The sequence below is a fragment of the Pagrus major genome, chromosome 22, assembly GCF_040436345.1.
Source record: "Pagrus major chromosome 22, Pma_NU_1.0".
In the NCBI taxonomy this organism is placed as follows: Eukaryota; Metazoa; Chordata; class Actinopteri; order Spariformes; family Sparidae; genus Pagrus; species Pagrus major.
The window spans coordinates 27,860,863-27,932,388 of record NC_133236.1 but is presented as its reverse complement, the minus strand read 5'-3'; the positions used below and the strand labels follow the sequence as shown (position 1 = coordinate 27,932,388).

Here is a 71,526-nt window from a genome sequence, read left to right as displayed (position 1 = left end):
GAATGAAATCACATTGTGTGTGTGTATGTGTGTGTGTGTGACCTTTACTCATGACCTATTCATTCAATGAGTAGCAAGGAAAAATAAACAGTACATGGACGATCTTTAATCGTGTGCATTTCCTGGAACAAATAAGAAAACAGCTGCTCAAACAGATTTCTATACCTGTAAAAAAAAAAAAGAGCTGAGTTATGTCCCTTTCTGTGACGCTCATGAGATTTTATGCTGGTGCGAGGAATGGGGGAAAAATAGAGTGTTTCTGCATCTTTCCTCTGCTTTAGCTTGTGAAAACCTGACAGAAGACATCTGAGACACGGGGCTGTTGATTGAAACTTTCAAACTGAGGTGAAAAACGCAGCGATCCTCCCCTTTTGTTGCCTCAGTTTCGCACTGAATGTACAAATGTATATTTTTTCGGGGAAACGTGGGTGTTTTTCGGTGAAGGGGTAATACCTTTATTTCCTACCCCAGGCATTCCCACAGTGTTAAACACACACACACGCGCACGCACGCACACACAAACACACACACACACACACACACACACACACACACAAACAAACACACACAAAGGAATTAATTGTAGGTGATACGATCTGTCCTACTGCCCTACTGCCACCAGGCATCTCTCACGGTCATATTACTACCAGGTTCATAGTTGTTGGTGAAGTCTTATAGCAACATGGAAATACTTTAAAGGGTCAGTTCACCCAAATTACCAAAAAACAAAAAAAGCATATTTCCTTACTACTCCTAGTGCAGGGGTCAGCAACCTTTACTATTCAAAGAGCCATTTTTGCCCCGTCTGGAGCCGCAAAACTTATTTGTGTCTTATAACGAAGGTAACACAGCCTAGAAAGTCTAATTTAGCCTATCAGGGTTATTAATAGGCCTGAATGAGCATTCATTTATATTTTCACATCATGTGGGCTACTTAAGCTGACGGTATAAAGTATTTGAACTTTGCATTTCCATTTTAATGATGCCATGTTGCACTGGTGCATTTATGAAATAAAAGAATTTACCTACAATAAATAGAAAGTCCTCCCTGTGTTTGTGAAAATGCACAAAATAAAAAGTAGACTCATTTGATGATAAATAAAACACATAGCGGCAGCCTAGATTTAAAAAACAGTAAAAAACAAAACAAAACAACAACAACAAAAAACACACAGGACAGTTTAAATTGTATTTTAGTCCATTTCAGTGTGAGTTAATACTTCTTTTTTTTAATCCTCAGCCACAGACAGCGATCAGCCCTCGGGCTTGAGCATAAAACGATGATATTAACTCAGGATCATTCAATTAATCACAGCTTGATAGAACAGATACAATCCTGTGTGTAGGCTGCACATTTCTACTGTCGGAGAATGTAAGAATCACTGTTTCACACATGGAAAATATATGTCAAAGCCACAGGGAGCCACTGCAGAGCTGCAGGTTGCAGACCCCTGTCCTGGTGGTATTTAGCCATTAGCAGATGTTTTAAGATATTTTGTCTCTGAGATTTTCCAATTTGTTAACACTTTGACTGGAATATTCAGATTTGCTTGCTTGCACTAGATACGAATATTGATACCACACTCATGACTCTAGCTAGAGCCTGCAGGTGAATAACTTATCTTAGCTCAGCTTAGCATAAAGACTGGAAATGGGGAAATAGCCTGGCTCGAGAAAAGTTGTGGTTTTATTGTCATCACTGTGAGATTACCAGATAATAAGTGAAGACTGTCCGAGAAATAGTTCCAGCATGTAACGCCCCATAAAACCAGAAATTGAAGTTTTTACACTTACAAATCAAACTAGATGAAACATGTTAAAGGAAAAGTTCAGCCAAAAATGAAAGTTCAGTCATTATCTACTCACCCTCATGCTGATGGAAAGTCAGGTGAAGTTTTGTCATCCACCAAACATTTCTGGGGCTTCACAGCATTCACCTAAGAAAGAAAGACAGAGACATTGAATGGCTTCAAATAGCTCAGTGGAAGCCCTGAGATCCTAAATTGATTTAAAAATACAATCTTTACACCCTCAGTGTGCCGTAGAGCTCGTTCACCTGCTTCAGACGAGGTCTTAAATTAACTAAAACTTCAGGTAACACTTTTAGCTTAAAAAATTGTGTAAATGACATTTAAAATCAAGTCCCTACTTGTTTCAGTTGTTGAGGAGAATGCTTCAACCCCCTTTTGCTGTTGAGCTCCAGGAATATTTTGTGGACTACCAAACTTTCCATCGGTGTGAGGTGGAGTTGCCAATAACTGAATTTTCAATTTTGGGTGAACTTATCCTTTAATTAACGAGCTGCACAGGTACTGGTACTGCAGACAGATTATTTACCCTTGGAGTGAACCATGCTAACTGTTTCCTCCTGTTTACACTCTTTATGCAAAGCTAAGCTAACACCCTGCTAGCTGCTAGCATCAGATTTAGCACACAGATTTATTGATTTTTCCAATCTAGAAAGTAAAATAGCACATTTCCCGCCCCATGTCAGCTGATACAATGATTGTTGAAATTTAAATTAAGCACTTAAAACAAGTCAAAACGCAGTTAAAGGGACGATATGTAAGAATTTAGGTTGAGGACGTTCTTAAATGAACTAAAATGATCAATAAAATGTGAAGACATAGCAGTTTTGACATTATGACGTCTATGTATTGGGTTGCAGCGATATCTACTGAAGTTAGCATGCTAACAAGCTTTCCCCTGGCTCGTCCCAGTCCGAAGGTCCAGTACTAGTGGTGTAAACACTAACACTGTTCTGGTCTCCAAGCACCCAGGTCCAAACCACAGCTAACTGATCACTTACTTTGGTTGATCTGATGCCCTCTTTTTGTGTATGAATTTGACAGGTCGCCATTTCTTACATGTTGCACCAGGATCTCCATGTCCGTGCACATGTAGAACCAAGAGCTCTGTAATGCACCGACACAGTTAAATGGGTTTTAACAGGATCATTGAAATTATTAATATAGTTTAACAGTGGTTTGCGGAGGAGGAATGCTAATGTTGGGGATTTACAAACCACCTTTTTTCTTGGCCTCAATTCAAATACTTTGCTGCTGCATATTGAACAAGCCGGAGATGTAAGAGTGAGTTTTTTTTTTTTTGAGGCATGAAAAGCTGCAGCAGTTCAAAGAGATGAGATAAAAAGCATCAGAGACCTACTTTAACTTGTTTTTTGATAGTCATTCTTTTAATGGTAGGAAGCAAGTCCTCGCTCGCTCGCATCTCTACCTGCTCCTCATAGGTTGAGTCAATAATCAGATCAGCGGGCTTGTTGTGAAAGATGGATCACCGACATTCTTAGAATAGATTCTTTCAAAAAGAGTCACAACAACACCTTTTTGAAAGGTTAAAGTACGTCTGAAACTGCAAGTCTAAAATCACATCAGTAGATACGAGGAAAGAAACATAAGAATGTGTGGTTTGGGGAGATAGATTGACGTGATTACACATTGTTGTCACAACACCGGCTGTCCTTGTGAGTGCACATGCAAAACAGCTCAAACAATGCAAATGCTTCTTCCAGGGTGCAGTGTTTTTAAGTAGGAGGAGGCTTGAATAACATGCAAATTGACCACAAACTGTGTGTTTCACTGTTTTGGTTTTACTCCCATTCTTGAGTTTTTTCCTACATTCCCTTGTGAGCAGCTTTATTAATAGTCCATTGTGTTAGTAGTCCCACTCTGGACTGTGTGAGACTGTGAGAAAAAGAGAAAAAGTTCACTATTATGAAATAAACCGCAAAGACAACTCAGACTTTCTGCAATCACACTGTACTGCCCTAAATACAAATTAGAGCAGCAAAGTTTCCTGACACACTTACAGCCAGCAGTGTGAAAATGGATCTGACTGGCAGCGAGCTACACGCCACGGAAATAGTGAGGCTACAAGACAAAACCGCAAACCGACTGAGCAGCAAAATCTTTTCTCGGTGAAAAATTCTCATGTCTGTTTTTATTGCATTCTGTGAGGCCCCGGTGTCTCGGTGTTGTGTCAGCCGCTGTGTCGCAAAGAAAACTCCAGCTTCTTGTTTGTGTGTTGATGATGACATACACTGGTTTGCTTGCAGCTCAAATAAAGCCACATATTAATGAAATCACTCGTATAGAAAGCATTTATGTTCATTATTTATTCCTATTTAAAGTCTTTTCATTCATCCTTTTATTTCTAAATTCAGAAATCCATTCTTAAATCATGTTCCATTGATGATAGTTCATATTATGTCTCTCCTATGACTTCTCTCTGTTTCCACACTAGAATATAATTCACACTCTTCAGGAATGGATTTACAATCAAAGAACCGGGGAGCTGCTGTTCAGCACAGGTCTTTATCGCCCTCCTGTGCTGGAAATATGAATTGCAGATCCTGAGATTGCATGTCTACCCTGTCAGTTGTGAAGAAATGCACTAAAACTCTTTAACAATACACATAAATGGGGCAGAAACCTCTGTCAAAGTATATGTAATATTACATTTTTACATAGTCCTTCGAAATACAGTGAGAAAAAATATGTGTAGGATAACCAGACAGAAAATGTTGCTTTACTTCATTTTTACTACGTTAATGCAGATATCAAACCAAAATCCAATTTTTGTCATCTGATTCACAAGAATGTCATAATATATCCAGCGGGCTGCACAATCAATCGAAATATTACCAGAATCACAATATAACCAAGTGCGATACCCAAATCAAACATTAAATGTGTGCAAACAAAGCTTTATAATGAAGTACTGTAGTGCTGCAGAGGTGAGCAATAAATCTTCTTCTCCAGATGTAAGAAAACATGTTTGTTGGGCACAGACCCCAACAAATGTCATATCATCAGGATCTTATGCAAAAATAATCATTCCCACGAATTATGAAATGCAATATATGTCAAAATAATTGCAATATAATGTTTTTACCATGTGGAGCAGCCCTCATACCCACTCATACACGTGCAAGTGAAGCTGCTGGACGGGTTACGTTAAACATTTCCAGAACAGACAAAGTTTTCTTCTTCCAAACATGCACCACACATCCTCATATAATCCCACACTATCACATCTGATGCAGAGGAGTCCTCATACAGCCCTTGTGCTTTGATGTAACCAATAATTTGGCAGCACTCACTGTGATGCGTACACAGTATCTTATGCAGCTTTATATAAAACTCAAAAAGCAGGTTAAATATATACAGGGAGAGGTTTAGACATTCAAACTAGGCCCACTAAAGATCGGCATCTCAAAAATGAGGCATCTAAAGGAGTTTATCCTGCAAACGAGATAAAGGTTTTATGTTAAGGGTGTGTCTCTTATGTCTGAATTTGAATTAATCGCAACATAATATTCTTTAAATGCAAAAGAAAACCAACAATAGAAGCTCGTCTCTTCTTCTCCAACTGTCAGTGATCACGCACTGTTAGACAACACCACGGCTCCAGCCTCCACCCACTCCTCCGTCTCCCCGTCTGTCCATCAATCCCACCCAGGTGACTGAGAAGAGAGTCGAGCAGCGATCCATGACAGCTTTCGCCCCGGGGTGCTTGAATCATCTGCCAGTCAGATAGCAAAAGGCTCTCTGGCACCTCTTCAACATCCCCCTGCAGCTGTACAGGGTGCCTTCACCATGAAAAAACCCTCCTGTCTGCTCCCAGCGCCAAAAAAAGGTATTCAAGCTCCCTGACAGACTGCGATGATGGCGCTGACAACATGTATTAAACATCTTTGAGTCTCGACCTGCAGGTCTCAGTCGTGAGTCAGCAGTCAGCACATATGATACTTCCTCTGTGGTGTGCTACCCACCCACCTCAGCTTCCTCAACAGTGTTCACTCTCTGCTGTAGATTTATTCTAGATTTGCAGGTAAAAAGAAAAGAACTCGTAAAAATGTACCATTTTCTAATAAGCCAGGATTTACAGGATTTATAAGCTGTAATTAATAGTTTTATTAATGTTTATTAATGCCACTTACTAATACTTTATTGGGGTGCTAGTTTGTGAAAATGTGCTAATAAATATCTAAATGTTAGTTATTAATAAAGGATGATAAACCTTTAAATGTAATAAATCATGAATGAAGGAGGAAGACTTTGACTTTCTATTATGCTCTCAGTAAAAGTAAGCGAGTCATCCGCAGTTATAAATGGTTTGCAGTTTTACATGACACTACGTTGTTGATTAATGAATGTAGGTGCAGATGCTCTACGGTCCTGGTCCAGAAGGTCAAGGGTCAAACTGTCCAGTGAGGCGTCTTCAGAGAGCTAAAAAGACAAAGCAAGTGTCCAGACACAAATAAAAATGTTCTTATTAATAATTGGTGTTCTGAAAAGGACCCAAAAGTCATAATCACTCACATGAATAGTACTTAAATAAAGGTCTTTACTAATGTCCTGTGTCCACATGCTTTTGTCAGCACGTATGCTGTTTTGTCTGTGTTCAAATGCTTATGTGTTTTAATGTGCTTAAGTATGTGTTCGTATGCCATCAACCTGCCAGGGACAGCTGTCATGGTCTGGAGTATCTTTTAATAAATATACTTGAGTATCAAAATACATTTTCTGGCAATAGATGTACTCAAGTATCAAAATTGCAACTTAAAGTAACTCTTACATATATTTACATGTATGAATGTTGTAAAGGCTCCGATATTGAGCACAAACGTAGCGTAGATGTGTGACTGTCAATCCAAACTGTCTGGGGTCCGCATGTGAGGAAGTCCAGAGTGTCGTACTAGACGTTTTCCAATCAGCTTCACTGCAGTCAGACTGATGCAGCTGTCCTTATTCTCAAGGTGTGTGAAGACTGAGTGGAGGGCAGTGGATATGTCATCAGACGAGCTCAGACGATGTACTAAAGTAGGCCTCCAGTACTTACTTTGTTATAATCCATCATTTCTTAATAAATCTCTGAAGCATGAGTAAATTATTTAATAACCATTATTAAATCTATTTGTTGCAGCTGACAATAACTTTATAAAGGGTGAATTAAAAACCAGTACCCTAAAAGAAAATGGGCTTATGAAGAATCTCACAAAATAAATAAATAAATAAATAAAATGAAACGATGGTGGCCAAAAATAGACTTGAAGAAACAAAGTAAAATCATAAAAAATAATGAAACTATTATGAAACATCCATCACTCCTTATATATGCATTTTCTTTCATTAGATCAAATTGATGGTGGTCTGCAGTACCTCATATTTGGAAATAAAGCGTAGTCGCTTTCATTTTTAGTGTTTGTATTAAGTTTAATCTTTTAAAAAAATATAATAAGCATTTGTTTTTAAAATACTTTCACTGTTTAAAGGGTCTAACAGAGCTTTTACTCTGTAATTCTTCAGTAAGAATGATATATTTAAGTGTAAAAGCAAAACATAAGCTAATAAAGCATCACAGGTACATTAACATACCTGCACATACAGGATGTACGAAGTATCAAGAAAAAGTTAAATGAACTACAAATCCCGAGAATCTTGACGTGGCACTTGGTTACCCGTACCAACATCTGATTGGACGGGCTCAGTAAAGCTCTCTGTGATTGGCCGACGGTGGCCATGTTTGCGTTACCAGCTGTCTAGATGCGAGCTAGCTAACCGGTTAGCTGTCTGAGGTGTATTTGCCTCATTATTCGGGCTGAAAACAACGAACAGCCCTTCCACCCGGTCGGCACCGGCTCATCTGGACCTCACGATGCCGGTTCACTCCCGGGAGAAGAAAGAAAACAACCACGAAGACATGGAGGTGGATTTTCCCGAGCAAGACGGCAGCAGCACAGACGAGGAGGACACCGTTAGCTCGTCCGTGTCTGAAGATGGAGACAGCTCGGGTAGGGAAAAAACACAGGCCTTAAATATCAACCCACAGCTAAAATATCAAAATATGCTTCTCTGTCAGACGTGGCTCCAACACAATATGTGGCTGTTCGTGAAAATGAGCTCACGTTTTGATGAAGGGGGGTGGATACAGGGTGAGGTGGAGGTGCTGTGATGTTGATGTCTGTGGGTGAAGGTAAAGGCTGTTGGTGTGGATGTGGAGGTGATGTCAAACCTGTCATTGTGTATGTGTGCACAGAGATGGACGACGAGGACTGCGAGAGGAGGAGGATGGAGTGTCTGGATGAGATGACCACCCTGGAGAAACAGTTCACTGACCTGAAGGAGCAGTAAGTCACACAGCGTTCAGCTACTGCTGTCTGACCTGAATGAATACTGTACTTCATGTTACAGGTGAACTTCCACTTGGTCTGTGCCTGAGATGCATCTGGATGCTTGGCAAACTCTCTCCAAGTCACCACAGACATCCATCATTAATTGCCGTAGCATTTAAAATGATGGGCCGTGCACTGAAGACTCACCTGGTTCACCTGGCTGTCTTGTTAAGGGTCTTTCTGCAGGGACCGTTCTCTACGCTGCTGTTTGTAAACAGTAATGTTGGTTATAAACTCGTCAGTCACCAGCAAATTACTTGTAAGATCTTGGATTGTGCGCGTCAGATGTAAACTTCCATGTCGGCCATGTTGACATTAAACTGACCGCCATTGTGAGAAGAGATGAACACAATTTAATCTTTAAGGTTAAAAATTGCCCGTAAAGTTATTGACTATATTGTAAAAAGTCATTTGAAACTGTTATCTAAGTCATATTTTAAATGCCGCTGAAATGTTTGGCTGTTTTTCTGAGCAGTCTGAACATCGACAATAACTCACTAAACATAAGTCAACAAATACCAATTATTGAAAGCAATATTCTTCTAAAATCTTCACGCAACAGTTAAACAACACATTATTAACTAATGCTCTAGCAACATTTGAATAAAGGAAAAACTCTCCTGTTCTCGAGAGCGTGGACATAATTTTGTTATTCTGGAGACCAGTGAGAGATTTCTGCATCTGCTCAGCTCATTTTAATGCTCAAATAGTGTAAGTTTATGAATCGATGTGCCTCCTCGTGTTTTCAATGTTCAGGTTGTACAAGGAGCGTCTGAGCCAGGTGGACATCAAGCTGCAGGAGGTGATGGCAGGCTGTGCCCAAGAGTACCTGGAGCCTTTAGCCAACCTGCAGGAGAACATGCAGATCAGAACCAAAGTTGCTGGTGAGTCAAAGTAACATACGTGAATATTTACATCTGACTTAATGTGACCGACTTTGACGTTACATGTCAGCCACTTGAGACAATGTGGACAGTTTCACCACTATTTTGGTAAAAATGATATGAAACTCATACACTATGGAACTAAAACTTGCTTTTTTGCCGTTAAAGGTCAATTGTTTTTTTTTTATGTAATCTTTACTGCTGGCTGCTTCATGTTGATCTAATGCTTGAATGCTTGTCACAGGGATCTACAGAGAGCTGTGCTTGGAGTCGGTGAAGAACAAGTATGAGTGTGAGATCCAGGCTGCCTGCCAACACTGGGAGGTGAGAGGTCACCGAATGAGTCAGGGCTTCCGCGTCAAACCACATTTTGTTCAGATAGATTTTTCCCTTTATAGTGTAGGAAATGCGCAGTGCCACAGTGTCCACTACCTCAACAGACCGATTTAAACCACAGTAACTACTCCTGGAGATGGTTTTTAATGGTTTTCCAACCAGTGTGTCTCGTTTCTGTCTCCCAGAGTGAGAAGCTGCTGCTGTTTGACACTGTGCAGAGTGAACTGGAGGAGAAGATCAGACGACTGGAGGAAGACAGACACAGTATTGACATCACTTCAGGTACCGACCAGGGCTGCAACCAGCAACTGTCTGAAATGTCTTTTTTGATTATTTATCAAATAAAAAGCATCAGAGGTCGGGCCTACAGTGACATCCTGACGTCTGGCCAGCATCTCCAAAACCAACTGTATTCAGTTTATATTGTTGAGAAAGAGAGAAAAGTAGACTTCACATTTGTTTTTAATATTTGGTATAAGGGCTGCAGCTAAGGATTACTTTCATTGTCTGATTATCTGTCAATTAATCGATTAGTTGTTTGGTCTATAAAATGGTAGATAATGGTGGAAAAATGTCAATCAGTGTTTTCCAAAGCCTAAGGTGACGTCCTCAAATGTCCTGTTTTGTCCACAACTGAAAGATATTCAGTTTATTGTCCCAGAGGAGTAAAGAAACCAGAAAATATTTTACATATTTTACATTTAACAAGTTGAAATTAGATAACTTAGATTTTTTTTCAAAGTACAAGTACTAATATACCGAAGATACAGAGTACAGTTAGTGTTGTTAATGAATACTCACTGAATAAAGGCTGCAAATTTGATTAAAATGCAAAGTTTGCACTTAAAGTCTATAAATCAGATGTCTGAAATATGATGCAAATGTCCTCCAGGAGGACGTGATTCCTCTCCTCTCTCTGATTCGTCCTCTCTGTTTTCCAGAGTTGTGGAATGATGGATTGCACTCACGGAAAAACAAGAAGAAAGACCCGTTCTGCCCCGTCAAGAAGAAGAAGCCTGTTGTTGTTTCTGATATCCTTTTCCCTTTGTCCCGTCCTTGTCTCATTACTCCCATCATTCATCTGCACCACAGCGACGTCCTGTTAAGATGTTTTCCCGTCACTTCACTGTATATTCTTCCTTAACCGCTCTTTCACGGCCTTATATCGTTTACATGCTGCAAGATCTGGATATTCTTGAAGACTGGACCGCAATACGAAAGGTATTTTTGTAAACGGACGATGAGACCACTTGGCGAATGTTTTCGAGTTGTGATCTGACCTTTCCCGTCTGTTTCCTCTCCCTCCTCGCAGGCGATGGCATCACTGGGGCCACACAGGGTGAAGGTGGATGGTAAGAGTTTTCTTCTCGTCCTTGGTTACAGTCAATATCTGGCTGAGTGCAGCGATCGACCCGCAGTCACACAGGAGGAGCTGATTCAATACTTTGAGCTAAAAGTACTCAAGCTCATAGTTGAAAAGGAGACAAGTGTTGCCTCCTCATCTGTCTTTGTCTCTCCTCCTGTCCTTCTTTTTTTATATTTCCTTCTGTATTTCCTCTAAACTTCTACTGTCCCTGCTGTGCATGTTGTCTTCTTCATGTCCTTATTTTCCTTGAAATTCTCTCCCTGCAGTTCCTGCAGTCAAGCCTGACAGACATCACCATGTGGCGCGCTCCGAGGACGGTCGACTTTTCTATGACAACCAGTGGTACTGCAGGGGACAGGCCATCTGCATCAACAGGAAGGACGAGTACCCGACTAGGTGTGTGTGTGTGTGTGTGTGTGTGTGTGTGTGTGTGTGTGTGTGCAGAGTTAAAAAGCTCTTTGGAATAATGAGAGGGAGTGATGATTATGGTTATAGCCTGTGTGAGTTATAACGCTAACCGCTGTGTATGCTCATCTGTGACAGTCTGTATTTCTGACTCATTGTGTGTGTGTGTGTGTGTGTGTGTGTGTGTGTGTGGCTGAGGTGTGGCGGTCACATGAAGGATTTATTTGTAATGGAAATGATCGGGGACGGATTTAAACAAAGACTGAATGATTGTGATGCCACAGTCTGTCCTGTGTGCTGTCAGGACAGGACGCTCGGTGAACAGCGGGCATGTTTTGATGTCAGTTTTCTCACCAGCCTCCCTCAACAGTGCTGATTGGTGACAGAAATGCAACAGGCGGCTGCTGAACAGCATACCAGAGAGTGTATGGACATTAGAATGAAGTTTCCTTCACCAGATTTTAAGCTATGGCAGATACATCATCACCAAAACACCACAGGAGGAAATATGTTTATCAGTGCAGTTCATCCCTCCAGTACAGTTCAATCGCTTTAGGCTCAAGGTGGTCAAACTCCACGCCAACACTTGATTTATGTATGCGTATGTACCGTATAGCTCCACACCAGGAAAGATGCCACCAGATGCATAAAACTGTGTTGGCGTCCCAAATCTAAACTACCTAGTAATTCTAAATGGGTTTTTTGCTCATACACACACTGTGAAAGTGACAAAATGAAGTATACTCAACCCAGACAGTATGCATGCTGAGGTCCTGTCCATACATACGTGGTTCTTCCTTAAATCAAATCTTTTTCTATACGTTTGGGGTTTCTGTACACACGTAAACTGTGTTTTAGGTTACTGAAAAGGGAACTTTAGGGAAACTCCCACCAGGGGAATGATATAACTCCATTGTCAGTGTCTGGACGGCAGAAGCAGAGTTTTCTTTTTTTGAAGCGATGACGCAGACACCCACTTCCTCAATAGGTCTTATGAGTGTATAAAGCATCACTGACTAATGTGAACTTGGAGTATGTGTCATGATATTGGAGTATTTGAGTCTGTGCACTGATGGAATGGACATTGTCTATATTTAGGGAGACACACGCTGACATTTATAATACAGTGATGGAAAAAACGGCATTAGATGCATTATCCAGGAGGGTTCTGTGAGGAGCAGTCACGTATCTCTGCCTCGTTCGTGGTATTTTCTTGTTTTTGTTTTAAAAACCTTGTAACCAAAAATACCCTGTGTACATGTTGACTAGTCCTAAATACTTTTAATGTTTGAGTGTGTCGTTAATGGACATTCAGTGGACAAATGAAATGGAGAAACTACTTGCAGCTGGAAAAAAGATGTGGGTGGCGGTGGTGGAAGAGCTCCAGAAAGATCTTGGAAAACAAAAATGTTTGAAGAATTCAGTCTGAAATGAGACATTTAGCTTTGTTTGTGTTGAGTTTAACTTACAGTGAGATTCTGAAGGCCCAGTTTGATAATCCCCTCTCATCACATCTCATCATCTCCTGTCAGTAATAAGCATTTAGTCTTTTTAGTATGTATTATGGATTTACGCACAAAGACAGAGATGTGCTCATGCAGTCAGATTTATAAAGCTGTACGTACACATGCTCTTGTTTTTATAAATCTGTATCATTGTGAACTGGTCACACATGCACAAACCTAATTTATAATAATTTTTGGTCATATTTAGCAGCCTGACATCATTGAAAAAACTTGAAATGATACTGTGGATGTCTGTGAACATGAAAATTAAGATTTTATTAAATGTTTCTATCATAATTAGTTAATGTTACACAGTCCTTTAGAGGGCATTTGTTCTCTTCTCTGTAAAAACATCCTAAATTCTCTTTTAATCAGTATCTCTTCTCATATATGTGCTAATATAGTTGTGTGTTTTGTGTCCCGCAGCGCCATCATCACCACCGTCAACAACGACGAGGTGTGGTTCAAACGACTGGACGGCACCAAGTCAAAGCTGTACATCTCCCAGCTGCAGAAAGGCAAATACACAATCAAGCACTCGTAAAAAAAAAACACACACACACGCATACAGGCAAAGACCATCATCTCTGCTGTGTTTCTTTATGTCTCCTTTCCGAGTGGTATCTTTTTCTACATTATGCCATATGTGCAGTCACACACACAAAACACAGCTAACTTCAATCCCTCTGTGCAAAAGTAACAAAAGAAAAAACTGTCTTACAAACAAATATCAACTTATTCAGCTCTAAGGAGACGATCTTCTCTGTAAATATGTAGGTATGTTGATATTACTGACAAGGTCACAAAGTGTCATTTTCTCTGGAACGGAGATCAATGCAAAGTGCTGCTAAAATCAAAAACGAAGGGAGAAGAACCGGAGCAGTAGCGAACTGTGAACGGCGGAGCTCAGTCGCGTGCCTTTCTGAGACAAGACAATGCCTGAACTATTAATATCAATGCAGTGAAGCCTTACTCTGTACTGTGTTAGCACCAGGAGGACTGAAGCGGGTCAATGAACGAGTGAGTGTGAACCCCCCCCCCCCCCCGATCCACGTGAGGATGCCGTCAGCGGTGTGTTTGATTCGCCTCTGCGGACGCACCGGTTACATTTGAAAATGTCATGCTTCACAGAGCCTGATAAATCTGTGCTAGGATCCCCAGGGAGGCCAGTTTGAGACAGTGTTTGAGTTATCGCACAAGTGTCAATGCGGAGATGGAGAGTGATTAATCAATTTTTGAGTAAATGATTACAACGTGAACATAATGAGATAAAACTATTCTTCGAGAAAACACCCCGGGGTTCTGTTGGAAACCCACTTGGGGAGCCTCTGTACTAAATGATCTCTTGATGTCTTGATGTGTTAGTCTAATTTTCACAGCACTATATTTTAAGTTCAAACAGAGGCCAGCCACATGCACTACGCAAAAACCTAGACAGTAACAGGAGGTGCCCTTGTATATAGAGATGACTGTATGTTTTTCAGTATTTCACTGTGATTCTTCCCTCCATCTCCTATAATGTTGTCTGCTAGTGCCTACAACTCACTATTGAAGGCAGGATCCAGGCTCCAGTTGCCTCAGATTTGTAATTCATAGTGCCATTTTTTTCCTTTTTTTTGTCTTTATTCAGACCATTTTGTGTGTGCTATGAATATAAGAGCTGAAAGGACTAGTTATCAGGTCCTGCAGTGTAAATGTAACACCTCTGACAAATCAAAAGTATCTCCTGTTCCCCGTCCGCTCTCCCCGTCCGTGTTCCTCCCTCTGTACTGTCACTTCTCTTTCCCTATTCCCCTTTGTCTTCCCCTTAAGCCGTCAGTGAAAAAGGTTCCTCATCATTGACGTATTAACAGTTCAATGAGAAAGAAAGGTGAAGAGATTTTTAAAAAAATGTATCTACAATCCGTCCGATCAAACCCTTCTTTGTTTTTGTAAATGATACTTGATTTAATGGAGGGGATCTTGCTTTGTGTTGTGTTTACAGTGCTTTATATACATATTTCGGTAACACTTTATAATAACCATCATTATTAAATGGTAATTAATAGATAATTAAACTTTAGTTGATAGTTATTTCACTGTTAATAAACAATGAAATCCCTTATAAGCCATTTATTAAGCAACTGATTTTTACAAATGCTTCGTAAAAGGTTAATAACTGCTTCGTAGTTCATCTATAAACCTTGTTTTGACGGCCATTATAAAGTTGCAGCTGGTTATAAACTTTTACATTTCATAATAAATTAAGCAATAATAAATATCATTGTTTGTTAAAAGTGAAGTAACTACTAACTAAAGTGTAACTAACAATAAATGAACCATTCATTAATGATGTCTATCATGAAGTGTTACCCATATCTCAAAGTGTTACCTGCCAATAAAAGAGAAGTGCTTGCAACATTATTTCATAAACATGCAGTGTACGTGAGGCCGGGTGTGGCTTTCACTCAGAACAACTTTCGATAGTTCGTTGCAAGTTTTCATTTCTTGTTTTTTGTTTTGACATTTTTATGAACTATGGTTCCATCAAAGTAAAAAAAAACGAAAAAAAACAAAAAACATGTGACATTGTGCCAATGCATGTACAGCTGATTAAAGATTTTGTTTGTATCATTTGAAAAAGAGTCAAACGTGCAAGTTAACGGTTATTCATCCTTTTATATCCAAAAGAGAGCAAAGAAACTTAAAGCAGCACTATGTAACTTTTAAAGTAGTTCTGGAGAAAGTACTTGATTGTTGAGTTTCATTCCCAGATCGTGAAATACCAACGTTTTGGGTTAATGTTTCAGGTCCGACGCCAAAGACAGAATTTGGGGTTTGATTTTGATTTGGCATGAGACTGGTGTACCCCGCCACTCACCCCATGTGACCTTGGATGATGGATGGATGGAAAGAGACTCAACAATCGACTATCTTTCTGCAAAAAGTTACATGGTGTTGCTTTAACTTGAGTTGAATTGTGTTTCCGCTATACTTTCAAAGGCTTTCTGTCTGCATTTCTAGCAAAAAAAGGAAGAAGTGTCTGTGCATTTAGATGATTACAGTATCAACCTTCACTGCTCAGCTTCAGTCAAGCTAATTTCCTTTTCATGGCCTTAAGAGCTTTTGGATAAAATAAGAATATCAGAGCTTTGCAAAGAACTTAAGTATCCGATTTGGATTTGGGCCAGCATGCACAGAAAAAAGCTCAGATACAATCTTATATAATACTCCAGTGTACAAAGAGAGAAAGTCCCTGACAGTGCTCAACCCAAAGTCACCCCTGAGGTTCGCTGAACTCTGGCTCCACTCCTCTGTGACAAAAAAAAAAAAAAAAAGTGGTGTGTATTTGGGAGAAACATGCTGAGCTAGTCCTATTTGATAATGGCTCTTTTCCTTTCAGTCACTTATTTCTGCCAGAGGGACACTCACTAGATTAACACCACATACCGGTATTGATTCAGGATCTACGCTGATGTACCATTTTCTTGCCCTCCCCTCTCACTCCATCTGCCTGGCCTTGGGCCTCTGCAGACACCTCATGCAGAACCACTGCAACCTTTGATTGATCTATTGGGAATATTGATTAGGTGTGGCACTGTAGTCAGAAACTCAAAGCAATCAATTCAGAGCCTAATTGGTTAAATTTCCCATTTAGATAGAGCTTTATAACCAAAACTGGTGTGTTAAATGAATATTCTTTGCTGTAATTCACCACACGGTCACGCCGGGTCAAGACCATGAAGTTTCATGAAAGAGAAAGTATCTTAAAATCCCACATTTCAAACCACCAATTAGGTCTGCCTTGCACTCCCCCTGTTGCACTACCACTTGTCAGGCCAGAAGGTGTCAGTAGTGCTCCACAGTGGAGAGGCAGCAGCCTCTGCACTGGTTGGGAGGAGGGAGGTGGTCTGTGAATCTGGGGCACCCTGCTGCTGAAGCCCTCCAGCTGATGAGAGAGAGAGAAAGAGAAAGAGAGGAAGAGAGGAGGGATGAAGGCACAGTTTGATCACAGCTCGCTGGCCACGTCTGCTACCGCAACAGAGAGAGAGAGCAGAGAAAGAGGAAAATCCCCATCACCGCGTCAAAGACAGCAGCAGCAAACAAGCAGCAGGACTGTCTGTATCTCAACACGCCATGCAGCATCTCTTTAGAGCTTTCCTTGAATCTGCTTCACGCACTCCTGTGAACGTGCACATGCACCCTTGTGTATGTATGAGTATGGTCAGAAATAGACATAACTTGCTTACCGAATGCACATAAACACACACACATGTCACAGCAAAGGACACTATTTTCTTTTGTGGTTTTTAATAATGATTCTGATTGAATCTGGATTCTTGTCCCTGAGTTTTTCTGGCCATCTACAGCCACATCTATACTTAATGAGTAACCAGAACTGGAGGGTCATTGGGACGTGTTTACTGCAACACTGGGGCTAATTAGACCGTGAAAGTGTCACACTGTGCTAAATTCTTTATATCCCTTCCCCTTCTGTGTGATGTATGTGTGTGCATCGCTGTGCATTTTCAAGAGACCGTGTATGCAAATCTCTTTGTGCATGCATGCATGTTGCTGTGTGCCAGGCCTGTGCGTGGGCGCGTACCTTTGATGCCGATTGTGTAAGAGAATGTTAAATGCATACATACAAGTTTACATCAAAGGGATGAGGCAAGCTGCTCATCGGCAGCGTAAGTTGAACAGAGAGACGAGAGCGACGTGGATTCAAGTGGACAGTGCTGCAGCCTGCAACCTGTGATCTAAATGAGTCTGCTATCACCTCGCTTAGGTGTGGCAGTGGCCTAGAAACCACCATCAGCACCAGGCTATAGCTCTTTATTTATCTCACACTGTCCATGCTGTCTCTTCTTGCTTGATGTTGGTGCCTCTTCAAAGATAGGCCTTCTTGCCCGTCACACTTGTCAAGTAAGTTTCTATGCCGCCTATTGGAGAAGAAACATTTTATTTAGGTCATGGCCTGGACACTAAACATTAAAGCTGTACATACCCTCTATTTACGTATTAATCTATTCCATGCAAACTGGCTGACGGACATGGTTTCAGAGTGGCTGCAAGTGGGACAAAAGTAGTGGGAACACAACCACACCTAATAAAATTCCATTAATCTTTTAGAATTTAGGCACCCGTTCCTTTCAAGTGCATGTCATTTCCACACATTTGTACTATTTGTCAAGTAAAAATAATAAATGATTCACTTTTAAGGAGCTCAAGCATAAGTAATAACGCTTCTCCCACAAAGCGACAAATGTCTTGTCAAGAAAAATGTCATTCAACTTGAATAAAACAATGTAGTGCATCCCTTAGGATGACATTTAGAATGTGCTGGGAAAGTAGTTGTATTAGTCAACTTAAGATGGCACCTGTGATTGTTAGCAAAAAAGGAAAAAAAAAGTCTAAATCCAACTGTAGGTTACCGAAAGGTCTATCTTACCAGGCATCGACTTCACAAGCTGTACAACAGATGCACAACACAGAGATTCGGTATCTACCAAGATACTCCCGAGTATTCTTCTGCCAGCATCTTGTGTCCACTACCAATTCAATGAGGTGCCAGCACTGGTTTGACTATTTCTAGTGTTTTTACATGATGGGGCTCCATATTTGGTAAGAACATAGAGCCATGTGTAGCAGTTCTTCTCCCGACCTTCTGCTCCCATGTATGTAACGCCAGCCCTATTCCTGCTCCCCTTGCCAAGTTTGTCAGAGTATATGACAAGCATAGCCCCTAACTCCAGTTTTGTAGACTTTCAGCAAATGAACAGGAAGACTGGCGTGCTGTGTCATGGCATCCGTCCACGCATTGGTGCATTGCCACTGTGTCTTGGCATCTGTGACTCACCCCTGACCTCTCACTTGTGTCCTGGTATTTGAAAACTACCTTCTGCAAGAACGATGGACAAGAACAAGGAACAGCATCCAACAATATCTTACTTGTAAACATTAGCAATCACAGTTTTGCTGTCTCTCAAACAATAGGAGAGGTCTTTGATGGCTGAAATGACAGTTGCAGCGACTGTCACATCCCAAACTACTATTGGAGTATCTCAGGTCTGGCAGGGTATGATTTCCTATAGCAGTGGGATCGTGAAGTCTTCCTGGGTACCCAGCTCTTTCCTGAAAGAAATCTAGTGACCGAAAGACCCTCAGAGCCAGGAAGATGGCTACTGTGAAGTCAGTTCAAAGAATGCAGCATGTTAGAGAAGTGACAGCCTTTGACTGTCATGCCTCAAAGCAGCACACCTACTCCCTACCCACCAAAGATCATCCACCCTTGGGAATAGCTATGTTTTCTCATGGGGCATGGCCAAAGAGGCTGCTTAACATTTTGCATCCCCTCCATCTGATTCTTTAGCTGTCAGAGAGTCAGACAGGAGGAACTGCCTGTCAGCCTCTTAGACTGAGCAACAGTCTTAAGGCATGCTGTTGTATCAATGCTAATGCAAGCTAAAAATCCCCCAAACTGGGGAGTGTTGTCACAGGTGAATGGCATGACTGGCACTGTGCTGAACTCCGGGACAGCCTCTCAAGGCTTGGATCCTGAGATGGACAGGGTGCATGTTGGATTGACTCCAGCACTGATAGAGAAAAGTCCCGGAAATGGCTGGGCTTTTCAGAAGGTGTGTGAGGAGAGGGGCTGGGCCATGAGAGCTACCCCATGTGTTCTGTTCTCTCTTTCCTGTCAGTCACATTCTACTATTTAGGTGTATGCATCAGTGATCTCCTTTGTGTCAGGTGGGGTTTAGAGAGAGTTTATTTTTAACCACCCTCTACTGAGGTTGACTGAGGCGGCAGCATCCTATGGTACACTACTCTGCCCCTAACCAGAAAATCCCAGTTTATACCCACTGGACAGGGGCCTTTAAAGCTGTTATCCATCAAGACGGCATCGCTGCATGCTTTCACAACAGCCAAGAGGGTGAATAAGTTGTGTGCCCTTGCGTACCACACAAAACTGCATGCTATTCGAGGGTATTTTTGAGGTGCCGCCTTCAGACAGAAGCCGTCCTTCTCGCCATTTATATTAAAAGTTTGTGTAGGTACAGGGTGGTTCACTCTCAGTGCTTTTTATTCACAACCCTACAGGGGACAGAAAATGAAAAATTGCATCTTCTGTGTCCCGTGTGCACTTGGAATACTTTTCTTGTACTCAGTGTCGTTAGTGAACCCCTAAGGCTCACCTATTGCCTGTGCAAAAGTATCTTGGAAGGACCCCCCTTGGCTGTCTGTGTACACTCAACAAGGAGTGCAACAGCAGTGGAACATCTGTTGAGGACATGTGTATGTTAGCATCTAGGTTGAGGCCCTGCATTTTTATCAGGTGTTATGTGTTGGATGTTGCTACTGGTTTAAACAACCTGTGAATGACTACGTGAGTTGCTGTCAGCCAGCTCTCCTTTCTCTGTCCTTTCTGCAAAGAAGACTTTACCAGGATCTTAAATCAGACTTCCTCCTTCTAGGTAGCACCTCCAGCAGTACCGACAGGTGAAGTGTGCCATTTAACTTTGCTAAATTACTGCTCAGTGAACAGTTGGTGCAGCCTTGTCTCTTGGAGTAGGATACTGCTCCCTCTTGCACTTTCCCCAACTAGCTTGTTTGGCACCTGGTAAGTGCTGCCTGCTTACATGTCAATTTTAAAAAGCAGAGAGCCATGATGACAAGTGGCCAAGTTGTTAGAGGCCTGTTTGAGGGATATGATGAATACTGCTTCCAAAAAGCTAATGAGAAGAAATGTGTGGTGATGAAAAGAAGAAATAACAAAATGCAAAATCTTTGATGAGAATCTGCAACCAGCACATATTCATGACATTCGAACAGTCTGGATTAAACATTGGTGCTTTTTCCTGAACCTTAACATCATTATCTCCACCTCCTTCTAGAGTTGTAGAGTTCTCATCTTGTAAAGAGCGGTGATATTTGATTTCTGGAGTAATAACTCTTTTTGACTTGATAGCTTGAAACCGAGGAGCTCCAACAGGCTGACGAGCCTGCATGTGTCAGGTTTATTTAGCTGACCAGACGAGGTGGCGGTATCACCTTCCACCTCCACACCCACTGTCCTCAGACACCATACAGTATCTCCTCATTATGTCAGGTTTGATATGCAAAGTAGTGCTGGCAACCACTGTAGCATGGCAGAGGCAGACAGGGACAATGTTTTTGGGTGTGGGTGTGTGCATAAGAAAAGATGTGTGTTCATGTCTTTCCCTGTCTGCAGTTGTGTGTCTGGATGGGCTCCCCAGCCAGTGGCGGCACTGTAGCTATGACTTTACATACAGGGGGTATCAAGTTCAGCATCATCTCCCCAAATGGATAAACACACACAACTTATCCGTCTCTTACAGGCTCAGCCTCAAGTGCTCAGTGCAGGCTCAATATGGAAATGTAGTCAAATGGCCAACTGGCATCAGCGACAGGATAAGAGACCACAGAGACTTGGTAGTCAGGCCGATTCTCCTGCATCAAAATTTAGATACATGAATACTTTATTTCGGTTTCTTTCTGGTTTTGTTTGTTTACCGTCTAAAAACGCCTGTGCACAAATGTGTGTGTAAACACAGGCACATGCATGTTTCATTTGAACGTACACTTGAATGTGTGCCAGCCTTGTTTACTGTTTGTGCTGGACGCAGAATCAGTGGAGTGAGAAACAGAAAGCTCACCCAGCCATTTGGCTGCAGTCCTAATTGGCTGTGCACTGTTGACAGGATGCTGACAGAGCACATCGCACAGACAGGTACTCTGTTTCTCTCAGTTTCATCTTCAGGGTTTGTGAAAATATTTCCTCTGAGGAATTCCCTGCTCTACTCATTTTCAAGCATGAAAAAAAACCTTAAGTGGTGCCCTTTGACAAGTTACAAAGCTTGTTTTTCTACCGTTTGGATGCAGAAAAAGGGAATGGGGAGGCTGCCAGCCTTAATGAGATGCTTCTCTGCTTCTTATCAGGTCGGCGTGGTTTACTGTTCGGTGACCTGCTTGGCTCCTGTGTGTGTGCGTGTGTGTGTGTGTGCACGTGCTGTGTGGACAAACATATGAACACACATGCACTCACAGCTACGCTTTAATTAGCATTCACACAAACAAACTGTGATTCCTTTTATGTATAATGTAAGCCTGCAAAGTGCTAATTTGCTTTGTACTGTACAACTGAGAAAGACCAATCGGCACCATCCTGGGTGCAGAATATCAAGAGTACCACTCCTCATAATGGCATACTTGACTCTGTGGGGAACATTCATGCACACACTCACATAGAGCCTTTGATTGACAGCAAAGACCACTGGGATGCAAGTGAAAGAGGGGGGAGGGGACGCTAGCAACATCTGAAACGAACCATGGCTAAAGACGGGAAAGGTTGGCGCCTCAGGGTGCTTTTACTCAACACTTTACTTTGATGGGTCACAATGATATCACTTAATGCACTTCTTTCTCTCTCTGCTTCTCATTCATAAATACATTTACTGAATCTCAGAGCCCTTCAGGTGTCTTTTCACATTGTGCACACTATGTGAAGTTATGTCATACACTGTATGCCTCTAAGAGGTGTAAATGTAATGTGCCCAGTCGGCCACGTTTGCAAAGAAGTCATCATGTTCATCAGTCTAGACTCGAGGATAAAGATGTCGTGATATTTTGCCATTTCTGGGTCGTAATAGTAGTATGATTAAAGTCTTGTACACAAATCCCTTTGTACTGGTCAGTTTCCGTTAACTAGGGGAGTTCGTTACAGCTGACCACTTACACGGCTACTATTCGCCCTTTACCTCAAACTACTGTCAGCAGCATCCATTAGTGTATCACTTTTTGTAAAACGGATCATATCATTGAATGCTGATGACATCCTTCTCTACATAGGTAATGGAGGGTTGTCAAGTTCACATTTGCTTTCCCCATTCGATCTGGAAATAAATTCAACTGGACAAAGTCAGTGGTGATGCCTTCAAACCCACTTACATCCCAATCTTCCCAGTCCTCTCATATACCAATCATTTTTAGGTGTCTCTGCATGTCTTTCCGTCTACTTCTTGCATTAAAAAGTATTTGAGGTATACAATTGTATAGAGGAGGACTCCGAATGCTGGTCAGATCTCCCCAATTCACTCCAAGCCGTTAAAATGGCATAGCACAAAGACTGGAAATGGGGTGAAACACATGGCACGGCTCTGTCCAAACTTAACAAAATCCACCTGCCATCACCTCTAAAGCTCCCTAATTAGCACCTTATTTTGTTTGAGACCCCACTGGTTTCCTGGCAGTAACTGGTCCTAGCCCAGGAATAGTCCAGCATTTATCCATTCATGCAATGCCGGCTTATGGTTACCACCCATGGTTAGCCTCTTAGCCACACCATTTAAACTGCCTAAATAAGCTATTTTTGCTGTGTGTGTTACTTATTGGAGCAATTAATTAACATGTGAAACTAGATAAAGACAAGTTTAACTACATGGAGCGAATGGTTGTGAAACTTATTTTAGTTCTGATGCCTCTATATGACCCTCATAGGCAAACAACACCATCAGCAAGAGGATTGGCTATTTCTATATAGTTATTCTTAATGCCTCTCACCGGGTCGGATCCTGACTTAAACGGGTTGGATGCGGTACAGAAGGTCATATTACAGTTATTAATCTCACATAGCCACAGCTCGATACACTTCCTCATTGTCATGCATCCTTCAAACAGCTGTTTTTAAAAAAGAAGAAAGTATAAATGATATGTTCAAAGTCTACAAGTCCGAAAAACAAACGCACATGCCAGCCAGATCAAGATCTTTACTACAGGAGGTGGTGGCGCTCATACTGCTTTTGTCCACAGGGGCCGCCAGAATCAACAGGAAAAAAAGCACCTCGTAGTTGCTTTAATTAGCTGAACAAAATGTATAAGTATTGAGTTTTCAACACCTGATATCTTCAATTCTGGATGACACCAGGAGGAAGCCGTGAAAGTATTTCTTAGATTTGACTGCTTGTAATCATTGCTCGAGTGATATGATGAAAAAATGGAAGAAGCCCCCAATAACGCCACGAGTTGTTTGTTTCTTTAACTTCAGTTTTTGTACTGACGATAATGTGTTAACTGGGAGTGCTAATTTGCGAATATTAGCATGCTGGCACTCTTAACAAAGATGTTGATCATGGTAAAAGCTAGCCTTGTCATTGTGAGCGTATAAGCATCCTGATGGTAGCATTAAGCTAAGTGCAGCCTCACAGAGCTGCCAGTATGTGGACTTCTGGTGTTGTGGATCATTTTTTCACCACATTATTGGTTAATTAACTGAAGTATGGATCATTAAAATAGTTGTTCATTGCAACCCTAAATATATATATGTATATGTGTCGTGATACAACAACACATTGTTAAGCGCATACGTCTTTCAAGGAATCTTCCAGAGTAAAAGTTTGTGGGTCGTTTGAGGCTCAGCATTGAGAGGTGCTGGAGTGTCCTTAATTCCCTTTAAACCGGAGGGAGAGTTTAAAAGGTGAATCTGCTGTGGGGCTGAGTGCAGGGAGGGCTGCAGACAGGAAGTTTAGAGCCATCAGGGGGATGACCCCACATTTTAAAATACTCTGTCTCCTTTCTCTGCGTCGTGCTCCCGTCTCTCCAGCTGCCTTTTTAGTGTTACATCACTTTCTCTGTGTGGTACGTTTTCTCCCCGTTACACTCTCTATCACAACTAAACTCTTTAAACTCTAGTCCCTTCTGTACATGCTACGTTATACATGAAGCCTTTAGCCTTTAGTTGGGCTTTAAATTTTTTACCCGTTTTGTACATGATGCACATTTTTCCATCCCACAATCGCCCTTCCGTTCCTAACTTTTTTATGACTTGAAACCACAGTGATAATAAACAGCAGCTCATGGATTCAGAGCTGTCATTCACTGGTGTTTTCCCACTCTCTTCTTTCTTTTTTTACTTTATCAGATAGTTCACTAAACTTTAAAGATGGCATAGAGAGGACATGACTTGAAAAGTAGAATTTTGAATAGGATATGACGTGTGTGATCCTTTTGAGCATATGCAGCAGCAATATCATAAAAAACAACTTATATTTTTAAAATATATAAAAATAATCATATAAAATATTAAGCCCATTACATAACCTGTGTGTTTGCGCGCATGTGCATTGTTATTGTTGTTCAGCGATGTCTTAGAAGCAGAATAATTCAAATAGCTGTGGCCTCGGCATTGGCCACTGGAATTCAGTTCAATAAATAATGTCATTAGTGGCCTCCACATAAACAATTACAGTGAAGCAACAGCAGCTCAGAATAACACTGCCCACTTCAGAAATCCTCCATCTCAGAGCCTCAGTTGACCTTAATCTAATCACAACAGCTTCATTTCATGTATGACAGTGTCTCTGATGTATGTACATGATAAGCGAGGCTCCAGACTAATTCTTCCACCACTGTCCCGGAATGGTCCGGAAAAACCCATTTTAACTGTCCCGAAGTGACTGCAAACCATCCCAAATTCAAAATGTTGTAAAACAGAGAGAATTTAGTTGAGTTTTTCTGCCAGTCAACGACTTCATTCCAGTCGGATAGGCGGCGCTAATGTGCCTGTAAGCTGGTTAAATCACCGTTTAAAGTGAACAAAGAAGTAAAAACTTGAAGAATAAGTAAACTTGTTGTGCTGCCACATTAAACTACAGTTCACTGAGTAACGCTTCATGTTCCTCTGAGCACAAACTCTGTCCTGCTGTGTGTTTAGCTCCGTTAGCTGTTAGCCCCTTTAGCCGAACACACAACAGGACTCTATTGGCCACTGCCTGCTAACAGCTAACTGTTAGCCAGTGTTACATGGTGAGCATCATACTGGCTAAACATCAGTATGTTAGCATTGTCATTGTGGGCACGATGACTAAGTACAACCTCACAGTTGTTGTGGCTCAGTTCTGGCCCACACCAGACATCTGGTCTGTGGCCGTGGTAATGGACCGCTGGTGGCTCAGATCTGGCAAACAGGATCAGGTGTCATCATTCCACGCAGCATGTGGGCCGGATGAACGTGTCTGGTGCAATTTTGCTATCTGGAAAAGCTGCTTGCACGGCTGTAGACTCTTAGTCTTTTTGATTAATAGTTGCAGATTAATCAACTAATTGTTTTCTGCTCTGCTTCGTTAATTTACAGTAATACAAACTGTTGCTGACATAGCTGGAAATGAATAATCCTCCCTGCAGCACCTAACAAACTGTTCAGAGTACTAGACGTGAAAGCAGCGCACTTTTATTTACAACCCCAGTTCCAGAAGTGTTGGGACATGTGTAAAACGTCTTTAAGAACAGAATGCAATCATTTACAAACCAATGCTTTTATGTTTTACACACGTCTTTTAGTTTATATCCAGTTAATACGTTTAATCGGTCCTTTTAAGTCCTGCTATCACAAATATCTTTAAGGGAGACCAATTAGTGTCACAGTATCCTACACACAGCTTCCAAAACTGACTTCCACTTGTGCCTGTGTCACCCACATTTCACTCTCAACGCCACAGCAAATGCACAGCTGTGAGCTGAGCAGTACTACGAGGGTACTTGTCAATGTCTGGGCCCATAGGCTCGGCCTCGTCACAAATCTCCAAAGCTGACATCAGATTGGCTGTCAGCTCCGTTTATTATCAAGACTGTGCCGCTCTACTGTCGAAGGCACTGTAGCAACTGCGAAGTTGAAAGGCAGGTGTTGAGCACGTGGTGCGGAGCCATCCGAGGACACGACGAAGAAGCACTGACTCACAAACACAAGAGAGAACACAGTGTGAAATTGTCCAAGTGCTGCGGTGCCTCTCCAAATCAATTCATTAGGTCGCGCAGAGGTCAAGCTCATTACAATCCCAGCGTGTGTGCCAGGTTGATAGGCCAATAATGTGAAAGCGAAGCAGCTGTCCTGAAACGGATTCATCACAAAGACTCCAAACTCACTTACACATTTGAATATCAACCAACTGGTCGGCCTGGCTGATGCTGAATTATGATACAGAGTGTGTCTGGATTTGCTGAGCAGAGGGCCTCATGGAGGGAAAAAGTGAGGAGTGTTCAGCGGCCAGACTGCGTAAACATGAAAGCATGTAGGTGGATTGGAGTCCGTGCGTGTGCGCGTGTGCATGCGCGTTGCATTTCGACAGTTGGATGTGCGTGGGCTGGCGGGATGTCAGAGAAAAGACAGAGAAATAGAGAGCGGCAGCACCACGCATGCATACTGTACCGCACGAGTGTACTTGTGTGTTCTCGCACAACGGGGATTTCTCGGCGCTGATCTCAGCGAATTCTGTTGCGTCTCCAGCAGTGTTGGTGGACATGAATATTCATGAGGTCCTCTTGTCTTTGGTAAAAGCCTCGTGTCGTTCCACAGAGGGGCCCCGGCCGGGAGGGGTTGCACGGGCGCTTTTTGCGGTGCACTGCTGAGGTGAATCAATGTTTCATTGCGGGTTCACCTTTTTGGCATCAGGGAGAGCCGGGGGGAGGTCGTGTCAGTCATGACCGCGTCGAGGCGTTCCTGTTTAACGTACGAGCGTGTGTCTCTGTGTGAAGACACGGACGCTGGTGATAATGTGATCTGCGTTTCACCTCTTACCTGATTTATTTCCCACGTGTCTGTGTGCTTTACATTTTAAAAAAAGCACACACACACTAACACACACAGCATGTGAATGTGTTGAAAACCAGCCCTCGAGCTCTCCATTTATGAATAAGTAAATAGAATTTCCTGTCCAGCAGTGGCTCCATTTGCCTCAGCCCTGCCCACTAGCTTCTAGCTGTGTTTTTTTTTCCTCACATGGTCCTCTCTAACATCCACACACACACACACCTCTTATCACCCCTTTGGCTTAACAGGCCTACTTTCACCTCCTGGCTGCAACAGCGCCGGTATGCCTGCATCTTCCATTCTTATGTAACCCTCAGAAGGAGGGCGAGCAGAGGAGCAGGCTCGCTCTGTCTTTATGTGCTGGCTTCATTGAGCCTCAGTGATGCCCAGGGGTGCGTGTTAAGCCCCGCAGACTGCGCACTGGAACATACATAAAGACAGAGCGCACTCAAGAGCTACCTGACCCCCTCCCCCCCCCTCCTCCGTCCATCTATCCACATGCATGTTTAAAGCGGAAATGAATGGGTGGGGAAGTGTTTGCATCTTCTTTATAAGGAGACATTCTGTTCCCTTTATCTGTCAGCGAACTAATGCAGGGGAAGGCTGAGGAAAAAAAAGGGCTTTTATTGTGAAATGGATGCATCCTTTAATGGGTTAGAGAGCGAGGCAGAGAGAGAGAGAGAGAGAGACTACGCGAAGGAAGGACGATGCAGAGAAAAGAGAGAGGAGGCACTAATGGAATCCACCGTCAGCCAATCATCTTCAAGTCCAAACAATTCAAATAGGCTTTTTATAACGACAAATTTGCTCTGCGTCTGAGGCGATTATAACTGTACACAGTGTGACGTAACGATGCCCTTATTATGGCGTTATGATAATATGAGCGAGTACTTCCAAAAAGGTCGAGAGCCGGATTTTCCAGTGGGGTTATTAAGAGTACACCTGCCCTCATTAATGTTTCATTGGGTCAGGGGCAGGACTAACGGCGGCATCACTAGGAAAGTCCAGCTGGTCTTTAACAGCCAAATGAAAACCTGCTATCAGCGCTGATTAAAAAAATGTATCGGTTTAACAAGTTCGCCTCACGGTAAGAAGGTCCCGGGTTCGAAACCTCATTGGCGGCCTTTCTGTGTTGAGCTCGCTTGCAGAGTTTCCACGTGGGTTTTTTTACTCCAGGTGTCAGGTGTTCTTAAAGGCTATCTAAGCAGGCAGGTGAGCTGAATTGGAAGTAAAATTTCAGATAGGTGTGAATGTGAGTGTGAATGTGTTTAATCCCCGCATACTGGCAGGAAAAGGAACAGATTTAATAACCAAAATGGTTGTGTGAGTCCAGCAAAAACACCAAATGTTTGCTTGTTTCGGCCTCTCAAATGTGAGAATTTGCAGATTTGCACTCATTGAAATAGAAAAATCGAAAGTTTGAGACTGTTGGTCGGACGAAACAAGCAATGTAAAGAATCCCCTTGGCTGTGGGAAAATGATTATGGGCTTTTCTTACTACTGTCTGACATTATTTTGATTAAATGATATAAAAAAAATAAGACGATCAGTAGTTTAAGTAGTAGAATAAAATAAAATTCAAAAAGCTTGTTTTGTCTGAGCAACAGTCCAAAATCTACAGAAGCCAAGAGCGGCTATAATTGCAATTATTTTATTAAATGCAAATTGTAATCTTGATATCTTGAGACAAAGATAGCTAGCTTTTCTCGTTATATTGAGAAAACAAATGGCTGATATCTGGATATAGTATATAGAAGTATCTTTACAAATCAAAGTATATCACAGATCATTTTCTAATGGAAACACGTCCAGCCTTTTTATATATGTTATTAATGATTAACTGATAATCGCTTGTCGAGGCAGCCGACTGTCAGTTAAAGAAATTGCTTGAAATTTGCATCCGTAGTTCAAACTCAAGCAGCTGCGCGGAGCTTTGCCTACACAAACAACACACAAATGTCGGATTTAAATCAGGAGCTATCTGATGAACAGTCAAGTAAACAAGATTAAGAATCATTTCATGCTAGCTTTGTGTACGTGACAGCTTTTTGATACTCTGAGTTCATTTCCATCAGCATCATTTACTGGAGTGAGCCGCTCACTATACTGTTGGGTCTCATTATCACCGTGACCCTGGTCCTGCCCGGTGCCTCGTGCCGGCCTGGGCTCTGTGCCCACTGGCCTTTGTTTGCCCCTCTCACTTGTTGCCCCTCTCCTGTGGCTAAGTGTTAGCCTCTTAATGCCGCCCTGTGGCTGCTCCAGCCCTGAGCTGAGCTCTAACCACAGCCCGCTGAGTGCACCTGCCCTCACCAGGCTACAGCCGCTCTATTATTCAGCAGCCATCTCAGGTGACCTCTCATAAACACTCTGTTATCATTTAGGATCCAGTGTCTCATTAGCGGTCCATTCAGCTTCCTCAAATATTGCCTTAGTGACTTCAGCCACCCGCTGCCCTCGCCCGACCGATTGATCCTTGGCTGTCTGTCATTCGCCAGCCGGCGCCACCGAGCTGTTGTGATTGGCCCGACGTCGGAGAGGCTGACTACAGGTGGAAACTGAAGATGCCTCGGCCGGCGGCGGCCAGTTTGGGCAGGCCACTGCTGTCGTCTCAGGTTTTCATCTTCAGAGGCCCCCACAGGTTTCTTAGTAAGTGTGGATGAACTGCATTTCATTCATGAGACAAGTGAGATGTGAACGTACAATACAACTGGTTATCACCCCACAGGAGCGTAGAATAAAGGGGTATTTTTAGTCCAACAAGCAGTGCCTCAGTGTGTTTAGCCTTTGACCCTCCATTATCACTGGACTGGCTTCACTGGGACAAACCACCACTTAGATTTGGCTCTGAACACTAAATACAGAAGCTCCATTACTCCCCAGTTTGCCTTGAGGCCTTTAATAAAACATGCTTTGATGCTTTTGTATAACCTCGTGTCTGGGTGTTTGTGTGTGTGAGTGTGTTAGTGTGTGTGTCTGTGAAGAAAAGAAAAAGTGTTATTCCTTCACTTGTATTCTTTGTAACTAGCGTCGGTTAAAGGTGCTATTTGTAAGAAAAGTAGATTTTTGAGTCTCATACCCACCTGAGTCGAATAATGACGCTCTGGGTTTCCCTGACTCATCAAAAACTGAGGCTCTGGGATGGCGGCCGACCCGTCCTAAAGTGTCAGTTTTTGACTAGTTGGGTAGCACCTTTAAGAAAAGCTCCAAATAAACCCAAAACAAAGAAAAAATCCATTCATAAACGGTCTGTTCCTTAGTTCTTGATTATGCTTCAAGAACCCCTGGAGGTGATCTTTTTATCTGTCTATGGCGCTGTCACTTTCTGATGCCTCAAGAAGACAATCTGCCATCAGTGCGCCTGACCAACCTCACTTTAAGACCAACACGCCCAGGGGGCAAGTACATTTGCTATTTCCCCTGCGTGGGCGCTGGGCGTTGGTCTGAAACTAGCAATGACACTTCTGTGTGTGCCGCCTTGTGCCGAGCATAAGACAGAGCCTTGGGTCTCATTTATGTCTTAGGCTTTGTTCAGACTGCAGGCAAATTAGATTTGTTACTCAAATCAGATCTAAAAGACAAACTGCCTGCCCTATCATTTGCAAGTGATCAGACTTGTGTGTCCATCACACAATCATCTGCAAGGGTTGCTGTGATGATGACCGGGGCATCAGTAACTACGCACACTGGTGATGTGGCTTTCCAACACGAAGGGACGTAAAATGGAGATCCATCATTTCACCCTCACATCACAGTATTCAGACCGACTTCCTGGTTCAGCTCTGACGTACAGAACCTTACATAGTCATGCGCGCCTTCGGTTTTCGGCTTTTTGTGTTGACAGCTGTTTGGAAAATGTGGCTAAATTGTTAGCTTGTCAACAACCGGTACGATCACCTGACAGTGAATTCCTCGCCCGTCAGATCTTTTTATGGCACTATCGATGCGTTGACAAATAAAGTCCAAAATTCCAAGAAGGAGGCCCTAAATCCTAATAGAAGAATTCAATTTTCCTCTGTGGTTCTGAGATTTAATGACATTTGTGGATGTAAGGAGCTCATGTGATAACATGAAGGTACCAATTTGCAGAATTAACTTTTTTTTAGACCTACTGTACAGCCCGCTGAGCTGGAGGAGGGCTCCTCCACCTATAAACACATTGGATGATTCCCCCCCCACACACACACGCTTGATGCTAGGTGGCGCGGCCCTTTATTTGTCTCCGTGTCAGCTAGGACCGGGCCTTTTGTTAGCTGCTCTACTCACCGCCACAGTGTTTTCAAAAAACAAGCCAGAGAGGCTGCTAATTAAGGGCCAGGGCTGCTGTTTGTATTTAACAAACGAACCCTCCTCATTAGTTTGCCAGGCAGTAATTAGAGGGAAAATGGAGGGAGAGAGGGCGAGGAGAAAGGATGAAGAAGTGAGTGACTCTGCTCAGCATGAGGCACAGTGCTGCACATCAGACGACTGCTTGACCGGTCGCTAAATCCCCAAAGTTGTTGTTATCCACGGCGCCAAATTGACCTTTTTGATCACATTTATGTCCGTGGATGATATATATTTTTTCTCTTTGACTATAAATAACAAAATGTAATCTTAACTGAGCTTTAAATAACAACAAATAACAACAGGAGACTCAGTGTAATATAAGTTACGTAATTAAAAACTAACAGATTGCGAGGCATGAATTGCTTAAAGAGCTCTGACGGAGAACGCTTGGTTCCCTTTTGTCTAGACAGCCGCCCAGACAGAAGCACTGTGCCCAAGGACTTAAATAAGCTGCTCAGACAGCAGAACATGATGTATTTTAAAATTTAATGAAAACCATTAACTGAGAATTAAAAAAAACCTGTCTCACCTGCTGAAAACGCAGAAAATTAATAAAAGAGAAGTCCTAGCAAAGCAAACAGCAATCTGTGCTTTGAGAATGAACTGAGAAGTGTGTAATATAAAGAGCTGTATAGAGAATGGGTGGTTATGTAACCATGTAGGCAAGAATGTGTCTCTCATTTTCAGTTTCCCAGTAATGCTTTTTGAGTTTTAAAAGGAGTGTTTGAGGTGGTTATAACGTCTGATTAATCACTTTCCGTCGAAACAGAAGGCACTCGTTTAATATGATGTAAACCACTTAGGGAAGTGTTTTAACGCCGCCTTGTGCGATTGTTTTTAACCCCATTGACTTCCATTTACATTAACTGTGTCTGTTTCGATTGCTAGAGCGAGCCGAGGGGTCTCACGGGCCTCCCAAGCTCACGGTGACTCACTCGCGTTTCTCGAAATTCTTAACCATCACTTTAAATACTCGGCGAAGGCTCATCAAAGGAGGATGATGGCATAACTATTTATATCAAGGTAATTCTCTGTTCTGAATCAGCCCCTGCTCATCACTGCGGCAGGGGTACGTTGGTGTGGTGGGGAGATGAGGAGATGGAAATCATCTTCTTTTGGCTGGGAAAAACCGTGCGCTCGCTGTTTCCAGTGGACGGGAGGCCTCAGCTGGCCAATGAGAGTGGACTGCCAACCGCCCACCTGGTGACTAGGCCTCTGTGTGGGTGGACACGGCGGAGAGGACACTGCTGCTTTCCAGCCCTCGTCTCTGTGGTTGCATGTACAGACACACATTCGCTTTCATATGCATAAAGCCTTGATGCATTTTTCTATGCCAGTCAAAGCAAATAACTTCCTCGATTAATGTAACACATTTGTTCTGTGGCACGCACGCTGCGACTTGATGAGTAATTTCTCGAGCTATTTGAGTTGATTTTTGGCTAATTATTCAGGTTTTGAATGGTATCCATTTGTCAGAGTCAGATTTTTGCTGCAAGTGTAGCATAATTTTTCCTCCAATGTTTTTATAATGCTCACATTAAGAATCAGATACTTCGTGCAATTATATTGTGGATTTTAGAAACATAGTTCAGCACATTTCTCTGAGTCTCTTCAATCTATCTTTCTGTCTTTAAGGCTGTAGTTGTCCCATTGTTGGAGACTTGCTGTCTTTCTTTGTTTTGGGCTGATTTTCCAAAATCCCTCTGGACTAATTGCAGGAGATTCAGATCACCTGTGTGCAGGTGTGGTGAGACTGAATATCAGGGTGTGACGACGCCCTTTTTGTGAAGGCTTAAAAGAGGTGTGGATGGCACCCAGGTGGCTCTCATCCTCATTTAGATTGCCAACCAAAAACTCTGGTCTGTTTAGGCCCGGTTGTGTTTTCTTGGCTGCCCCACGTCATTCTGGTGAGGAAACTGTGTTTATTCTGGAACCCCTTGAAACCCAAACCCATTTCACTGGGGCTTGTAGGAGCACATTTGTTTATTATACCCGGAAGAGGCATTTGTTTATTGGTTTATCGTCCAAGTAGCGGACATTGGGCATTTCCCCTAGATTTACATGTTCATATTTTTATTTAGGTTGGGCTGGCCTGTAAGCATTTTGCTGCCAGTACCGCCACACGGCAGTATTAATGGATTTTTGGGCCACATGGTAGCTGTAAACATTAGCATATAATCACATATTAAAGTATGACATGGCGAATGTTTGCCTTTTTACACAATCAGCAGGCAAAAAAGCAACATAAGCATTTATTTGGAGTCGTATTTGTCTGCCCACCAGGCAAAATGTCCAATATTCAATCAGCTTTTTAGCTGTTTTTGGTCACCACCAACGCCTGTGCTCCACTTCTGTTCGCCGGATAGATGCTAACTTTGTCAGGTAGTGTACAGTCGGTTCTGAGAGCGTTTTAGCTGAAATCACCTGCTTTGCTTTGCGCCGTAGAAAGGGAGAGAAACCATGACAATAAAGTCACAAGATGTAAAAACGAAAACAACAAGTTGGAGGAAACTAAAACCTTCAATAGAGCACAGCGGATCTGTAGACTAGACTGGAGTGCTCGTGTTTACACAGCTAACACAGGAGCTTTGAACCCGGACGGGCCGGGGCTAGCTGGTTACCGTACTAAACATTGCAACATAATACATAGATGTCATAATGTCAGACTGTTATTCCTCCATATTGTGCATTATTAAGTTGGAATGGGTAACTCACTGTGTGGCCGTATATGTCAGATTATCTCATGCTTTCCAATCCTCTTTCCTCGATGTCACGTTGCTCTCTGTTCTATTCTCTAATACTGAAATATTGATGACCGTCCAGGGTCGTTTGAGGTCTTGACCGTATCCTAACCTAGCGGATAGTCGGCACCTCGTTTTGTTCGGGGCCTGAGGTTACAGATGACACGTGTTCACACAGGGCGATGCTGTTGTGCAGAAAAGCCTCAGTGCGGTGTTGATAACAAGGCTTTTTCACTTGCTGACAGTTGGCCCCCCTGTCAGTCAACACTGCTCCGGATTAGCCCGCGCTGACGGTTGGCTGACCGACCCATCCTGGGAACGAACGCTCTGCCCTTCCCACACTGTCGCCCGTCAGCACCTTTCACATACAATATTATACAAATGCAGAGCCTCTCCATTCCCATCACATTTCCCCCCCGCTGTCTCCTCCAACTACCCCTTGACAGCAGTTTTTTTTTTTTTCCTTTTTTTTTACCCCCACAGCACAAAATGTGGCCCGCAGCTCGTCACAGCAGGACAGAAAAAGTCTGAGTCGGCTAGTTGCCTCAGCTTTCTTGGCACTCTGATATACTGTCAATGCAGGAAGAAGTGGCAGAGGGAGAGAAAGACGGGGAGAGGTGGTTGAGGCTGAGGGGGTTACACAAACATGCCGAACAAATACGGGATCTAAGCATAAACCAGGCTGTCACAACACGTTGTCTGTCTAATTGAATTGTTCCTGGCAGCCCGGAGAGAGCGCAGACCATTTTGAGCTTAGCTTTATTGAATTATTAAATCACAAAAGGGAGGACGGTAACATTTAAGGGAACATTCTCCAGACTTGTTTCGCTGAGGGAAGAGGGGAACGGTTGGTGTGACGCCCCGACTGTACGCCGACTAACAAGACTCGAAACAAGATTACTTCTGAAAATGGTATTACTCTGAACTGCGTCAGCATAGATTGCTATGTCTACATTACCTAAACCTCCAGCCCCGTTCGCCGTAATGACTCCTTCTGTGTCGAGTTACATTCGAGCCATTTGTGTTTTGCCCAGACGTTGCGTATATTGGTGATGAATAATTGAACAGTTGGGCACGTGTGTGTAGATTGTTATGACAGTGTGTGTGTGTGTGTGTGTGTGATGAATGTTTCTGCGCGTGTTTAGAGGGAGGGAGGGAGGGAGTAGGAGTTTGGATATTATGCCACGTCAAAACAACAAATCTGTCGTCTGGGACTGCGGGACAAACCTTGGACGTTCTCACTACTGTTGCGCATTTCAATTGCAAACTAATATGTAATTTATACTATATGTCCATCAAGGTCAAGAGTGCATTTCAGGCGTATCCCCGGCGCCCATGGGGGCTTGGAGTAACAGCCTTCCCTTGGACGTCCTTGCCCTGTCTCATCTGCAATGCCTCCCCCAGCACCACTGCATTATGTTGCATTTGCATCGTATTGCCTCTGCATTGCCTCTGCAAGACTGGCCCCCCCTTTTCACTAACACCCCCCTCTCTCTTCCCCTTTCTTCTCTTGCCCTTTAATATCTCCTTCTCTTCTCTCGTCATCCCTCTCTCCAGTGTCAGGTTGGTGCCAATCAGCAGGGCGCTTGGCAGCGAGCTGTTGTGCAGACGGGGCAGGACATGGCTCAGTAGGTCTGCAGCAGCAGCAGCAGCAGCAGCAGCAGTAGTAGTGTTTGAAGTAAAGGTGGTGGTGGGTATTGGCAGGGAATATGCAATGAGCCCAGGAAAGATTACGTTGCGGTAAAAAATGAAAAAAAAAAAAAATGGGAGAGAGGGGGAATACATCAGTGGGAGGAAATCCCTCGCAGGAGGATCCCAGCTCAGCGCTTTCTCTCTGCCACCCCCCCCTCTTCTTTCTCCTCCTTCCATCACTCTGCCTTGATTTTTCCCGCCCTCCCCCTTCCTCCTCGTTCCCCCTGCTGCATCTCTTTCCTGTCTCTTTGGATTGGTCTCTCTGCATTGATCTTTCTCGCTATTTCTCTCTCTTGTCTTTCCAGTCCGGGGGGTTTTATCCCCACTTGGAGGAGCTGCTGATGCAATCCACTGCCACTAAGTCGCCCCCCATCCCCCTCTCCTCTCTCTCCTTCTCCACCCACCCACCCACCCATCCACCCCAGATGCCTGCCCATGTGTATGTGTGAGTGGGCGTATTTGCTTTTTGCATGTGCATGCATTTGTTCTGCATATAACTGTGTTGTGTGCGTGAGGGCCGGGGATATCTGGAGCAGGGGAAATATAAAGCTTCACCGTCCACTCTGACCATCACTTTGACAATGTGTCTCGTCCCCATCTGGACAATATGTACAGCAAAAGGATGGTTTGCATGACCGCATGTGAACTCTCGATTGCCCCAGTGATGCCACTAAGGGTGGTGTCAGTGGGCCCTCATGTCGCAAACACATCCATGGGTGCTGGAGCCTTCAACCCAAAGGGCCCATCGTGATGTATGTCTGACCACAGTCAGCTGACTGCACTCCTGACGCCCGATAGGGAGCAGGCTGCTCTGCCAGGCCGTTATTAAAGGGCTGTTTGTATTGCCTGCTGTTTCTTTCATTAGCAGGAATCTTATATCATCGCCTCTGAATATTGCATGAGGTTCAGGGAGGCTTGGTTGTCGTGACACCGCCGTAATATTTCACAACAATCAAAGACGGATGAGCCCATTCTTCTAGGTAAATAGAGGGAGGGCCTGGCGCCAATGAGGGAAAAGCCCAAAGACGGTGACGGTGACACTGACGCGCTGCAGAAAGGAGAAGAAGGTATAAAAAAAAACTAGAAGAGTGATTGAGTCCATAAAAATGAAAATGCACTGTAAGACAAATGGGGCAGGCAGAGACGAGGGAGCAAGGTAAATGAGAGGGAAAGAGAGAGGGAGAGGACAAGAGAGGGAGACAGAGCGAGAAATCAAGACGGAGGGAATGACAGAGTGAGGAGGATAAAAAAGCGAGAGATGGAGCTATTAGAGGTTGAGAGAAAGAGTTAGTGAGAGACCCACGCTGCTCCCAGTAATTGAAAAGGCACCGGGACTGATTTAGAGGGGAGCTTAGCTGGGGTTTGTTGGGGTGGTGGCGGTGGTGGCGGTGGTGGTGGTGGTGGTGGTTGAGGTGGGTGGAGAGGGAGGGGGGACACGCTGCATTGCAGAGTACCGAGGAGCAAGAACAGCCAAACCCCCTGCGGCGCTTTGCTCCACCACCTCTACAGTCGTCATTAATGCAACACGGTGAAAACGACCCTCCAAGGCCCATAATAAGCAGTGAGGCTGCAAAAACATTATGGCTAAATCCATACAAGCTAATTACTGTAGGTGTCTCTGCTTTTGTTGCATGAATAATACAGCGAAGTAAAGAACAGGAGAGGACGGGCTGCGAAGCAAAAAAAGATAAAATACAGTAATGAAGTGGAGGGAAAGTTCCAGTGTTGCCCAAGGTGAGGCCCATTCAGCACGAAATTCAAGAGATATTTTCAAGTAGCTTAGTGAGTGTGTGTGTTCAGTTGTGTGTGTCCATGCACGGCGTAAAGATCAAGCCATTATAAAAGGTCGTTCCTGCTGTTCTTTATTACAGCGCCGGTGAAACTGTACCCTTAACTTTAGCAAAGAACTGGTCCGTTCCTTTTAAAAATGTTGCCGCCTCCACAGCCACCAGAAGGAAAAAATATGCCTGTTCAGCTCAATATAACAACATCCATGACACGTTAAGCAGGCGCTAATGGACTTCTGCCGCTGTGTGTGTGTGTGTGTGTGTGTGTGTGTGCGTGTGTGTGTGTGTGTGTGAGTGGTAGAAAGTGCCAGAAGCTTCCCCGTATTGATGTTGTGCCCGGGCTCAGCTCACCTCATCCACTTCCTTAACTTGCTAATACAGCTGGACACTACACCAACAAACAGGGCTCCATGTCGACGCACACATGTCCCGCCCACACACACACACACACACACACACACTGCATACATACCCTCACACACATCAGACACACACACTCCTGCTGTATGTCACTGGCCTGTCTCACAAGTGTGTCTGTTCTTTCCAGGGGCGCTGATACGTGATACCTCAGCCCCAGTCAATCCTTCTCGCATTACTGCCTCCGCAGTGTGCTGCTTCATTTACACGTGAAATATTGATGTTCTTAATTTAACCCCCAGGGTGCTCAAGTGTCCCTTCCTCCCCTGTGAGGATAGGGAGGCCTTTTCCAGGGAACCTGCAGTCTCAAGTGCTGACAAAAACACCCTTTCTGTCTTGGGATTGGTTGAAAAGGTGTGTGTTTGTTTTCGCCTCGTTGGTTGGTTGGCAGCACAATCCTACCAGTATCCTATTGGGTTTGTCCTGTGTTTGGTGGCCCACCTGTTCTCTCTGTGCGTGTGTGTGTGTGTGTGTGTGTGCACCTGTGCTTGTGTTTTTAGGGTTTATATGTTACTGTTTACTGTACGCCTCTCAGAGCGTGAGTGAGGTAATGTGAGTGGAACAAATATTGAAAACTAGCTTCTGTGAGCTAACATCTCTGAATTTCAGTCAGAAAAATGCCTGTAGGAAGGAAAATAGCCTTTTTCCTATTATCCATTCTGCTGTAAAAACAGACCAAACTCAGTATTAAAGGGGCACTATGCAGTTTTTGGAGAATAAATTCAAACCCATAATACTCATATTTACAATATTAATGAGGTAATAATACAAATTAAAGGTCAGAATACAACAAAGATACGAAATAAGGTCCCCAGAACACTGTTTGAAGCTAGAAAGGTGGCAGGGTCTGCCACATAAACAAAGTGAAACGGTATGAAACTGTGTTGTCCTTTAAGGTCGGTTTGTTTATTCAGTCATGAAAACAAAGAGAGCAGAAAAAATCAGTCAATGAAGACCTTTCTCTTCTGATTAAAATCTACATAGTGCACCTTTAAGTTAACAATTAAGACAATATGATTAATATTAAAAAATGAGCCTTTAAATTGGTAAATGAGTCAATTAATGTTTAAACAAAATGTGGTTTTACTTTAAATTTAATTATAGAAATGTATATTTCATGAAGTCACTTTTCATACCAGGTGTCACCTGTGCCTGTCAGCCAATCACCTGCAGCGTTACCAGATGGGAACTGCTTGACTCTCGCACCAGAGGCTTAAAATGATCAAATTGGTGGGGAACATAATTACACATGAGTCATAACCACAAGAACAAATGGGCGCTTTGTGTAATTTTACAGAACACGCCAACAAATCTTCCCACATCGGGTTTGTTTTTCTTTCCAGCGAGCTGATGTTGCTGTGATACGTGAAAGGGGGTGTCCATCACTCTGACAGTTTGTTTTCTTCCAAAAAACATTTCAACTCAGAAAGGTGCTATTTACAACATAATGATGTAAGAATACTTATTCAGAAATATTTGGTTGATACATTTCCATCACTGAATGAACAAGTTTAAACAATTTGAAACTGTGTGTGTTCCTTCAAGGGAAGTTTGTTTATTCAGATTATCCAGTCATGAAAATATATCAATGAAGATCAAAATTTCTTCCCCAAAACTACACAGAGCTGTACTCTCTGTGTCGAGCAGCAGAGGAGAGAACAACACCCCATCATCGAAGCCTACACCACTCATGATTGGGTGGAAATGAGGTCATATAAAGATCAAATACTAATGTAAGCATCGCAAAATGTATGAAATGTATCCTACAAATGCAATAATTAGCGTACGCCTGTCCCTTTTAGCAGCTCTCAACAACCACAACCACATTTTGACCAGCTACCTAGCTCTTGTTAGCTCAAACAAAGACAAGTAATTCCATATAAACCAACTAACTGCTGCCAAAAGTTCACAAAACGGTTAGTTCAGCTTTTATTTATTTGAACGAGGCTAAACATGCTACCAAAAATAGCTGGCTAACTAGCTCGGTTGGCTTGTGAGTTTATACTTAACAGCTGTGTTGTATGGGGTAACCACTAACTGCTGCCAACTGTAACTGAAGCAGCTGTTAGCTGGTAAGCTCAGTTAGCCATGCAGCTAGTGGTCCGGACTGGGAGCACAGAGTACCAGGAAGTGTTCCTGCTGCTAGCACAGGGTGTTTGGACCAGGATGGGCCAGGGCTAGCTGGTTAGCATGCTAAACTTGCTTTTCAAAACAATACATAGAAGTCACGATGTGAATAAAATATAACTCAATAATAATAATTCAGTTTAAATAACATTAAATTCATTTGCAATGTATTGCTCCATTGATCAAAATCACATTATTTATTCATGTGACTATAAATTTCATAATGTCTTATTCATTTTTGAACTGGTGAACACATCAGAGCTTCAGCAAACAGCTCTGCTATTTTCCCTCCAGTGTAAATGTCAAGGTTTGAGCACCTGACTGGCTGAGGTGGCCTAGAACGGCAGAGCCTCAGTCCCAGCTGTCAGTCAACTTTACAGCCGCTCCTATTGGCTCGGCTGGTGCTGCAGGGAGGGGCGAGGGAGGCTGGGTGCATTTGGTTGCCTGGTTTTCTTCAGAATCAAACACGGTGGCTGTAATTAGGGGGATGATAGACACACTTCCCAGTTACTGGCAGCATTTGGGCAGGGTTTTCTCTCATCCGGTTTCTTGTCACACACCATTTCCTTAAACTGAAACTACAGTTTATCTGATTTAATGCCAGTAAGTTCATTCCTCAGTAGCCGGCCGGCATCTAATTTAAAACAGATCTGCAGAGATAATGAGCGAACGAAGAATGCGGAGAATGTTGTGTGTTTTCCCCCTGAAAGCAGAACCCCGCCCCATCTCAGTGTAGAGAGAATTAGGTGTGTGCATGCCTATGTATAGTGGTATGATTAAGTGAAGTGCTCGCTTCTTTCTGTAGGTGGGTGGAGGGCTGTTGCAGCCTGTCTTTGCTCCTCTCTCTCTAAACACGGTCAAATTACAATCCAAATATAGTAAAACAATGCAGCTCTTCTGTGGCTTTTTAGACATTTAGGTGGTACAGTGTCAGAAGAACGGCAGAGACCTTCCTGCGTGTCCTATACTCCGGGTGTGTGCCGTTTAAAAAAAGTGCACACGGCGGTAGTGTTGTGGCCTGGTTTGCCTTACTAGGACAAGCCAACATGGAGTCATCGGCAGAAGCAGGAGGGTTTATTCAAACTCCCACTTGCCTTCTCAAAAACCCCCAACATCCCGGTTACAGCATGTTCCTGTTGCCTAGCAACCGGCCGGGTCTTGAGAGAGAAGAGAGGCATCATAGATGTGTATGTATATCCACGGCTGAGCGGGGAGAGCAAACACTCTGGGCTGCCTCTCCCTCCCCTGTGAGCAGCTCACTCTCTCCACAACCTCACTGCCATGTAATGGAGCACAGTATTACACACTGTGAGTCCTGCCTCTGCTCAACATCAACCCAATGACACCGCACATGGAGAGGAGAGGACGGCGCTGAGAATCATTTATTATTATTGACACGTTCGTCTAGTCGGCAAACAACCTTCAGACTTTGTTACGCCGTCTGTTATAGATCACTCTCCTGACAGCCGAGCACGAGAAAGACGACATAAGACGTGATAAAGTTCATGGTCTTTTTATTTGAAAAAAAAAAATAAAGACTAGCATGTACAACTTGGAATGAATGTAAACTGAACTCAGATGAACAGTTGCGAAGACTGGTGCGCTGACACTCCTAACAGCATGCGCTGCGAACACAGTACACCTCTCACTATGCTCCTTACTGAGTCGAGAAACAGAAGAAGAAAAAAGAAAAGTGAAGGCCAGTGATTCTCTCTTGCAATAAAAGAGGACAGACGCTCCATCTCAGCGAAAAACAAAAGGAGAAAAAAAAAGAAAAAAATAGAAAGCTCACCGTAAGACTCTTTATGTCCCCCCACCTCGTTTTAAAAGGGCGGGGACGCACAACTACTAAGATGGCTGTCCAAATAACATAACAAAAACAAAAAAGAACATGCCAAACATTTTGAAAATGTATTTTTTGTACATTGTTTTTTTCTCTTTTTATCTAGCATACAATTAAGTCCCATTCCACTTCAACGCTTGAGTTAGAACCTGGTATTATATTCTCTCATCTTAACAGTACAGGGTTCCTCTCCAAATACAAAAAAACTGTACCAAACCAACAAGAGGACAGCTTATAGTGGAATCAGCACGCTCTGGTAGCCCGGAGGAGGGACGGGGGGGCGGGGAGGTTAGTGCTCCGGTCTCAAGCTGCATGCATGAAGAACAGAAAACAGAGAGAAAGAAGAGATGGCCAGCCCAGACATTTACCACGAGCAAATGGAACTGGAAGGAGTTCGCCAAATGCTTTTGCTTTAGTCTGAAGGTAGTAGTTACAGGGTTTTGTTGTTATTATTTTTACTTGTTAAGTACTGATGCTAAACTGATCTCCGGGGGGAGGGGACAGGATCACTAACCATCATTTTTCATGCAGATATTTTTTGTATATTTTTTTTATATTTTTCCTGTGTGGACAGAAGGATATTTTATTTCAACATTCAATTATTTTCTATACAGAAACAGTATGAATAAATGAACATTTTTTTTTTTCCAAGAGGTAAGTAAAACATTTGATTTTTTTTTTCTTTTTTTTTTCTTCTAAGAGGGGACAGGACGGGGCGGGCAAGCTTCACTTTGCAGTCATCATCTGTACAAACTCTGCAGAGAGGGAGAGAGAGAGAGAGAGGAGAGAGAGGAGACAGAGGACAAAAGACAATAAGGACATCAGATTAAAGCTTTGGCACAGCCTGTTGCCAGTAAGAGCAGTCACCTGCTAAATTGTTAAATGCTTTATTAATTTTTTAATCAAGTTGAGCAGGTTCAGAACACACATCCTAATTAGTGTCCCCTTTCCAAACGGCTTCCACGTTCATCTCATTAAAGCCATTTGATTAAAAAGCTCTTGCATTGTGCTTACACTTGTGGACGGCGATGTGCGCGTCCAAAGTAAATAAATAAGAGAAGGCTGTCATTGTCTGCACAGTACATATTCTCTCCGTGGGACAATGGGAGCATAGAAGTAGGGCACTTTTTTCAGCCGTGACTTATGGACTGTTCATAATATATCAACAGCCTTTCTCGAAAGTGAGCGCAGTCTCTCGTGTAATGTGCCACGGGACCAATCGTAGCAGGGAGGGAGGAAGGAGGGAGAGAGGCAGCCAGAAAGAAAAGAGTGAAAAGGCTCCTGGCACACTGATGATGATTCAGAAGGATGGCTTTTCTCCCATCTCTGTTTCAGCAGGCTCCATCTATAGTCCCTATCTAATAACTAATATTATGTGTGGCTGGCTTGTCTTCCAGTCGCCCTCAGAGAAATACACAGCTTGGAAAAATCAAGTGCTCTGGTCCCCTCTGTTTAATAAAAGCTTACAGCATGGCCTAGAAAACTAAAGCTATTTGTGCACCGTGACACTTTAGTACGCGCTGCCTTTACAACAACTTATTTTACCTTCGTAGTTGACCTGTCCGTCTCCGTCGATGTCTGCTTCTCTGATCATCTCGTCCACCTCCTCGTCCGTTAGCTTCTCTCCCAGGTTCGTCATGACGTGACGGAGCTCTGCGGCGCTGATGTAGCCATTACCGTCCTGGAAACGGGCAAAGAACATGGGGTCAAATGGGTGCAACATGAACAATCCTGCAGACTTCCAACTGGTGGGGTTAGCAGTGAGGTTGTTAAACGAGCAGGAAGTCAGAAACTAGGGATTTTTTTATTTCATGGGGTAAACTTTCCTCACCATTGACCTGGCGAGACTGTTAATCATCATGCTTATTGACAAAGATTCTCGGGTTACTTGGCTTGTTGCTCCACATAAACGTGTGACGCTGACTTTGACCTTATTTACCTTGTCAAATACCCGGAAAGCCTCGCGGATCTCCTCCTCGCTGTCTGTGTCCTTCATTTTTCTGGCCATCATGGTCAGGAACTCCGGGAAGTCGATGGTTCCATTACCTGGAACAGGTGATCAATGGGGCACATTTAATCAGCAAAAATCGCAATCACTTAAAAAGCAAACTCAGATAAGCAGAGATAATATAACCCGGCATTTAGCTGATGAAAAGCACCTGATTGAAAAATATTAATTGCGTCCTGCAGTCCTCTTTTTTTTTTTTCCTCTCGTGTATGACATTATCTTACGGGCCATAACTTCTCTCCAGAGTCGTTCCTGCCACTGACAGAGCAACTTGAGACATAAGTAATGGCAGAGAGGAAAGCAGCCCTCAAATTATTTAGTATACACCGTCCTTCCTGTGATAAGCAAAGCCACTGCCGGCTGGGAGGAGCAGAGAGGATGTATGTTTGTGTGTGTGTGTGTGTGTGTGTTTTCCTTTCCTCCTCAGGGAAGCCCTGGGAAGATGTTGCGTATGTTATACATAGAGCAGCAGGACTGCAGGGGGGGGGGGGACCCATGGCCAGTCATCCATAATGTAGACATATAGTATACTGTGCAGCTTGGCCTTCCAGCAGCCTGAATAAATCATAGGCTGTGTCGCTGTCAGAAACCCTGGCTGGGGGCGGAGGTGGTGGGGAGCTTCCAGATGAAGGTCCTTCCTTTCTACTTTTATCCATCTGTAAATCCATTTTTTGTTTCTCTTCAACGCTGCTTTTTCATGTGTTCTTAGCTCATCTGATTCTGATGTAATCAATCAGTGGGTTTCATTTCTGGTGGTGTTAATGGTACAGCTGCTGTGCTGGTGGGTATGCGTGCAATAGGATCAATATCCATGTTGCTTTTGTCAAGACAGGATTACCAGGGGATCAGACCCTCCTGACAGGGGGAAGGATCTATGAGGAGCTCAGCAGCTCAACTGACTGCAACCACAGGAGGGAGGATGGGGAAGGCTGGTCCAACAGTGGTGGTAGGACTTGCTAATATACTTGGAGACGTTGGGAGTACGCATGGTGGTGTATTATAATTAAAAGCTGACAAAAAAAACAAAAAACCCGGGATTGTAGTGAAGGTCAGGGACACCGAGGGCAAAGTACCCAGAGGGATTAGCCCTGGGGTGGGACGGATGGGGCGGGGGGATTGTATGCAGATTAACCAATAACAGAGCATGCCTCGTAGAGCGAGATAGAGAGAGAGAACAAGCGAGAATGGATGTGTGTGGGGAAGGAAAAGGGATGCAGTAATGTGATGGGGCAGATGGTGATCTCATGGCCCGGGGTAACAATCTAAGGACCTGTTATCTAACACACAGAGACAGCCAGCAGCACTGAGGGAACACATGCTGCCACTGGGGGTTGGGAGGGAGGCTGATGGTGGTGGTGGTGCGGAGGGGGGGTTGTCCCAGTCTTACAGAAGGGCAGAACTGCAACTGGAAAACCATCTTCTGAGGGGGACAGTGACTACAGAAGCAAGGCAGCCCTCGAGTTATATCTGCTCAACTGCACCTCGAGCCAGCTGCTGCGGTGGAGGGAGGGAGGGAGGCAAGGAGGGATGAAGATACGGGAGGAAGGCAGGCGGGAAGAGAGAAAATGGTGGGAGGGAAAGGGAGAGAAAATAGAGAGGGAGGGAGGGAGGGAGGGAGGGAGGGAGTGGGCGGCATAGAGAAAGATGGAGATGAGGGAGATGTGAAGAGGAGAGAATATAAGGAGTGAACCGAGTGGGAGATGGTGCGATTACACATAAGAGGTGCTGACGCAAACTATAGAAGGCTGAGGCATCTCTGCGCGCTTCTCTGTGTGTGGTCATCGTTTTTTCCTGCATCATAAAGCCAACTTCTACGCCTGAGATAAGAAAGAGAGGGGCCGGGTTGTGTAACGATGATGATGGTGAGGGGATGTGCTGGGACTCAGGCTAATATTTTTGTCGTCTTCAATCTATAATTAAATAGTTTTCTCTTGTGTCATACCGGATGTGATCTAGTCTGTTACATGCCAGGAATACTGAAGCCCTCTGAATCGTTTTCAAGCTGGAGCGGTGGTTAGCTTGTTTGCTCATCCGTGTGGTGGTAAGATAAACAGCAGGAGTTTGATACTGTAATTATGGCTTGGTTTTTACACTCTTAATAGCCAGACGACTTTCTATCTTACAGCTCTCTGTCTAGCTAAAGCCTTACATCCTGTCTTCCATTCACTGTAATTCTTTGCCACAGCCTCCTTGTTTGGTAAATAAAGCTGATTTTCAATGGGCCAGCTGACATCCCATGGCTGCCGATGTGGGTACTGGATGTGCAAAGCGCAGAGAGGCCTTATGTAACCACTTTTATTTTCCATTACTAGCTTCATTGCTGTCTGACCTAGATTGCATCAGCCAAGGGAGGCAGAGGCAGAACAAGGGGATGTTAGTGATGGTGTGTGTGTGTGCATGTGTGTGTGCGCGCGTGCTCTTGGGTGTAACTGAGGGGGAGGGGGGGAGGGCGCTGAGGATGGTGGGAGGACGTTTCAATAAAAGGGGCAGCCAAGCCGCGGTGCGATTGATTTCTCCTGATCAATGCCGTCCCATTTCCAAAAATCCTATAAGCTGACAGAGCACCACTGGGGTAAAGGCCCCACTGACAGCTAACATCCTCGACTCCCCTGGCCCAAGGACAGCCTGCTCGGGAGCCACTAGCCAACTTCTCTGACTCCGATCTCTCTCATTTTCCGTCTCTGTATCGCTCTCAGAGCCTTTAGGATTCACTGCAGTGGAGGATAAACGCTCGATGAACCACTCTTCACAAGGTGAATAAAGGAATCTGTCAGAATTGCGGCACTGAGCACGGCACACTAACACCGACAGTCTTTTGACACTTAGCCTACTCCACTCGCAGGCACTGAAAGCACCTCCTGCGCATCCATATCTCTGACATTGTCAACTATGATGGAGCCAAACACACAGTGACTAAACTGCTGACACAGAGGGACATGTTATATGAAAATTAAGCTGGCTCGACAGTTGGCTTGGACAGTTGGTTGACAGTTGGTAGAAAAGGGGAGGGAGGTGCGCAACAACACCGCTGATGTGTTTCGAGAGGGGGAAGTAATGGATGCTCTTATCTAATCCCCTGTGCATTTTGTTACAGAGGTTTTATTATAGAAGTCATGCAATTAAATGGTCATGTGAAATTATGGTTCGTGTTCCCCCTGAAATGATTCAAATTAATGGAGGGAACTTTACCAGATTATGATGAACTAAAAATGGATGACAGAGTGTAGTTTTTACTGTGGACTGACAGCAGCAACAAGTTATTTCATTGATTAAAACTGAGCAGGAAGGGAACGGCATCACTTTATTACCTGAATATTAAAAACCCTTCCCTTCCACGTACAATAAACTCTGTAAAATATGAGTAATAGTACCATTTAACTGCTGATTATTCACCTTTTTAAATTAATTTCCCAGCAAGCCAGCCAGAAGTGGGTACATGGGGGGACATATTTTGTCTCCCTGTATTAAAAATTATGCACAAAATAGATGTAAAGCCCTGCTATGTTTATAACTCAAGACATTTATTGCACCCCACGGTTATTTAGTCCACTCTTTTAGTTAAGATGCAGCACAAATTATAACTGAATTGTCTATAAGCGCATGACCTGACTGAGCATGTGATAAATGAAGTCTGTAGTGTGAAACTCTTTAATACTTCTGATTCTAAACCTCTGAAATGACAAAGTTTAATCAAGAGTAATGTACTCGCTCTGTATCATTAACTGGCACCTGACCAGCCGTTAATGTCATGGACGAACCAGGTATGTATACTGACCGTCAGCGTCCACCTCGTTGATCATGTCCTGCAGTTCGGCCTCTGTGGGGTTCTGGCCCAGCGACCTCATGACGGTACCGAGCTCTTTGGTGGTGATGGTGCCGTCGCCATCCTTGTCGAATAAGGAGAAAGCCTCCTTGAACTCTGCGGGGGGGGGGGGGGGGAGGTAAAAGCGGGAGGTTAGATGAGTGTCGCTTTACAGAGCGAGGTTGTGTTAGGACGCTGCAGTCGGGTCGAACAGGTTAATCAATCCCCTCGTCACTAAAGCGGCTCTGTTAACTGAGTTCATGCTCATCTGTGAATAGGCCCACGGGTGATGTTGTAAATGTGCTGAGCTCCAAAACCACACAGAGATCTTATCTCACACTGTGAAAGAAAAGAGAACGATCACAGCACATTTGAAGTTGAGGGGGGGAAAAGCAGAAAGATTTTGCTGTAACAACTTCAACGTCTGCACCAGTTTGCTCTTTGTACGAGCAGGCTTCTAAACTGCGGGCCATAAAACCCCCAATCCAGGGAAAGCAGGCAATAGTGAGCATTGGCCTTGGAGCCTTAGCACAAGCTAATTAGCCACAGAGGGGGTTTAGACTGAGAGGGAACTGTGCTGCAGCCTCCGGTTTTAGAGGCCACATCATTTATTTATCAAGAAACGTCAAGGTGCCTCAGTGATTGAAACTACTCATAAACTTACATGGAAACTGTGACTGCACAAGTTTTAGTTCTGAGTCATGACACGCTGTTCATTCTTCTTCTTCCTTTTTATTTCCTGTTCATTTCGAGACACTAATGATCCACCGAGGGAGGGCGGCTGCCAAAGCCTTCAAACGAGCTTTCATTTCATTTTCTCTTTAAGTGACATGGAAGTACCCAGAACAGCTAATGACAGATATTACCTCACTCGTGTGACAGATGAGGGGAACCTTTTTTTTTTTTTTTTTTAAATAACATATTGTGGAAGTGATCAAACAGCAGCCAGTGAATGTGAAGAAGAGGCTTCAGTATGAGGGGAAGTACAGGAGAAATAACTCGTCATGTTCCTACCTGCAATCTGCTCCTCTGTTAGTTGGTCAGCCTGTGGGAAAACAAAAAAAGAGAAGGAGGGAGAGGGTTACAAACAATGAAGTTACTCAACAACACTCATTCCAAGTCCTAAACTGTTTCGTCACTACATTCCTCACGGTCCCCACACACCGAGCACCACACAGCTCAACACTGGCCGCAGTGTTCAGGGGTCTGAGCTGGAATCTGCTCTCGGCATCAGCCAAGATTTACCCATGAAAATACCACAAATTAAACTGTGAGCGCTGGTAACTTCAGATTTCCTCAACATTCCCTATCTGAAGGGTATTTCCTCTTCCGCAGAATTAAACCATGCTAAATTGATCTTGTCTCTGTAATAGTTTAATGCCAATTGGAAGTTCATCTCGACTCCAGTCGGCCTTTTTACTGCCATTAAATTGATGCTGAAAATCAGACCTGGCTCAGACTGATAGCAGAGGCTTATCAAGATGCTTTTTATAAAAGGTTGTGTTTGTTTGATAGACAGCCAAAAAAGCTAACACACAGAGACAGCTCTGTGAAGACACTGGACAGAATTGCATGTCCAGCTGATGAGCGGCTCCATGGGATTGACTCGCACCATGTTCACATTAGTAGGCTACACCACGGCGGTCCACATGAGAGGGACCGCTGGGCAACAAGATAGTGCAATAAAACGGATGAGGCGCCGTCTCCAGACGGGGGAGAAAAATGTTTAGGCAGGGTTGTTTCAGGACGTATCAGCATGGGAGTGTTTTCCATGGTCGTACCAACAGGAAAAAAAGGCCTGCTGGCTTGGCGCTGGTTCGGTTCCCCTCCCAGCCTGTTCTCCTCCCGCTAGCTCCGGCTCTCTAATGGCTGATAGTGACTCACACATGCTTTAAATGGTGAGCGAGCATCCACTGCCAGGCCTCTTACATAGATGGATCAGGCGTCTTTGTGAAGGAGCCACTGATTTCAAACAAACACGCTCAGTAGTAAAGTGTGAACACGGAGTGTGTGGTGCAAACAACTCCCACGAGAACCCTCCCATCGCTGCTTTCTAATGAAAAACAGGACTTATTATTATTATTATTGTTAACAGGCCACGCTGACATCACTGTGCTTGGCAGCAAAGAAGGAACACACACAAACAGTCACAGATGTGCACATAGGCTCACACACTATCATACATGCCTGTGCACGCTTGTAAACCACACACACACAGTCCCTCTTAATGGCATTCTTCCTCCACACCAATACTTTCCATCCCCATGTTTCCTGTGAATTAGTCAGTGTAGTCAGTTCTGCCTGAAAGCAAATTCCTGCAGCCCGTCGGTGTGTTTATGTGTTTGTACAAGCCGAGTAAATCTGAGCCCTGGAGTCCATGTTTGGAGTTATTTTACTTAGTATATCAAGCGGGTAAATCGAATTTGTTGCCTAATGACATGATTCTGTTAAGGGTGGATAAGATCGTCGGGTCATCTCATGACACACTCCGAGCTGACCTTTAACTTTTCAAAAAAACACAAAAGGCCTCTCATTCTCGGCTCGGCTTGAGTAAACAGCAGCCACGGGATGGATTGATCCAGCCAGCGAGAGGTTTTGTTGATAACTTCAGCGGTGCTCATGCGATTAGCTGACATGATTCAATAAACCGCTCCGCACACACACACACACACACACACACACACAAACAACAGCGCTTGTTTTTTCTCCTCCTCCCTCCCCGCGCCCTCTTCCTGTCTCCATTACCATCTGCGAGGATGGGAAATGTCAAGAGACAAAACAGCTCTGCCGAACGCCGACATGCCACCCGGCTCGACCGATGTTCAGTCTCATCTGTGTGTTTTGCTGCTCCTCTGTCCCTCTCATCTCTCATGTTTTTCCCTCATGTTAATTCCTCTGTTGATGAGTCTCCCCTCCTATCTTTCCTTAGTCACCCTCTCTGTCATGCTGTGTCACTCCTGCTGTCTCTTTCTGTCCCCCGCTGTCTCTCTAAGTGGACTGGGTGTGGGGTTTGGTGACTCAGTGCTATGGATCCTCCCTTGGCTTAGGCCCAAGCTGTTGGGGCCTCATAGTGCTGCTGCATCACCAGGCCCACTACCGGCCCATCCCTTCCTTTTTCTCCCTTGCCCTTCTTCTTTTCCTGGCACATGAACCTTGGCCAATACCAACTCCTCCTCCTCCAGACCTTTACCCTCCGTGTGTCGCTTTTCTTCTCTCTATATGTGACATACTGTTAAGAGGAAACTCCCTGTGATTCACCCTCCACAGTGTCCTGTGCACAGGGTTGTTCTCTGCCAGGCTTCCAGTCTTAATAACAGCTTGTAGGGAATTAGGAGTGTGTGAGTGTTTGGGGATGGGGGGGTCTGCTGGCAGTGGTCCGCTGGCATGAGTGGGTCAACCACTCCCACTGTTGCCCGGGCAGCCGGCCCCAGCACCGCGCTCCAAACAGGACTGTGGGAGACAGGAGGCGGTTCACTGGGCCAGCGACGAATATCTTTTCGCTCTCACTTGATGTCATATCACCCTTGTGCAAACATACTGCATCGTTTCCTGTTCACGCCATGTTTCATTTCATAGGGGACGCAAAACGGTGCCAAAGACCGCCAACGATTATGTTCTTCTTCATTAACGCTGTACACATGTTTGGATTGTTGCTGATCTGTCACTGTGAGGCGCCCACACAATTCCTGAAGTAGCTTCTTTGTATTCACCATGTGAAAGGTGCACAACCAGCTGTCACTCTGACAGATGGGTGTGACACACACACACACACACACTCACTTACACACATTTCCATTCACCGTAACACAAGCACAAACACAAAGAGTCAGTGTGGCACACACGCTCCCTTTCTATAGGAGCACTGAGCTCCACAGAGCGCTGAACGCCTCGTCTCTTTGAGGCCGGACAAAAGACAGTGAGGCCTTGGGGCCGGCCTGTGTCTGGAGGGGGGGTGAGGAGGGAGGAGGAGGAGGGAGAGAGGGTGGGTGTAAACAACACCAGCCTCCCTACACCCCGCGGACAAGGCCGGTCCACCATATGGCCCGGTGGTGGTAGGTGGCCGGGTACTCCTCCGCACCACAGAGGGCACTTCAAGACACTGGGAACATAGGACATGGGCTAGGTGTTGCCGCCAAGCATATCAATTATTCATGGCAGCAGATCAGATGTCCGTCAACTTACTAAACATGCATCAGCAAACAAGAGCGTAACAGGAACAGGATAGGGCCTTAGCATGGCCCGACTACTTATTCGATACTTCCACCTCAATGGGAGAGGCTGTTTCCACTTCAGCGGGCATATTGATGCAGACAAGGGGCTTACGCCTGTGGATTTAACTTTTCAGAGATGCTGATACGCAGGCCAACTCCATAACAATTCCTCTTTACACTCCAATTACTGCGGCGCGTTGCAACGTGAAACTGCATTGCAGCTCGATACCATATATGGGATATTTGATCACAGCATAGGGGGTGGGTGGGGGGGGGGGGAGAAAGATGTCTACAGCTTCTTGACTCCCTCAGGCCATTAATGATCTATCAAGCTCGATAATCAATGGATTAGTTCGAGGTGCCTCTTTTCCACATGCAGATCACTTCCACTTGGTAACTTCTCCTCGTGTGACGTAGCCCGTGGAAGGGCTCTGTTTCATTAGCCGGTTGCAGATGTCAGGGTGCGTGCAGGCGCAGATGTTGTCTCCCAACATCTGGGCAGATCGGTCAGAACGGCGTGGTTGATGTGCACGGCCGTGTGTTTTGCAAGTCACCGAGGCCTATTGAAACATTGTGGTTTCACGCAGTTTTAAGCAACTCCTGAAAAACACCGTCTCAACACGACAGTCCTGTGACGTTCACATTTTCGATGCACTTTTTGTGTCGGTTTGAGAGAAAAGTCGACTTAAAAACTTCACAGCTGTTGATGTTTGGTGGCAGAGTCGCAGCTTCTTGGACGACTCCCATGGGTGCCACATTTGCGTAACATCGAAAAATTTGCAAAGAGGCAACCAAATCAGCCGACATAACACAAATAGATAACATAGCCCAAGATAAACCCTCAGGGCCTGCAGTGAAGGCGGAACTGCGTCTCTTTTTTTTTTTCTTCCTTTTTTGTGTGTGTGTGTGTGTGTGTGTGTGTGTGTGTGTGTGTGTGTGAAGTCTTTCCAAACCAAGCAGATACAACACAGCTATAACCTTTGTAATTACAGGATATGGTCAGTTTCCGATGCGGAACACTTGACGAGATATACAATAGCTGCCATCATGGCTTGGCACGGCACGGCACGGCTCGGCTCGGCTCGAGCAGCAAAGATGGTGCAACATATAGAGAAGGAGAAGAAAAAAGGGGAAGCCAAACGCACCCAGTTCGTTTTTCCTCAGAAACGAGAGAGGAGCGTCATTTGCGGGTTCACCGTGTGAACCGCACAAATTCAACATGACGCTTTGAAAACACGTTGCGTTCAGGTGGAAAACCGTCTCTCCTGCCTGCGCCGAGGCTTCCCAACACGCCTGCGCTTCCTCAGGCGGATTGTAAAAAAAAAAATCTCCCCCCCTTAATGCATTTTATGGCTGCAGAAATTATGTTGTAATGACTCAGAATAGCTTGCTAGTTATATTCCGACACCCACCCTCGCAAATCTTTGTCCAGAAATTAACTCGATCTGCATCCGTGGTGCGGGCGCGGAGCTGCCACCCGACCCCCTCGATGTAAGCCCCGGATAGCGAATAACGCCGTATGAAATTGCGCAGTTGTAAGGGGGGGAAACACGGTCCCGCTTCTCGTGAAGGCGAACAACATTTCACACATTATAAAAAACAAGCGGGGCTTTCACAATAAAACACGGCAAATGCGCTTTTTTTGTGTGTGCGTGCGGGCGTTTTCCCCGTCTCCTTTTACGCACACGGGCAGCTCCTGAGAGGAATCAATGAGTGACACAGGAACAGAGAGAAAACACACACAGCTACACCTGCTCTACACTCGTAACGAGCTGGATTAACTACAGCTACACACGCCTGGTTTTTCCTTCTTTAACACTACACAGAATGAATGACGATACATACCATGTCGGATGAGTTGTGTGCTTGTTGGTCTGTGGAGGCAGACTAGGAGTGTGGTCGTTCCTTAGATGGAGTTCCACTGGCGGGATAGGAGTGTGTATATTGGCCGTGGCCAGAATGGGGGGGATTGCCTTGTTGTATCCCTCCGCCACACTAGCACTGATCACTCACTTCCTTATTTCAATTCAGGGCTGAGCTGCTGCTGCAGCAGCGCAGGGCCTCCAGCAGGAGACATGCCAATCAAAAAAGCTCTGGGTTTGAAAACGCCTGCAGTGCATTGAGGTTGCATCCTTTTTTTTGTTTGTTTTTTAAAGTCATATTAAAGTGCATGACTGTGGATGTTCAGGTCCATTACTGCATCTGTGTAGGATGATGTTTGTGAGATGCACATTACAGATGCACTACATTAGCGAGATGCTTGAAGACACATGGTGCACAAGGGGATTCAACCCGTTTACAGTTGTGTTGTTGTCATGATGTTTCTTGCTGAAGGTTTTTTGGACTCATAATGCTCGTGTCATGTGAGGGTAAGGTCCTGTAGGGTAATGACTTTCACTCACATGGATGTTGGCTGTATATAATCAGCTCCTGAAGGCCTACAAGCACTATTTGATGGTGTTTGTGTGGATGGGCCCCTCTGGAGATGTTTTTAGGCCAAGTTAGCATCTAACATGCACATTAAAGATGAGCCCAAGTAGTTATTAAGGCTTTAGAGTTCACATTAAGGCCAATATGACAAACTATAAGTGAATAGTGTGATCTCCATCCTCGTCATCGAAGATAAGCTGACATGTTTCCTGTTTAAGACTCAAACAATAAATCTTGTCTATGATTTAATCTCCGTTTCTACTTCCTGATTATCACCACAAGTCATCATAATATAAAGATACCACCGACATACGCTGGCATTCAGCAACACGACTGTAATCATGAATATAAAAATGTGAATGTAAATAAATAGATTAACGCATTAAAGACGTATTAATCCTTTCATATGTAGTTGTGTTGCCATATGATGCAACTTTAAACACATAACCAAACTCACGGGCTTTTAAAGAAAAAGCAGACTGCGCCTTTAAATTGGAGCAGATCGTTGTGAGGCCTCCTCGCTTGGTATTTATCTAATGATGACCTTCACATAAAACAAATCCCCGGTAATGCATCAGGAATTCAACATCATCCATCTGACTGCTATTTGCGCCACTAAAGCGCGTTAGATTGGGGGCACTACTTCGCAGCCCCGCGGAAGGATACCTCTGGTGTAGGAAGCCCGGGCCGGTTGACACTGGAGAATTTTTGCTGTGCCGGTGTGTGATCGCGTTTCTGATTGGCCGCTGCAGACCTGCAATATTATACTCCATGTGTCGAGCGCATCGATTGGCTACACGGGACCTGCATTGCACCAGGCAGTGGCACTTGATGGAAATATAATAAATATAAATACAGGAAACGTAAAAAAAGAAACCTTTCTGCGCCACGTCGCCTCGGCTTTTTTATCACTGGCGGTAATTATTTATGTGTGTTTTTTTTTTTGGTGGGAGACGGAAGGAAACTGCGACAGGTTTTCATTGGTGCGGGGTGAATGTTTGATAGGCTCGAGATGGGATGTGCGCAGACTTACTATTGGCTGCGACAGAGTGTGGTAGGCCTGCGCGAGGGGAACAATGAAGCATGGCTACTTTTGTTGCACCGAGGGTTGTTTCCTTTTTAGTTTTAAAAACCTCCTGAATGTGAACACAGTCAACTTTTTTTTAAAGAGTGACGACGCAGAATTCATTTGGCAAAAGCAAAGAGTTTGTGTTGTCGTTACCTCCACACATGCATACAGAAGTCCTCCGAGCCTGTTGGAGAGAGGAGGTGTGTGAAGTGTGTGCCTGACATGAAGCACCACCCTGTGGACAGACTGTGGACATCAGGAGCAGGTAGTTTGGAGAAAGTGTCCTGGCTGAACTCATTGGCCCTGTTGTCTTAAAATCACTGAAAAGTGTATGTAGTTTGGTGAACTGCTGAAATGCCCCCCCCCCCCCCCCCCCCCCCCCCAAAAAAAAAGGGAAGGAGGGCAATTAACTTCTGAACACATTGTTAACAGCTCACAACCTGTTTCACAGACCTTCAAGGCTTAATTACTGTCCTGAAACACTGAAACCAGACTGTGGTATCTGCCCCGCAGCCCCAAAACAATGCTTTGAAGTGGGCTGACCTGACCGCTCCCTGTGCATCTGTATCAGTCAGTACTTTACTGTCTTTTGGGCTACTTGATGTCCTGCACAAGTCACAAATACTCTGTATATTGACTGTACATACTCACATTCATACTTCCTTTTTCTGTACGTTGTTCTAATTCTTTACGGTGCCTGCTTTCCCGTTTTTAAATTTTTTTCAAAGGTGGTATTATGCTGCTTACCATCGTTCATCAGAAAATAATAATAGTAACACTGCTTTTAAAAACAGCCGAAAAGATTTAATCAGTCATAGAAAGCTTTAAGGATGCATAAAGTTTATTTTAACAACATTATAACAGGGAAATGTATTTGTGCTGTACCTCATTTTATGTGCATGTATGTGCAGGTCTTTAATCATATAAACCTGATATGGTTTCACTCTGGACTCCAGGAAGAGCAGCTGTTGCACTGTTTACTGCTGATGTGCATCAAAATAAACACTGAAATAACCAAAGAAAAGAAAAACAAACTTCTTCATTTTTCCATGTTAACTTGTTAAAGATTCCCAAATTAAAGCACAACGGAGCAAATCTGTCTGTGCAGTTCAGTCTGAGGTCCAGGCCGTGTGCAGTCCCTCTCATCAGGTCGAGTAAACTCTAACTGAAGTTGAGCTACTTCATGCGTTAATCTGCTGGAACTAATCGGGACTTTCTTACCGAATTTGTTCAGCGTTTTGCCCTGTTTAGCAGGAGAAACAGCTATTACATAAGCACACGTACATTTTTCTCGCTGCTTTGCACAAACACTTATTTCTTCCACTCTTTGACATTCACAATGAGGAATCCGGCCCAGTTTAACCAGCCGCTGACAGGAGACGCCGGCACATGTTAAGCTTTCTTTTTAACTACATTTACTGGAATTGGCAGTCGCTCGGTTCGCTCACCTTAAACCCCTTCTTACCCTTTAAAGACGCTGAATAAAAAAAGGGCCTGAGGTATTCAGTGTGAATTAGTCAGCACCCACACAAAATGTTTGAGTATACTAATGATTGTAGGATTTGCACAACAAACACATTCATCCTGAGTCGATCTTTGCCGTGTTCAGACGGCACAAATGAAAAGCAACTTTTTGCTAAATATGTGGCGTGTTAGAAGGTTTTCTCTTGAAAGGCCCTCATCCTTTGACGTGTTCGGGGACTCATCTTAAAAGCCTTTTTATGCAGAGCACAATCTGTACACATCGTGAATGAACAGCAATGTGGATGTGACATTTCAGAGAATGCCAACACCATCATCACCCCCCCTCTCCCAACATCAGTATCTTGTGTGCTCACGGGGGCGGTTTAGAAATACCCAGCCCAGAGTTTGCCTTGAGCTGACAGGGCAAACGCCTCATTAGAACGCACACCCCTCTTCTTGTAACCCTCCCAGCCTCTCCGGCCCAACACGCCACGCTTGATTTAAATGGGTTTTTTTTTTTTTTCTTTCTTCCATTTGCTGAATGTGCTGCGATGTATGAGCTGCGGTTGAAATGCGTGACTGATTTAATAAGGAGAGAGTGTTTCCGTGGAGGGGGGCTGCAGCAGGAGCTCCGTTTTTTTTTTTCCTCGCTCGAGCCCAGAGATGGCCCCCGTAAAGTGGTTCGATGCCTGCTGCAAGGGGGCCACTTTCTGCTGAGCACTGAGTTACACATGGCTCCACATCAGGAGGAATTAAATCAGCGCTGCCGTTCTCCGCATGTCAGGACTGCAGCAAGGGGCAGCTTAGCTTGGATTTACTTAACCGTGCTGTAATAACGTAAAGGCTGGTTTGAATAGAGGACAGCAGAATCAAAGCACAGGCTGCACTCATCCCCCTGCCTTGTGCAGAAAAAAGCAAAACATGCAGCAGAATTCACTCCTCTATTGCTAAGGAACAGTTATTTTAACACTTGAGAGTAGAGGAAGTTGCTACAGTCGGCGTGTTTTATCTAATTCTGTAACCCTGAGATTTAATTATGCGTATGTGCTCAGTCGTCAAAGTGTGTGGGAGTCATGTGGAATATTCTAGTAATTAGTGAAGAATGTGTCTTTTTAAAGAGGAGGGGATGGGCGACTCCTTCAGGCTCGTTAAATAACAGGTATACCGTCCTCAGGTATGCAAGAAAGACAAGTAAGGTAAAAAGTAAACATGGTTCTGCATATTGAGACGATTGATTGTTAGTGATACCAAGGGCGACAACAGGGAATGAATTAATTGAATAATTCATGTGATTAATTATCTAAAGATGTTACAGCACAGCGACAAACTCGATATACAGGAATCGAATACGAAGCAGACGGCAAACAGATGCCGCCTGCTTCTGTACAAACAAGATTTGTGAGGGTGCAAATAAAAAGAATAAAAACAGATGAGTAACACCTTTTATTTTTTGTCCTTTTTATTTTTAATGTTTTTACACATAACGGTAACAGGAGAGTGGGATAAAGCCAGACATGACGTGCACAAAATATATCAAAACTCTCTCTGGGGGAGACAGACAACTCAACTGCTGCCTCCTCTCTTTCACACAGCGATAGATAGAGAAGGGGTGAGGGATGGGATGAGGGGGTCAGAGTGATGAAGTTAAAGTTTTGAAGGTTAGAGGTAAAGCCCCTCCGGCGTGCCCTCCTGCTTCTTGTACAGGACGTTTTCCTTGGACTTCTTGAAGTCTTCGTTGGTGACTTTCATACGGCGCTCGCGTAGAGCCATGAGGCCTGCTTCTGTGCAGATGGCCTGGAGGACACAGTGAGGGGGAGAAACAAAAATGGAGGGGAACAGGGGTCAGGCTGCAGTTTAATGTAAATAAAAGAATTACACTATGTAGACTATGAGACAACAAGGTAAACTAGTAACTCATGCAAAGAAAACATAACAGAAGGGGGATTAAACTAGTAAAATGTGGAAGCAGCTGGTTTGTAGAATAACCAGAAACCCTTCTATTAATTTATTTGACCTCTCAGACCCACAAAAGTGTTGGACAATCACACATGAGAGTTTTGGTTGAGGCATCAGCATCAGATAAATCTGTTTCTGCTTAATTCCAGCTATTGTTAATGACTGACATCATTTCTAAGATAATGTTGATGATGTTGTGGAAGTTAAGAAACTGAGTGTAATTCTGTCAGACTCCACAAGAGGGCAGCAGACGTAAAGCTTGAAAAGTACAGTAAACACTCTGGATTGATGTTTTTGAAAGGAGGATGTAACACAATTAAATAAGTGTTGATGCTACAATAATGTGGAATTGTTGCTCCCCTTCAAACAGCTTCATACTGTTTTCTCCTTTCTGCTGAGCCACAGTGTGAACTGGCTCGCTGCCAACAACTCACACAATCAATAAGTGGCTGGAGTCAGAGACAGAGTACATCTACAGGGCCGGGGCCGGTTCGATTGGACAAAACCCTCTACCAGGCTGCTTACACCGCTCTTATGATAAGACAGTGTCCCTCCATAGAAGCCAATACATCTGGAGGAGTGAAGTACAGACCATCTGGAGCTATAAACCTGAACGGCCACATGCACTGAAGCTGCACCTTTCAAATCTTAAGATCAGTGTGGCTGGTCGAGTTTCTCCGTGATCAGAGAACAGCCACCTGTGAGTGGACAGTGCCGCCCTTACCTTAATGTCTGCTCCTGATAGGTCATCTTTAGCCAGAATGAGATCATCGAGGGTGACATCATCTGCTACTGTCATGCGGCTGGTGTGGATCTGGAAGATCCTCCTTTTGGTCTTCTCATCCGGCAGGGGAAACTCGATCTTACGGTCGATTCTCCCTGAGGAGGGAGGAAGAAAACAGAAATGTCATAACCTGCTCCTTTGAAGGGCTTCTTACAGTCATCTGGCCATTTTAAATGTTTGTGACATTTTATTCAGTGGAAAAATGCAAATATTTAAAAACAGATTTCATGCATAAACATAGCAGTGTGCCAATTAATCAAACCCTGATGGTTTGGTTAATTTATCAAATATTATAAAAGCAATTCAGGAAGTTCCTTTGTCTGTGGGGATGCTGCCTGCATTTTACAGTTTACAGTTAAGCATTTGAATAACTGATTTCATCAGTGACCAGCTGATCATATGAACTGCAAACTGTCTCGGTGCACAATTGGTGCAAGTCTAAATGAATCAAATAATTCACCTATAAACCTATAATAATAAGGTAGAATAAGACTCATTCAGACCCCCACTGACCAGGTCTGATGAGGGCTGGGTCCAGAGTTTCTATCCGATTGGTGGCCATGATGACTTTAACGTCTCCCCGCGAGTCGAAGCCGTCCAGCTGGTTGAGCAGCTCCAACATGGTCCTCTGGATCTCCCTCTCACCGCCAGAGTTGGAGTCATACCTACACGACACAGACAGGAAACATTCATCTTAAGAATTTATAGAATCCACTACATCGACCTACATCCACCCTTCAAGGACTTCCATCCTGCAGTCTTGTTTTCACTAACCCCATTTAGCCGAGTTGTTTGCTGTCTTTTCTGTGCGAGGGAAAAAGCCTGGCCACATCTACAGCACAAGCTCATTTATTATTTACGTGAGTCAACATCCAGCCAAAGTCATTGATTCAAGTCAGCCAATATCCTACCCAGCAGTTTTACTGTCTTTATTTTTACATTATGCTAACAGGAAAGGTCAAACAGACAAAGATTTTGATTTTATATTTTCTACACTGTGTGTTGTTCTCACCGATCCTGTCATCTTTTATTCAATGAAAAAGAGAAAAGGGAAAAGCTACAGCTACTGCATTTAATCACACTCCTGATACCTGAATTACAAACTTTCAAAGTGTGATGTACATACTCAGCCCTACCTCAAGCACTGAGTAAAAATAAAACTGCAATATATTAAAGCCATAGCCAGGTATCACACCTACTCAATCAACACCTTGTCATCCACCTCTGACTCCTCACACCATATGTGACATTATCACTGCTCCAAGTCTCTCACATTCTGTCTAAAATAGCTTCGAGCAGACATTTATGTACCTCTTGGTGCCGATGGCATCGATCTCATCGATGAAGACGATAGAGGGCGCGTGCTCCTCCGCCACCCTGAAGAGCTCTCGGACAAGCTTGGGCCCGTCGCCGAGGTACTTCTGAATCAGCTCTGAGCCCACCACGCGCAGGAAGGTGGCTGATGTCTGATTGGCTACGGCCTTGGCGAGCAGCGTCTTACCTGGTAAATGGAAAACAAAGTCATCATGGCAGCATGTGGCAGTAATAGATGGTGATAATATAAAGAAGGAAGGCATCTATATTTCTGTCTTGTCTAGTCAGTGTATTCACTGTGCTAACCCTGACAACAATGACAAAGTGATAATCTATCTTTTATATTCAACTTTTAGGTGGTAAAGGTTCAAAATACAGCTTGCCATCCGCAGCACTGCAGCAACTTGAGACTATCACGGCTCATATAGAAGGATTACAGGTTCTCACAACTCTCTCCTTATTCTGACAATAATCATGTCATCTGTGCATATTGCTCTCAAAGATGGTAAAATAATGTGTTTCTATTATATTCTAATGGTAACCTTGATGGTGTGTACTTCTTTATAAACACACTGAGAAGACAACACTGACTGTAGAGCACCTTTATCTGTGGCATTACTGACAGGCTGTAGGAGGTTAGTGACATTTTTTACCTTCCCTGTTGCGGTGCCCTTTACAAAAAGGTCCCTAACGGCCAAATGGAATTTGCCAGTGATGTCAAACTGGTAACAAGACCTTCCTGTCTGGATTTCACTTAAAAAATACTTCACATAAATGTGACTGAACTGGAAAATCAAAGGGAAGGGTACAAGTTTAGATGTCATTCTGGCAGCACACACTTGGAACTTATTGTTAGGGGAATAAATATGTGAATGACATCACAGATTACTGTCTGTATGTAGGAGATCACTTTCTGATGATTACTAGTTTAACATGGAGCGCATGAATCATCTGATTTTATTTGTCCAGTCTTCAGTTATCTTTCTTTATATCTCCACAACACGGAGTAAGGAGGTAGCAGTTTCATTATTGTGTCAAGCCATCATGGTATGTGGGTTATAGTCCATGTACGCGGATTACACAGTACGTAGATTTTTGAAGTTTGGCCCAGAAACTTTTAGCCATTAGCAACATGTGCTGAGGGTTAGAACACCTGCCTGAGTCCTTTAAATCACTTGTTTGGATACCCAGATGTTTGAGTGCTTTGAATGTTGAAATATAGCCACGGTGGAATTTATTTAAACACTCCTCCAACTGCACTAGTTTCTTGTTGTCATATTTATTTAGTGTTTTTCTAATTTCGTAACGTAAAATATGCTTTCCTGTTTTATAGCCTATAGTGATACATATCAGTATCCCTTTGTTTTTATACCCTACTGTAATGAACACACACCGAACTGGTCCTAAACCAGGGTATGAACCCAACTGGGATTTCTGTGTACCATTACACCCGTACAAGGAAGTCTTGCCTGGGGATGGTAGCCCAATAAAAATATCAATTCTGCTGGAGTTTACATGTTTAACAGATGCACCTACCTGTGCCAGGTGGTCCGTATAAGATCACGCCTTTGGGGGGCTTGATGCCCATCTCTTCATAATACTCTGGATGTGTGAGAGGCAACTCCACTGACTCCTGCATATCATAAGAAAATCAAACAGTCAGCCTCAGTTTCTAAGGAAAAATGTCAATGTATAGTTTTACTCGACTCTCTGATTCAAAATCATTGACAAATGCATTTGTAAGATAACAGTTTAGTCTCTGTTTTTTTGACATGACAAGATGAAGCACTTTTGTGACATACCTTGATCTCCTGGATCTGATTGTCCAGACCTCCAATGTCAGCGTAGGTTTCTTGTGGGGCCTTCTCCACTTTCATCACTGTCACCAAGGGATCAGTGTCATCCATCAGCACCCCAATCACAGCATGAACCTAAACGTGGTGCATAAAACAGGACAATTAGTAAGAATCTTTTAAACTACAATCAAGAGGAGAGGAGGCTGAAAATGTAAAAAAATTGTGATAAGTGTTTTGGTGAATTGTAGGATACTTGCTGACTATAGATCAATGACTAGTAATGCAGTGACATAGTTGAGAAATACTACAAACTGTAATTATTTGTTTTTTATTGTCTTGAATCTGACTCTGCAACAAAGATATCTGGATTCAAATTAACTTATTTTTAAAGAGGTAAAACCTAAAATAAGGATTCTCACTGATTATTACCTTGTGGTTGAGCAGGACAGAGCAGCCTGGCTCCAGCAGATCCTTATCCACAAAGGACAGGATGCTGACGTAGTGCTCAGATCCCACTGAGGTGGAAACGATGGCGTGGTTGTCATCGATGATTTCTTCTAGAGTACCCACAGACATGGGGGTCCCGCGCAGGTCATCCACCTTTGACCTCTCCTCCTGTATAAAAGATAACAGGATTAAAGTGTCTACATTAAACCCAAATATACAGGGCAAAAGTAAGTGAGGCAGATATATAACAAGGACTCACCTCCTGTTTTTCCTCCAGAGGCTTCATCTGCTCCTGGTTCCTGATGAACTCCTCCTCCATCAGTAGGTAATCTTTGATCCGCTCCTGCTTCAGCAGCTTTAGGCGGCACTGAGTGTGAGGGGTGACTGAAAGGCAAACACAGGACAGCATTTGTAAAGGCTACATTCGAAACAATTACATAAACACCAATTTGATTCAACCACAAGTAGACTTTGCCTTTCCTGTCAGTATCATGCATTTTCAACTCTCACCATTTATTTCAGATACTTTCTCTTACCTTCTCTTTTTACTCGATAGTGCCATGCAAGGAGTTTCAATAGTATTAGTCTTTCTACCAGGGATAACTGCCACACAGTATCCCCAGTTATATCCAGTGAGCTCAATAGAGCTAGGCAGGAGACCTAACAACTCTTGTTATAAATAACCTAACTTCAAAAAGGCCACCGGAAAGACATAACACGTATTCACAACTCTGCTTTATCACTTCCTTACCCAATGGTAGTTTGCTAGCGGCATCTGGTCCCTTGGTCTTCTTCTTTTTCTTGCCAACTCTGGTGGGAATAGGAGGCTCATACTTCTTTTTCTTATCCTTCAATTGGCACAAAGTGGGGTGACATATCAGTAGAGGTTATAGGCAGAAACACATACATAAAGTTTGGACTGAAGCCTGTAGTAGACCAGTGTTTAACAAACAGCATGAGCAGCTGCTGGTCAAATATGGAGAAGAAAGAAAAGAACAAAATATCTGAAAATACTATACAGAATCATTATGATTTAATAACTGGAAGGTTTGCCACTTATTACAGCCCCAGTTGTCATTTCAAACCGTCCTGACATGATAATATTTAGCTACCAAAACAAGTTCAGACATTAGCTGGCAGAAGCTGTGTCATTCTCACCTTGTCATCCTTCTTGCCTCCCCCTGGACCGTGGCCTCCACTCTGGCTTTGACCCTAGGTGAATATCAGGCATATGTTAATAAATCTGAGAGGAAAAGTAGTTTTCAGAGTATTTTGGTCCTGATGGACGGCAATATCCAATCTAAAAAAGCTAATTAGTTGTGTACAGTGTTGCTAGCTTAGCTCCGTTACCTGCAAAAAATAGCTCAACTCAACACGTTGACATGAGCTTGCATTAATGCGAAGACAAACTCTGTCACATTAATGTCATCCACGAAGAAATATGACATACTTAAATAATCGAAAAGGGGTAAAGCTGCTGCTCCAATATGAATGACTCCGCTAATTAAAGCTAGGGTAACGACAGCAGCCAACGGAGGAAAAAAAAGCTAACATAGCTAGCATTCGGCGAGTAGACTCTTACCTACCGTAAATTCCGTTATTACTTCACAAACAAGACATAAAACCACATATAACTACACGACAGCGCGAATGTTAACGTTAAAAGCCCTATGGCTTATGTTGTGTTGGCGAATAATACGTTTTTTAGTAAAATAAATATACGAGCCGGACAGAAAATTGCTTGCTCACTTACCATTGTTACTTGTCGCTCTGAAGTGACGTCAGAGGGTACGGCACGTCTATAGGACCAAAAACCCGGAGAAAAGCGGGTCGCTTGTCGACTGTAGCTTGAATAAACAGCCCAAAGCGAAAAATGCTTTTAGTACAATACTGCACTGTTATGGTTTTAAGTTAAAAAATTTTTTTTGTTAATTTAACAAATAAAACCATTAGTTTTTCATGCAAACATTGACTTTAAGTCGGCCAGCCTTTTTTTTCTTAATATTTCTTATATTTCATTTTTAAAATAACATCTTCTTCTACATTATGGCAGCCATAGAGATGTTGTTGACACATTTCCTGTACATTAAATAAAATCTATTTGGAATAGATTATATGTTGTTTGACTAGATTATAATATGATGACATCATACTCTACCTTCAAGTTGATTTCCAGTTTGCTTCCACAGTTGTCTGCATGTGTACAGACTTCAGGGTCTCATCTGCTGTTTTAATCAAAATGTTACTTGAACTTCATTCAACTAATTATAATGAACATCACATGCGTTGTCATGGATACTTGCACATTTAGGCTGACTGTTATTCCTGTGAGCCCTCAGAAAAGCATGTAAAGAAGCAAACTGTCAACAGAATCCTGTGTTTTCAACAAGACAAAAAAGTGAGTTTATTTTATGTTTTGAAGATGAACAAAAGAACCAGCATTCTCAGTACTTCACGGTGTTGCACAATCGCTCAATAAACCTCCAGAAAACAATGTTTGCCTTAAATGTGTTGCTGGACAAAAGCATTTTTCACTGTGTACATGTTTGACAGGCACCACGTGCCACCTGGAGCCTTGATTTTCACAGAGATTCTTTAATTTGCTTGCTTGTTTTTACCTTCGCCTGTCACACTCATGCACATGATAAACCGTTCATCATGCACACAATGACGGCTATGCATGCCAACCATCCTAATCAAGTCATTAAGACAACAAGCTAATTGTTCAGGGCTGTCAGTAGTGGTGTAGCTAGTCCATTGCCTGACAGCCACTGAACCTAACTGGGGTCAGATTCAATATCATATCATGTATAAATTACTGCTTGTTCCCGTAGTTGTCATGAGGATAATACAGCCACTTTCATTTTTCCTCCGTATTACTCACAATGCAGTCAAACATCCCATTCAGCATGACGTTAATCAGCTATCGGGTCCTCACACCTTTTGTGAACATAATAATAAAATAGCCACCTATGAAGTTTAGACTAACTGAACCATGAATGGTATCAGCGCCTCTGCAGCACAGCAGAATCAACCACGCGTCCTGCATGATTGTTCCATTAGAGTGTGTTTGACTTGTCCCCAACTCAGCGGAGATGACAGCGGTGTCAGTAACTCTCTGGGAGTTGTCGTGACTCAGAAAAGAGCGTTGACAAAGAGTCTTTGTATGTCTGCATCTGTGCGAGTCTGGCTCGTAGCACACACACACACATGCATTTGTGCACACACACACACAAACAGATAGGAACACACAGGCATTTGTTCAAAGCTATTATTATCTGTGTAGGCACAGCTTCTCTGACATATTCTCTGATTCTCTATTAGGCAATTTTGTGTGAGTGTGTGAGTTTGTGTTTGTAGTGTGCATGTGCATGAACGCTGGCAAAGGCAAAAGCAACATCTTTGTGCAGTTTTGTGTATCAGAGTATGCAGTCTGAGGTGAGATTGTCTCCATAGCGAAGAGTGGGCACTGTGAGATTCGAGTTATTTTTGCCAGTTTTGTTATTCTGCATGAGATATTGGATTTCATCATTATGGGATTTTTTTCTTTTCCATGATGTTTCATCCCTCTCTACTTTTAAAGAACTGGCTTGCTGAGTCTGTAGCTGACATCTCAGTGTTAGTACTGATGAGAGCAAAGTGTTCACATGCAGGTCAAGGACATACAGACAAGACAGACTTGATTCACATCTTTAGTATCTCTTGAATTTGGAAGAGCAGAAAGCTGCAGACTGATTGTTTGAATGAGCCCCGCCCACACACAGGACACATATCCAGTTTACAATGATAATGTTAGACAAAAGCAGGTTTTCATTTCCAGCCAGTGACAATTTTTTTTTTTCTCAATGTCAGCTATTTGCTAATTCTAGCTCCACGAGGTGTTGTTTTTCGAAACGCTGTCCCCAGCTGACTTTTTCTTGTTTAAGATTCTTCTTCATGGCTACAACCATATTGAGCTAAAAGACTGGGGCTTAAGCTGCATGCATGGCTGGGGCAGCTGTAGAGTAAACTTGATGCTACATTAAATCTGGCTACCTAAAACCTAAAATCTGATAGCATCCTGGATAGCCTTCAACACAGTGGGGAAACACGACATAGTGGATGTGAGTGCTAATGATGTCTCTTAGGTCTTGGAGCTAAGCCCAATCCCAATACACCCCTTCCCCTGGCACTTAATCTTACGTTTTGTTTTTTGCCACCTAGTTGTAGGGTGTCCCGATTCTCGTTGGGATAGAGAGGTAGAACAAAGTGCTACATGGCCCTCCAAATGGAGTTTTTTCAGAGGCACACTTCAATCCAGGTTTTTTTTTCAAACTATTTTACAATTTCAATCTATTTTGGTCCTTTTCTTTATAACAAGCATAAACAATAGCTATAAGTCTGCTGATGTTTGGTAGCTAGCTCATGTTACGTTGTAATTGCTGATTTGTGCATGCCGTCCTGCATTTTGACGAATATCAATGTTGCAGTACTCCCCCCTTTGATCGTTTATGATAGACTGGTAGGGAAGGAGCACAGGTTGCTAATGTTAGCCTATAAGGCACCGCTAGTGACCAGGTAATGATGCACTGTTATATTTTAATTTGCTGTCCTATCTCCACCAAAAAAATGGCAAATCGCAAAAATGCCACAATAGTGCCCTCTTGAGTGCCCCTATGGTAGATAAAACATGATGTAGTTCCCTCGAGGCTGCCCTTCCAGTGGTCAAAACCTCTTTTCACTATAAATACATCACAACTTTCAGCGAGCTGGTGCCCGTTTTATTTTTCTGCCCCTCAAACATCCACCACAGCTGTTACAGTTAAGGTGCCAATACTGATTGGAAAATATATGCTTGGGAAAGAGGTTTAGAAAATGGTCAGTTACATTCGGTGTCTCTCTTTTTTATACAAATACATACATTCTTTACTCTGCATATGTTTTATTAGAGCCGTGTGCCATCTGAATCTCACCTCCTTCTTCTCAGTTTGTGCTGTGGACTGAAAAGGATTTTGCAGCAGATGACTCACAGATATATTTTTTTTACAACCATTGGGAATCCTCTTAAAAATTCAAGTAGACTCTGTACAAAAATATGATATCATTCTTAACATTTTTTCTTTCTGCAGGTTTGCTTGCTTTTAATCAAGAAAAATGCTAAGGAAGGCTGGCTGGTCGCTCTCTTGATCAGGAAAACATACACAATTAAGTTAGATAATCCAAAGCCATGCTGGTGACGTCAGAAGTGGAGCCTGGAGGATTTTTTCACCCTGCAATTTCCTTCTCAGATGCATTTACAAGGAAAATGAAGATGCCTATACCATCTTCCTAAATTGAGCATACTATAGTGGTCGACAAGTGGTTCTCCCTCTTGGTTGAATCAAGGTGTATTATGAAGAGTCTCAGTCTTTCTGTCTGCTTTGTTCACTGCACTCACTGTGAATCCAGACAACTGTAAAAAAAACTGAAATGAGTAACACAGCTGAGCTAAAATCAAATAATGAGTCCTGGAGTGCCTTTTTTTCGCTGATTCTACGTCTACGTGCACGGACAACACCGGGGTGGGAAAATGTCTGTGTTTGGAGACCGTGCAACCACAAAGTAAACAGCAGACTCACATAATAGGTTTCATCTCAGACTCAGAACAGCAACCATTCAGCTGGAGATAGGTCTGTTTGGTTTGTAATGAGATTCTTTTGGGTGTTTTTTTGTCTTCTATTTGCCGTGATTATAAATGAGAACACTGCCGACGACGGGAAGCTTTTGAACAGGATACAATGCGCCTGTGTCTGAGTCGTGAATGATGTGAAAGAGGACTAATTGTGAAATTATACAATCTGCATTGAAGATAAACATTCAATTATCCATGAATCAGGTTTAGTTTTTATGTAATAATTACTGTTAGACACAAAAAACCAAGAAACATTTTTATGAAAGCGATATTTTTTTCCTCATTACAGTCACAGATACAGCAGAGTGGACGTGAGTAGCGCCATAGTAAAAACAGTGAAGTGCTGTGGGTGAGTGGAAGTTGCGGTTAGGCGTGAAGTGGCATGTAGTGCATCAAGACTTTAAGGCTGGTGTACAAGGGCGCTAGGCAGGTGTTTTTATCACCATGGAAACTGATAATCCCTCGCCCGGGAAAGATTCCTGCACACCGCTGATCCAGATGTGACACTCACAACAAACTATCATGCATCATTCATGTAGACATGGTTGTTGGCAGGGAAGCTGGCTGAGAGGGTTTGATTTTAAGCTGTAGCTGCTGAGGGTCAGGAAAAAGGTGCGTTACGTAGTCATGGCCCAATTTACACCTGGAATAAATCTGCATCACGGGTCTTAGGATCACAAGTGGACAGCTCTGAGTATGTCTGTCCACACCTGGCACTAGAACGTGTATCCACATGCGTCTCGAGTGAACACTTGTGGTAGGCTTCCTTGCTCTATATGCAAATAAACGTGCATGGTTTCTGTTTCCAAGGCCCTGTTCAGACCTGGTATCAACAAGCATCCTCAGTAGACAACTCTAAGTACAGGTGTGAAAGCCCTGTATCATGTTAGTATTAACTTACCATTGAACTAGTAATCGCAATTTCCCCACTACCTTACAAAGTGCGTGAAACAGCTTACAAACTTCGCGAAACAGCTACGCCACTTTTAAATACTGTACCTGTGCCTTCTTGTAAATTCTGCCTTAAACGCGACACAAGTTGTTTCATTCCTTGTAAAAAGTGTGACTTTTCACATCGTACCAGCTGTGTATCTAAAGTCTAAAGTGCATCTTGCCGGAGCAAACTATAGCAACTAATTTCACCATTTACACAAAGTTTATGACAGAAGACAACATTTTATTGATGGTCAACATGTTAAATTTGACAAAAAACAGTAATCAGTATCTAATATAGGCTATTTCTTCGTCGCCCGTGAAGAAATCCCCCAGACTCCCTTAAAAAATCACTCAATTTACTAAGTTGTTGCGTTAAAAGAAACTTTTCAAACTTCTTAAAACACTGTCTACAACAGATGCTTAACTATTTGGGCCTTCTTGTTAATTCGGCAAATGTTTCATATGAAATTACTGCTTTGTTTGTATCAGTGACGCACATGTTTAATTGCAGATAGAGCGAGAAAGTGAGATCTGATCACAAGTGGTCACTCGAGACGCATGTCGAGACACATTTTAATGCAGATTGATAGCTGTCCACCTGTGATCGGCTAACTCTGGATGGATGTTAACACCAGGTGTGAATTCCTTCCAAATGTAGTCCGAACATTCGAGATCATCCTGTCCTCAATGTGTCTTGAGTGCATTCACACCTGTACTTAGAGAGGTCCAACTTGTGAGGACGAATCTTATTGTCAGGTGTAAACATGGCAATAAATGAATCTCCTTTCTTCAGGGAGGCAGTCCGCAGTGTCACGTTGTCCTTGAACTCATCCTCTTAGCCTTTTTGTATCCTTTATAAAGGACTCATGCTGTTTCCCCTATCTGTCCACGCTAGTCTCTGCCAGCCGGTTGTTCATGATGCCGAGGGCGCCCACCCCTCCCGAGAATCCGTTCTGACGTGAGCTGGAGCTGGACTGGCGCGGGTGCCCGATGGCCATCTCCGAAAGCTGCTTCTGCATAATAGCCAGGTTCACCTGCAGGACAGAAAACAGATAAAGAGAACAACAGATGAGGAAACATTTGTTCTCTATGTTTGAAGTGGTACCTGTGACCAGTAAAAGTCTTGCGAAACAAGCGTGTGCTGGCGTAAGCACATCTGATTTCACAGGTGTGATACGAGGCTAGCAGATGGTGTTTTCCTCTCCTCAGGAGTGCCGATTCAAGTGAACAAAGACGACTGAACAAGTGTGACTGACAGAAACCAGACATTTAGTTTCCCCCCAACACACACCAACCCTTCCCTTTCAAATTTCTCTTTAGAAAGCAATTTGGGGAGAAATTACACAACCGGTGTGTAATGCTGTTTCACTGGGGTTCAGTCAATATTAAATCAAACAGAATGGAGCTGTTTCACACACACTGAAGTGTATTTTAGCTACATTGATCCAG

The 71,526-nt window shown here is 43.5% G+C and overlaps 4 protein-coding genes across 4 annotated transcripts in view; 1 reads left to right on the top strand and 3 right to left on the bottom strand.

Annotated features, from left to right (window-relative positions):
- Positions 1-7,537: 7,537 nt before the first annotated feature.
- brms1lb (BRMS1 like transcriptional repressor b) lies at positions 7,538-15,315 on the top strand. Its single transcript, XM_073493470.1, has 10 exons — positions 7,538-7,816; positions 8,062-8,152; positions 8,954-9,081; positions 9,326-9,405; positions 9,603-9,699; positions 10,359-10,448; positions 10,574-10,638; positions 10,730-10,769; positions 11,050-11,179; positions 13,120-15,315. The coding sequence occupies exons 1-10, from the start codon at positions 7,681-7,683 to the stop codon at positions 13,235-13,237; spliced, it is 975 nt and encodes a 324-aa protein (XP_073349571.1). The 5' UTR covers positions 7,538-7,680; the 3' UTR covers positions 13,238-15,315.
- Positions 15,316-41,864: 26,549 nt separating this feature from the next.
- calm1b (calmodulin 1b) lies at positions 41,865-54,202 on the bottom strand. The gene is made up of 6 exons (XM_073492510.1): positions 54,077-54,202; positions 49,035-49,065; positions 47,994-48,137; positions 44,150-44,256; positions 43,756-43,891; positions 41,865-42,965 (listed from the first exon to the last, which is right to left on the bottom strand). The coding sequence occupies exons 1-6, from the start codon at positions 54,077-54,079 to the stop codon at positions 42,937-42,939; spliced, it is 450 nt and encodes a 149-aa protein (XP_073348611.1). The 5' UTR covers positions 54,080-54,202; the 3' UTR covers positions 41,865-42,936.
- Positions 54,203-58,635: 4,433 nt separating this feature from the next.
- psmc1b (proteasome 26S subunit, ATPase 1b) lies at positions 58,636-65,263 on the bottom strand. Its single transcript, XM_073493053.1, has 11 exons — positions 65,245-65,263; positions 64,650-64,703; positions 64,243-64,339; positions 63,751-63,875; positions 63,474-63,659; positions 63,051-63,179; positions 62,785-62,881; positions 61,246-61,435; positions 60,448-60,599; positions 59,875-60,029; positions 58,636-58,988 (listed from the first exon to the last, which is right to left on the bottom strand). Exons 1-11 carry the CDS (start codon positions 65,245-65,247, stop codon positions 58,854-58,856), a joined length of 1,323 nt encoding a protein of 440 aa, XP_073349154.1. The 5' UTR covers positions 65,248-65,263; the 3' UTR covers positions 58,636-58,853.
- Positions 65,264-70,955: 5,692 nt separating this feature from the next.
- The window catches only part of kcnk13b (potassium channel, subfamily K, member 13b), a 9,523-nt gene continuing 8,952 nt past the window's right edge, over positions 70,956-71,526 (bottom strand). Inside the window, exon 3 of the mRNA XM_073493447.1 lies at positions 70,956-71,111. Within this exon, the coding sequence (XP_073349548.1) occupies positions 70,956-71,111 (156 nt within the window). The remainder of the gene's footprint in view (positions 71,112-71,526) is intronic.

Coding starts and splice junctions, on each gene's coding strand:
- brms1lb (XM_073493470.1), top strand. CDS start 7,681: ATGCCGGTTCACTCCCGGGAGAAGAAAGAAAACAACCACGAAGACATG. Junction 8,153..8,953: donor TTCACTGACCTGAAGGAGCA/GTAAGTCACACA, acceptor TTCAATGTTCAG/GTTGTACAAGGAGCGTCTGA. Junction 10,639..10,729: donor ACTGGACCGCAATACGAAAG/GTATTTTTGTAA, acceptor CCCTCCTCGCAG/GCGATGGCATCACTGGGGCC.
- psmc1b (XM_073493053.1), bottom strand. Junction 64,340..64,649: donor GAGGCAAGAAGGATGACAAG/GTGAGAATGACA, acceptor TGCCAATTGAAG/GATAAGAAAAAGAAGTATGA. Junction 60,030..60,447: donor CCCAGCCCTCATCAGACCTG/GTCAGTGGGGGT, acceptor CTCCCTCCTCAG/GGAGAATCGACCGTAAGATC.
- calm1b (XM_073492510.1), bottom strand. Junction 44,257..47,993: donor CAACGAGGTGGACGCTGACG/GTCAGTATACAT, acceptor CACCTGTTCCAG/GTAATGGAACCATCGACTTC. Junction 43,892..44,149: donor CTTTCCGGGTATTTGACAAG/GTAAATAAGGTC, acceptor GCCCGTTTCCAG/GACGGTAATGGCTACATCAG.